The sequence below is a fragment of the Lithobates pipiens genome, unplaced genomic scaffold, assembly GCF_037356315.1.
Source record: "Lithobates pipiens isolate NorthernLeopardFrog02 unplaced genomic scaffold, aLitPip1_a1.2 Scaffold_28, whole genome shotgun sequence".
NCBI lineage: Eukaryota > Metazoa > Chordata > Amphibia > Anura > Ranidae > Lithobates > Lithobates pipiens.
The window spans coordinates 111,382,270-111,435,909 of record NW_027507789.1 but is presented as its reverse complement, the minus strand read 5'-3'; the positions used below and the strand labels follow the sequence as shown (position 1 = coordinate 111,435,909).

The following is a 53,640-nucleotide window of genomic DNA, read 5'->3' as shown; positions in this document are numbered from 1 at the left end:
GTTTGGGGGTTCTAAGTAGTTTTCTATAAAAAAAAAGCAGTTTTTAACTTGTAAACAACACATCTAAAAAAGAGGCCTGGTCCTTAAGTGGTTAAAAAAAAAACTAACTTCACTGGTTGGCCAGTGAATCGGGGAAGTACGAGTGCTGCAGAAGTGGTGGGCTCCCAATTAGGATTGCCATGTTCTGCAGGAAGGGCACTGTGGGCTTAACAGGCCTGTGTTTGTCTTCTTGGTGGCTGCGGGACACTACTTGTGCTAACCACAGCATCAAATTGAACTGCACTTATGGGACTCACCATGTCACCACGTGATACTGCAGTGCTGGATGTACGACCAGGGTGTACTAGGCCACTGGTGCTTGCCAGTTCACCAGAAGGATGAGCAGCACTAGTACTTTCTTCATACGAGAGCCCTGCGGTTCTTGCACCTCAACAGAAGAAGAACTGGGTCAGGTACGCCTGACCTTAGCAGGGACCACTACTCATCAGAGCTATCTGTCAGGGTGTCGCTGCTGTGTACCATTTCGTATTCTGAGCCTGAATCTGACAGATGAGAGTGAAGAGGAAGTCACCCATCTGTCATGCTCAGAAATATGTAGGCCTCGTCACTAGTTTACCTCTGTTTGGACATTTTGACCTCTAAATTTACAGGTACAACTTGTGCGACTAACAGGCAAAAAAAGAGCAACTGGTTGTCAGTGACTGCTTCAATCGCTGCCAAAAAAACTGTTCGCAGAGCCAAGCCTGATCCCTGCGATTGCTAATGCTGCAGTTATGTGTGTTGTGTTTTGTAAGTGACAGTGATTGATCGATACTGCACTTGGGTGGGCTGGGCTGGGCGGAGGAGCTAAACGCAGGTGCTAGCAGGTATCTGGGCTGATCCTGTTAAAGCTGCGTTTTTGGGGACGCTAGTATAGATCTGATCAGATCAAAGATATTGATCCGTTCAGACACTATACTACTAAGGGAGGTGTATCGTGCGTGGACGTTTGCGATACTGGCACTAATCTGACGCTGCCTGGGGCTCACGCTGACACCTGATGTCACCCTCCGAGTGATCAGGGGGTTTTAACCTTTATTAGGTAATATATGGCAGGTACCCTGATGCTATAAAAAATAAATAACTAACCAGCATCACCCGATACATTAATACGGTGATCACTGGTGAAAGGATTTACTGGGGGCGATCAAAAGGTTAAACCTTTATTAGGGGGGTACCCTAGACCTACCTGGGCCTACTACTAGCTGCCCTAACACTGATTAGTGTCACAAGTGACACCAATTCAGTGATCAGTGAAAGATCTGCAATTGGTGACACAGTGACAGGTGGTGAAGGAGTTAACTGGAGGGCAATTGGGGGGCTGAAATGTGTGCCTACATGTACTGTGTCAGTGTAGTGTTGGTGCAACTCAATTTTAGATGTCCTCTCTCCGTGCTCTGGAACCGAAAAGAATTCCAGGACGGTAGGTGACATCACTTCTTCTGCCTGTGTTTGCATTACACAGGCAGGGGAGGCATTTTATTGGTCAGAACCGATCAGCAGATCCAGGCCAGAAATCATTGGCCTGGACCTGAAGAATGATCGGTTCTGCAAGGAATCAAATTGCCGCAGGCACAACGAGAGCACTCACCCCCAGCCTGCGGGCGTAACTGACATACAGGTACGTGACTTTGCGCACCCGTGCCATTCTGCCGACGTATATAGGAGTGAGCTGGTCGGGAACCAGTTAATATACAAGAAAGTATTTTGCTAGCTTTGCTGGTATTGTTAAGTTTATGATCTTCCAGATCCTTCTCCACCATTGATTCCCCCAGTTGTACTCCCCTAGTGTGTATGATGCATGCATGTTTTTTGCCCTCAAGTGAATAACTTTACATTTATCAATACTAAACCTAAATGAGTCTTTCCTGCAGGACATTTAGGAGCCAGATCAGGCAGGCTCTGGATTCCTTCTTTGCGATAAAAGCCTCCTGAAGCGGTTTCTTCTTTCTGCCTCTGGGATGCACTTCAGCCCCGGAAAAATGTACCCCCTTCCTGACCAAAGCACTTTTTGCGATACAGCACTGCATCGATTTAACTGACAATTGCGCAGTCGGGCGATGTTGCACCCAAACAAAATTGATGTCCTTTTTTTCCCACAAGTAGAGCCTTCTTTTGGTGGTATTTGATCACCTCTGCACTTTTTATTTTTTGCGCTATAAACAAAAGAAAACGATAATTTTGAAAAAAAAGGCAATATTTTTTACTTTTTGCTATAATAAATATACCCAAAATATATATATATATATATATATATATATATATATATATATATATATATATATAAATGTCTTTCTCAATTTAGGCCGATATGTATTTTTCTACATATTTTTGGTTAAAAAAAAATAGCTTAAAGCGTATATTGACTGGTTTGTGCAAAAGTTACCGTCTACAAAATAGGGGATAGATTTATGGCATTTTATTATTATTTTTTTTATTATTAGTAACGGCAGTGATCTGTGATTTTTATTGTGACTGCGACATTGTGGCATACACATTGGACTCTTTTGACACGATTTTGGGACCAGTGACATTTATACAGTGCTATAAAATGCACTGATTACTGGGGAAGGGCTTAAACAATAGGGAGCGATCAAGGGGTTACGTGTGTCCTAGAAACTGGTTCCAACTGTGGGGGGGGGGGGGGGGGGTGGGCTCACTACACTATGACAGAGATCACGGCTTCCAATGACAGAGAGCAGTAGATTCCTGTCATGTTGCTAGGCAGAACAGGGAAATTCCCCATTCTGCCTCTCCGTGTTGCAATTGCGGGCCCCGTGGCCATCAAGTCTGAGGGACCTGCGGGCACACTCACGGAGTACGTGGTGGGCTTGTGCCCACTAAGCCGCGTCTTAAAGGGGGCATACAGGTACGCCCATTTGCCCAGTCGTGCCATCGTGCTGACATATATCATCGTGCACTGGTCGGCAAGGGGTTAAATGTGTTTTTAGAGTATTAATTATGAATTAGGTTTGAGGATGCATTAAAAAAAAACACTGCCTGTTGATGGGGATACAAGTGCTAGAACGGGTACACAAAAAAATCCCAAACCCAGCAGATGGAGGAGAGGCTTCACACCCTGAGAGATAAATGAAATTACCTACTTTTGACAAAGCAAAGGCAAACCACTGCCCCCCCCCCCCCCCTTATTTTTGTTCTAAAGATAGAACCCTTTCTGAGAACCATCAGAGCTCACCTGAATATAAGAGGCATCACCACTAAGGGTACCGGACATAAACTGGCTGGCTAAGCAAGCAGACAATCTGATATTTCGTTTTTTTACCACCCCTGTGATCTTTTGACTATTCCTGTTGCAAGAACTCTGCCTCTTTGAAAATCTTAAACTACTCTGAATCAGAGGCTATGGGTGTCGCTGTTGACCATTCCTTACAACAGCAGATTGCGTCCCAATTCCATGTTAAGTGGACAACTTCTCATTTAAGATACTTGGGAATTGAACACTGTGGTGCATGCAGACCAATCCAGGTTTATGCGAGGTAGGGGAACAGACATTAACATTCGACGGCTGATTACACATCTGTCTAGGGCAGATGGGGGTGGTTCGGGGGAAGTGGCCTCTCCTAGATGCTGAAAAGGCATTTGATTCAATGGAGTAGCGCTACCTCTGGGCCGCCCTAAGTAAATTTGGGTTGGCTTATCAGGTGGGTCCCGCTGCTTTATCATGATCCTAGGGCTAGGGTACAAACTAACAACTCTGTCCCCTCCTTTTCTCCTGACTTGAGGTGCCAGCCAGGGTTGCCCACTCTCCCCAGGCCTGTTTGCACTAGCAATGGAGCCCTTGGCTGCACACATCAGATCTGCTTCTTCGGTCAAAGGTATCCAGGTGGGGGTGGTAGTAGACAAGATATCCTTATATGCAGACGACACTCTTTTGTTTTTGAAAGATGTCTCCTCTCTCCCAATGGCCCTTCAAATTATTGATACCTTTGGGAACTTTTTGGGCATCGGGATCAATTGGGGAAAGTTACTCTTGTTTCACCTGCACGCCTCAGATCCCCCTTCCCCAACTAATACTCCGTTAGCTTTGACTAATGAATTTAAGAATTTGGGAGCAGTGATAAGGACTCCCTTGTCCTCATATTATGACTCAAATATTTTGCCATTGCTTAGGGCCTTCTCTCAGAGGTGTATGGCCTGGAGATCTCTCCCGCTCACTCCAGTGGGCAGAGTGAACCTCGTCAAGATGGTATATTTACCCAAATTCTTGTACCTCTTCCGTAGTTGGAGTTTAATGCTTCCAGCATCCTTTTTCTTTCAAATATAATTTTTTTTCAACTTCAAACAAGGGAAGACAGTCCCCAGGGTACAATACAAAGCAGATAAATGCAAAACCAAAGGCAGACAAGTAAAACCTAACAGAAATATACAAGCAATAATAAGCATGCCTTCCGCCAATCTAGGCCTTTAAGAGAGAAATCGAGAAAACAGTACCAAGATCCAGGGGCCTCCCTAACAGCACACCCCTCCGGCACTATCCGGCACCAGAGGGGGCCGTGGTTCCCAATTTTCACTCTTTCCAAAGAATAAGAGAAAGTTAAGAGAAGAAGAAAAGAAGAGGGAAGGATAAAAGAAAAAAGAGAAAATAATAACAGAACAGAGAGGAGAGGGGCGTAACGCGGTGGCAGACCATAACACCTGGGCCAGACAAAAAAGAGCTACCAAGCATTAAGACACCTGCAGGCGGCGTCCTTCCAGCGAGAATACAAAGGCGTTCCAGGTGTCCCAGGTCTGTTTAAAAACTTCTTGTTTATTCTGGGCCGTCAAGATCAGGTCTTCCATTTTATTTATATCTTCTATTTTCCTGATCCAGTGTACAATGGAGGGAGGAGAACTCCGTTTCCAGTAAAGAGGGATGCAGGATTTCGCCGCATTCAACAGATGTCGCAAAATAGATTTTTTATACTGCTTAATGGGGATCCAAGAGTGGTGCAAAAGGAAAAAAGCAGCCTCTTCCGAAATAGGAAATTCCGTGAACATTTGTGTTATACGGCGAACCTCCTTCCAGAAGTCCGACAGGCTAGGACAGGACCAAAAAATGTGGAGCGACGTGCCCTCGTCTTCTCCACATCTCCAGCACCTGTCAGATGTGGACGGGAAACATTTATGCAATTTTGATGGAGTCAAATACCACCTAGTGAGGAGTTTAAAATAAATTTCTTGTATCATAGTACACATCGAGGTTTTGAGAGTCAAAGTGAAGATGCGTTGTCTCTGCATTGGAGAAAATGCACAGCCAAGATCTCTCTCCCAGCTTGATAGACAGGACAAATGTGAATGGTCCGGTGGCTTATTCAGGAGAGCATAGGTCTGAGAGAGGATGTGGGCCAAGGGGCCTTTGCTCCTACACAGAGTCTCAAACTCTGTCTGAGGACAAGTGAAAGCTAGAGGATTAGGAATGGAATGGAGAAAATGGTGTAATTGTACCGCCCTCCAAAATGTTAGACGGTATAAACCCGTCGGATCAGTTAGAGAGGACATAGATGGCCACTGTCCATCAATGACAAATTTAGACGCATGGTCTAGTGCTGAGTCCCTAAGACCTTTATAGTCTTGGGAATGATTCCCTGGCTCAAAGTGTGGATGGCCTAGAATAGGGTACAGAGAGGAGGTCAGAGATGTGAGCATGTTCTGGGAAGCGATTAGATAACCGATTTTCAGTGTAGTCCCTATGGTAGGATGTGATTTTAAATCTGCCGGTAGTGCATGATAGCAACACATAGCACTTCTCAGGGAAAAACAGGATTGGGATTGCTCCAACCGAACCCAAAGCTTAGTAAGATTGTTGCGATTCCAGTCCAGGATACGCCCCAAATGAGAGGCCAGGTAATAACGTCGCTAGTCGGGCAAAGCCAACCCCCCCGTTGCTTAGACAGAGTTAACTGAGATCGCTTAAGTCTGGGCTTTTTGTATGCCCATATAAATTGAGTGATCAGGGTTTGGGCTTGTTTAAAGAACGAGGCCGGAATCCGAATCGGGAGAGCTTGAAAAAGATATGTAAACTTAGGGAGTACACTCATTTTAATTAAGTTGCATCTCCCGAACCAAGAATGAAGGCCCGTATGCCACTTGTGAAGCAGGCTCCGGGTCTTAGCGACTAGAATAGGAAAGTTCAGCTTAAACGTGTGCACAACGTCTGGTAGAATATAAGTACCCAGGTATTTAAGGGCTGTATGTGTCCATTTAAACCGAAAACCGGATTGCAAGTCCTGTAGCACGTTTGGAGAGATAGCTACCACCGTGGCTTCGGACTTCGAGAAGTTTATTTTCAGATGGGAAAGCCTACCGTAAAACTTAAATTCTTGGAGTAGATTTGGCAAAGAAATTCTAGGATTTGTGAGCAAGAACATCATATTATCTGCATAGGCAGATATTTTGCATTCGGTGGTACCCATATGGAGGCCCAAATATCCAAATTTCGACGGATAGTGGCTAAGAAAGGCTCCAGGGACAATGCGAACAAAAGGGGGGATAACAGGCAACCCTGTCTAGCATCCTTTTTCAATAAACTACATGGCATTATCTCCTCCTTTGTGTGGAATGGGATCTACCTTACAGCTACCTCTCACTCGGAGGGGGGGGGGGGGGTCGGGGGGGGGCTTGTTCTTACCTAACTTTCAAACTTATTTCTGGGCGGTAGTCCTGGTAATGGTAAGATGGTGCTTCTCCCAGCCTAGAGATAACCCTGCTGTTACTCTGGAAGTGGCTTTCATGGGGTCAGATTCCAATCTTAGCAATCTAGTGTTCAGGGGAGTAAGATCCCAACTCTGGGATTACAGACCTGATGTCTTGGTATGGCACAGGGCAAGGGCCCGCTATCGCTCTTTTGCTTTTCGCATATTGCCCCCATAACCTCCTATGGGGCAATATGAACCTCCCACATTTAAATAGTGTTCCAGACCCACAGGTGTAGGCAACGGAGTGGATAATGAATCTCAAACATGTGGTTCTGAATGGCGGCTACGTTCCTTTCCAGACCTCAGGCCTGCAAATGTATGCACTACCACAATGGATGCTGTTTACGTATTACCAACTCCGTCATGCATTTCAAAAAGCCCCCCCCTCCTCTCTCACCTTGGAGTCGGACCCAGTAGAGTGATTACTTACTGCCAAGTTAGTGGACAAGCCTTTATCTTCCCTATATTTCCACCTATCTATAGCCCCCACTAAAAGATTAGCGAGGGCCTTTGGTAAATGGCAGGTGGACATCCCTGGTTTAACTGAGGAGGGCTGGGTTGTTTGGCTTCCTTTGTTACTAACATAATCTCAGCCAAAGACTATTTTCTCCAAGTTAAATTCCTTCATAGAGCCTACTTTACCCCGAAAAGACTAACAGCCATAAACCCTGCGGTCCCAATATCTTGCCCTGGATGAGGTTCACAGGCAGCTTCCTTTTTACATATGGTCTGGACCGGTCCATGCCAAGGTGCATATTGGTCAGCAGTTCTTGCTGATCTCAATCGAGTTATTTCTTTAACCCTCAAATTAGACCCCAAGTTTCTGTTGCTCAATGCTTTTGACGTTAATGTTAAGGGTCGATATACCAAGTTGTTTCTAATCGACACCACCTTTTATGCACTTAGGGAGATATTTCTTCATTGGAAACATGCTGCACCACCCATAGTATCTACATGGCGCTCTGTTTTGCCACTATATAAGATCACCTATCTTAACCAGAATTGCCCCAAAAAATTGTCAAAATCTGGTCAGGGTGGATAGATGCCTGGGGCTCTGAGAATGCAGACGTTGATCCAATGGGTCATAATGTTATGCCGTAATAAATATTTGCCCATATATATCTATGTTTCTTAATCCTACTACAGAGTCTGTACCCAATATTCTCTTTTGTGGTCCCTCCCTTCTTCGCTGTCTCTATCCCTCCCTCTGCCATATAATCCTGCTTGTACTCCCCCCCCCCCCCCCCCTTCTCTTCTCTCCCTTTTTACTCTTCCCTCCCTTTTCAGGCCACCTCCTCATCCATATAACACAGCAAACCTGCTGGAGAACTATTTCACTTTATATTGTATAAGTTAAAAAAAATTCCTTCCTGGGATACTGGATGATTTGGATATAATTCCTATAGTTATAAAATTGATGCCGAATGGGCTTGTTCATTGCAAAGATTCTGAATAAACCTTTCTTGTTAAAAAAAAACAAAAAAGATACTTGGGAATGAATGTCCCTTGTAATTTATGAAGGAAATTCAGACTTACAGTAACTACACCCCTCTGCACCAAAAAATCAAACAGGATCTCCAATGGTGGGACAGGGACGTGTTTACTTGGTTCGGTCGTATAAACATCATAAAAATGAATGGTATGCCCAGGTTCCGACCCTGTGAAGTACCACAAAGCTGCCCACCTGGCGAGGGTGGTTGATTGGTGTGTAACACAACAAAAAGTTATGGGTACATCTGGAACAGGCAACCACTGTTCTGCCCCTGGCAGGACTCCCATGGCATTTTGACAGATTGTTACTGCCACTAATTAAGCAGCACCCGCTTGCGGGAGGCACTCTTCAGGTGACCAAAAGATTTTAAATGTACTTCCATCTCACTATATCCTAGCCCTATGACCCCTATATTGGGTTTGACTGAGTTTCAACCTGGACTTTACGACTCGCTCTTTCACCTCACTTTTAGGCCCCTTTCACACTTGTACGACCTGAAAGATGCGTGACTTTGCCGTGCAAATTTGACACGACTTGAAGCAATGCCTGTGTAATCTTGAGGTCTTTGGACCTCAAGTCTCATCAAAGTCAGTGATGTGAAGTAGTGCCTACGCAGGACAAGTTGCACAAGTGCGAACGTGCCTTACAGAGAGGCCATTTCTGACTATTACACTTCTCCAGAAATCACCATCCGATGATGACTCATGAAGTTGAGCTAACCTTTCCACAGGATCTAAATTTTTTCCGACGGGTACAACTGAGAAAATATTTGCATTTCTCCTGCTGAGTTTGGTACAGTGAGAGTATCTGCCTTATCGGAGCATCTACCGGGAAGGTCAACCCATCCGGCATTCGCTATATCTCTGTGCCTCTCTGATAGCGCTAAGGCTCCATTCACACCATGGTGTTCTGGATCATGGGCGGAATCACCCCAAAAAGTGGAACGTGCTTGCGTTCCCCGTTACTTTTAATGGCAGCCATTTAATTGCTGCAATTGGCGCTAGCCGAATCGCAGTAAAATTGCATACACAGAGCCACGAGACACCTGCTACCCCAAAAAAGTTCTGGGCGAGAATCATGTCATTATCACGCTGCGATTTGGGTGCCATTGAAAACAACAGGGATCGCAAGCATGTCCCGTGATTTGAGGTGATTCCGCCCATGATCCGGGATGCCATGTTGCGAATGGAGCCTAAATGTCCCACAAGAACTCCCCTTCCTGCAACTTTGGGAGAAGGACCTGCACACGACCTTCTCTCAAAAACAGAAGGAAATAATTTTACCCACCAACCATTAGAGATGCACTGATCAGAGAAAAATGTGCCAATATTGGCACCGAAAATACATGCAATTTTACTGTGCTTATGGTTTGTTTTTCATGTCATTTGACTCAAAAACCACATCAAAAATGTAACATGGGTGTGTTAATGATGCATTCTTGCTGCATTTTAAAAAATGCAGCAAGCAGGATTTTTAACAGTGCAATGGACCAGCGTGAAGACGTGCCTAGAATTTAAAGGGATGCATTTTTCTTGAGCTTTTCTTGCGCTAAAGGTGTCAACAATGGCCAGCAATAAATTCACATTCATTTGAATTGATGACATTAATTAACCACTTGCCGACTGGCTCACGCCGATATATGCAAAGTAGCATGGGTGCGCAAAACAACGTAACCATACATCGATGTATCATCCGCGTCTAGCGGGCGTGCGCCCGCGGACTCTATGTCCGCCGGTGGCCCGTGATTGTGGCTTGGAGAGGCAGAACGGGGAGATGCCTCTGTAAACAAGGCATTTCCCTGTTCTGCCTAGCAACTTTGATAGGGATCTAGTGCTCCCTGTGATCGGGAGCAGTAATCTATGTCATGTTCTAGTGAGCCCACCCCCCTACAGTTAGAACATGCTGAGGGAACACAGTTAACCCCTTGATCGCCCTCCTGTGTTTAACCACTTCCCTGCCAGTGACATTTACACAGTAATCAGTGCATCTTTACAGCACTGATCGCTGTATGAATGCCAATGGTACCAAAATAGTGTCAAAAGTGTCCGATCTGTCCACCACAATATCGCAGTGATAAAAAATAAATAAAAAATCACAGATCGCCGCCAGTAATAAAATTATCATAAATATATCCCCTATTTTGGAGCCGTGATAACTTTTGCGCAAACCAATCAATGTACACTTATTGCGATTTTTTTGATTTTTTTTACCAAAAATATGTAGAAGAATACATATTGGCCTAAACTGTGGAAAGAAATAATTTTTTTATATATATTTTGGGGGATATTTATTATAGCAAAAAGTAAACAATATTGTCTTTTTTTCAAAATTGTCGCTTTTATTTGTTTATAGCACAAAAAATAAAAACCACAGAGGTGATCAAATACCACCAAAAGAAAGTTCTATTTGTGGAAAAATAAGGATGTCAATTTTGTTTAGGTACAACGTCGCACAAATGCGCAATTGTCAGTTAAAGCGACGCAGTGCCATGTCGCAAAAAAGGGCTTAGTCAGGAAGGGGGTAAATCCTTTGGGTGCTGAAGTGGTTAAAAAGTTGAATACAATACAATTATATATAAAAACACTTTTTTTTTTAAAACTGTAATTTTTGGTTTTGGTTTTCGGCCAAGTGCATCCTGCATTTTCAGTTTCGGCACCAACATTTCCAACTCCACATGAGATGGTACAGGATGCCAGAAGTAATTCATTGCATGTTCACCCAGGTCCCAAACACCTGCTAGCGATGACCTGAACTTTGAGGGTTCTTTACTATACTCATTATTGAAACATCTCCTTAACACAGCTAAAGCCTGCATTCCAGCCAAATACTGCACTTCCCAATAAAACACTGGCTTGCTCAAATCAATGAGATCCAAGAGACAGAGAATATGACCATGGTGCTGAGAGCAGGAGGAAAAGTATTTGGAAAATGTGGACAACTCGTTTCTTTTAGAAGGATCAAACTTCACTAGCTTCCCAACCATAGGCTGAGGTGAGGTATCACAGGGGTTTCTCCATTACCCGGGAGGTGATTTGATCATCTGGGCATCAGGCCGGGAAAACGGGTTGGTTTTTGCTCCCACCTCTTTCCTTTCTCTTATTACCTCTGTCACCTTTCCCCTCCCACTTTTAATTTTTTCTATTGGAGTTTCATGTTGCTTCCCCATTAAATAAATAAATAAAAAAACACAGTTGAAGAAATGGTATATTGCAGCTGTGTGCATGGGAAGCTCTGCTGAATACTTTCATCAAACATGGGCTGCCTCCAATTTTTCTGTACTTGACGTTATGTTTTTGTGTAGGAAAATTTATGCACCTAATGCGGATATATCTCTGTTAAAATGATTTGTTTTTCTGCTTCTTCTAAATAAAGAAAAAAAAAAAATCAATATTAAACCTCATTTGCCACACAGTTACCCAATTAAACAGTGCATTGAGGTTGACATGTAAGTTGAGGCCTCCTGTATGGATGTTGTTCCACTGCATAGTTTGGTGTCATCTGCAAACTCTGAAATTATACTTTTATTCCCAAACATTATTTAAAAATATTAATAAAACTATGCAGATCTAAAAGTGGTCAAAAAGAAGGGGCATGCTTTTTACACAATAACTATCGGAGTAATATCAAGGAGAAGTTCACCTTTCATAACATGTTACATGTATAACTGCTGCTTTCTTTCTGCTTTTTTTTTTTTTTACAAATATAGAAAAAGTGGCCTTCTATGAGGGAACTTGCCGAAAAGGAGGAGCCAGGAGCTCTGGTGGGAAAGCCCGAAAGAGGAGGATCTGGGGTTGCTCTGTGGAAAAAGATTGCATAGAGCAGGCAAGTATGACATGTTTATTATAAAAATAAATAATCAATACTTTTTAATCACGTTAAATGTTTGAACTTTAGTTAGCATTCAGGACATACCTTCACCCTTCTAAGTGCAGCCCACATGGTCCAATACTTATTTCTGTACCCATTCAAACATTGTTCGCTGTGTGGCCTTGCCTGGCACCACACAGCTTTTCTTCTAAAAGGTACAGCAGTGAATTAGCCACTTGGGTAAAAGCCTGTAGTATCCCCTTCATGACCCGCCCATTTTTCAGTTTCCAGTGCTTTGATACTTTGACAATTACTCAGGCGTGTAACACTGTGCCCAAATTAATTTTATGTTTTTGGGGCTTTTTTTTTTTTTTGTAAAAGGGGAGAGAAACCTTCCTTTACTACCATTTTTTGTACCATGTTTGGCCTAGGAGGGGAGGGGAAAGGGTTAAAAACTTTACTTGCAGCAGCAGCTGAGATTTTACTGTGATTGGGAAACTAATACTGGACTCATTCATTAATTTCCTACCCTTCCGCCATTGTAAAAGCGAAGGGCTCATAGATGTTGACGTACACATTACATCATGTGATCACCGTAATGGGTCTTTCTATGACTTAGTGATTTGGAGGTACGTAACTGCTCCTTTTGGCTCTGTACAGTGTGTTGTAAACAAAGCTGTTTGAGGATGACTGGATTCAGTCATTATTGACGGAAACAGCTGCTCATCTGTGCTTTATTCAATGCGGGTTAGATTTTATATACCGACTTATTCGCGTAAAAATAATTTGTATGGTTGCATTATTAGAATTCCCATTTAGTGTAAACATCCAGAAGCACTGACAACATAAAACCCACACACAAAACTTGTTTTATTAAAAATTTGGTAACAATTTATTTTTACTTTTTTTTTAAATGTAAAATACAGTTAGTGATATGTTACATTGTCTAGTCCAGTTTATAAAATTGAAGCAAATACATAAAGTAAGAGGATATAATGCGTACATGAATTATAAAAGTGGTTTCTAAAAAAGGAACCCTTTACCAACACCAAGGATCTCTGTAGTCACAGTTTATATAATGCAACCCCAGTACTTTTTTAGAATGATGTCTAAGAAATGGACATGTAGCAACATCCATCAAGATATGGAGTTAGGGGGCAACTTATTGCTAACAAAAACAATATATACAGGCTTGTCATAAAAGCAAGAGAATAACCCACCTTGTAGAAAGCCTTATTACGCCATTCTGCAATATCTGATGTAGGTAGAGTGGACTAATTACTCATCTGATCTGCAGCTGGCTGGGTGGAAGCAGATGACAGTTAGGGGTCTGCACACTATTAGCTCACTTTCTTCCAATCAGTCAATCCTCAAGAAGCTGTGTACATCATGTGCATATCTGGTTAAAATCAACCTGTATTCCCTTTGCTTAACCACTTCCCGACCAGCGCACGACGATGTGCGTCGACAGAATGGCACGGGCAGGCATATTGGCGTACAGGTACGTCCAATATTCAATGCCGCCCTGCCATCGGGAGCGCGCCACCGGCGGCGCGCTCCCGCGCTGGTCGGGACCCCCGTGAGTCCGGTCGCGGGACCCGCGGACTCGATCGCCGCGGGCATCTCCGCGATCATCTCACGGAGCGGCCGAATGGAGGAAATGCCGTGTAAACAGCATTTTTCCATTCTGCCTAGCAACTAGTGACGCTGATCTCTGCTCCATGTGATTGGAGCAGAGATCAGTGTTCACTAAATGAAAGCCCAACCCCCCCACAGTTAGTAACACACCCCTAGGAACACTTAACCCCTAACTGCCACCCACTGGTTAACCCATTCACTGCCAGTGTCATTTACACAGGAATCACTGCATTTATATAGCAGTGATTACTGTATAAATGACAATGGTCCTAAAAATGTGCCAAAAATGTCCGATGGGTCCCCCACAATGTCGCAGTCACAATAAAAATCGCTGATCGCCGCCATTACTAGTAAAAAAAATAATAATAAAAAATTATTAATAAAAATGCTATAAAACTATCCTTATTTTGTAAACGCTATAACTTTTGCGCAAACCAATCAATAATCGCTTATTGCGATTTTTTTTTACCAAAAATATGTAGAAGAATACGTATCGGCCTAAACTGAGGGAAAAAAATTTTTTTTATATATTTTTGGGGATATTTATTATAACAAAAAGTAAAAAATAATGCGTTTTTTTCAAAATTGTCACTCTATTTTTGTTTATAGCGCAAAAAATAAAAACCGCAGGGGCGATCAAATACCACCAAAAGAAAGCTCTATTTGTGGGAAAAAAAGGACGTCAATTTTGTTTGGGAGTCACGTCGCACGACCGCGCAATTGTCAGTTAAAGCGACGCAGTGCCGAATCGCAAAAAGTGGTCTGGTCTTTGACCAGCAAAATGGTCCGGTCTGCAAGTGGTTAAATGCCTAGATGTCTCTGGCTTCTTTACTGTTGGGAGTCAAGCACACAGATTAGATATTCAGAGGAAGTCAGAATTTTTGATCTACAGGCTTGTGCCAGGTCAGTTATTCAAGCTAAATCTCATGTGTACAAGGCCTTGGGCCCTGAACACATGGGCATTGTAATTCTAGCCTAACAGCATCAGCAAAACATTTGATACCTCTGTGACAGTTTTCTTGAAGACCCCAAGCACCAGCATCAGCTATGGCCCAGGTGTATTTAATAGATGTTACAGGGGTGTGTGTTAAAAAAAAAAAAAACAAAAAAAAAAAAAAAAAAAATCCTAATAAGCAACACAGTGGCTTTGTGGTTAAAATGTCGACCTTTCAGCACTGGGGACCTCATTAAGCCATCTGCATGGAGTTTGTGTGGGTTCCTCTGGTTTCTTTCCACAACCCAGATATGCTGGTATGTTAACTGCTACTGTATTTTTTCTCAAAATAGCCCTGATATACAGTTGTGTTCATAAGAATTTATGATTTCTTGGCCATTTTTCAAAGAATATGAATGGTAACAAAAAAATTTTTCTTTCACTCATGGTTAGTGTTTGGCTGAAGCAATTTAATATTAAATCAACTGTTTACTCTTTTTAAATCATAATGGCAACAGAAACGACCCAAATGACCCTGGTTAAAAGGTTACATACCCCAGTTCTTAATACCATGTATTGCCCCCTTTAACATCAATGACAGCTTGAAGTCTTTTGTGGGATTTGTGGATGAGGCTCTTTATCTTCTCAGATGGTAAAGCTGCCCATTCTTCTTGGCAAAAGGCCTCCAGTTCATGCAAGACAGCCCAAGAATTTACAGGAACTGCACATTTGAGATTTCCCCAGAGTGGCTCAATGATATTGAGGTCAGGAGACAGATGGCCACTTCAGAACCTTCAATCTATTCTGCTGTAGCCAATGACAGGTCGACTTGGCCTTGTGTTTTGTATAATTGTCATGTTGGAATGTCGAGGTACGTCCCATGTGCAGCTTCCTGGCTGATGAATGCAAATGTTCCTCCAGTAGTTTTTGATAACATACTGCATTCATCTTGCCAACAATTTTGACCAAAGTTCCTGTGCCTTTGTAGCTCACACATCCCCAAAACATCAGCTGTCTGCCTGTGCCAGAAGGTTTGAGGCTTGCCTATGTACTGTTTGGCATATTGTAAGCAGGATACATTGGGGTATTTGCGTAGTAATTGCTTTCTTCTGGTGACTCGACCATGCAGCCCATCTTTCTTCAAGTGCCTCCTTATTTTGCATCTTAAAAACAGCCACACCACATGTTTTCAGAGAGTCCTGCATTTCACCTGAAGTTATTTGTGGGTTTTTCTTTGCATCCCAAACAATTTTCCTGGCAGTTGTGGCTGAAATTCTAGTTGGTCTACCTGACCGTGGTTTGGTTTAAACAGAACCCCTCATTTTCCACTTTTTGATTGAAGTTTGAACACTGCGGATTGGCATTCTCAATTCCTTGGATATCTTTTTATATCCCTTTCCTATTTTATACAGTTCAACTACCTTTTCCTGCAGATCTTTTGACAATTCTTTTGCTTTACTCATGACTCTGAATACAGAAACGTCAGTGCAGCAGTGGATGAAAGATGCAAGGGTCTGTCAGGAGTCCAGAAACACATTGACCTTTTATATACACACACACACTAATTACAAGCAAACGGATCACAGGTGAGGATGGTTACCTTTAATGGCCATTCAAACCCCTTTGTGGCAACTTGTGTGCATGTTATTGGGCCAAAATCACCAGGGCATGTCAACTTTTGGTCAGGGTCATTTGGGTAGTTTATGTTGCCATTATGATTTAAAAAGAGTAAACACAGTTGATTGATAATAAATGGCTTCAGCCAAACACTAACCATGCGTTAAATAAATGAATTTGCATTATCATTAGTATTCTCTGAAAAATTACCAAGAAATCAAATACTGCCAGGGTGTGTAAACTTATGAGCACAACTGTACATGTGCATTTGAGATGGAGACCTTAAGCCCCTTGAGGGCAGGGGCTGATATGAATGCAAAGCACCGTGTCAACTGTGGGCGCTATATAATAGCTGTACTAAAAATAAAATAGTAGTACTGGCTGTCATTTTTAGGGTACTTGCTGCAGTAATGTGCCCTGGTGCAAATAATTTTAAATCGTAAGCCAGAGTACCTCTATTAAAGGGGTTATAAATCCTCATGGTTTTCCACCTTAATGCATTCTATGGGGGCTCGAGTCCTGCTTTTTGTGTCAATAGTCAATACACGGGTGTCCACAAAGGAGATCGCTTCTCCAACGGGGCACTTGAGAAGAGGAGGTGCCAGGAGAGCAGCAGAGGGACCCCAGAGGAGGACGAGCGGGACCTCTCTGTGCATAACCAACAGCACAGCTGAGGTAAAGTATAATATGTTTGTTTTTTTTAAACTGAACCTTTACAACCCCTTTAATGGACATTCTTTGCACTACCAAAATGGTACATGCACCCTTTTTGGTGTGTTTCACAGCACATTCAAATGAATGGACTGCTTTAACATAGCACGTGAATGTATAGCAGAACATGTGTGCATTCATACAGCACAATGAGCCTCAAAAGTATATGTCCATATAAACTGTTGACCACAGGATAGGAAGTGAGGGTAAATCTCTTTAATGGAGCACCACATAGTAAAGATCCAACAGGTGTTCTAATCCTTCCCCCCTCTATCCAGAACTAGAAAACCTGTTTTTGGTTTGACATACACACTTTAAAACAGGCCTTTGGCAAGTAATCGCAAACTTGAAACTTTTTAACACCTTCTCAAATCTTGTTTACACAGACTCAAGCTCGAATAGGTGCAGTATATAGAGCAGGTATTTACAAAGCATCGTCACAGATTTCAGCAAGCTTTGGCACCCATCAGCTGCAATAAGGAATATTAAAGTATATCGAAACCCTAAAACAAAATTTTATATACCAATAACAAAAATAAATAAATCAACTCCAGGCAAATACATCAAAACATTTTGTACTGACCTGAAATCTGTTTTGTACCAAAGTAATTTTCTTGCAACAGAAGTAGTTACATACTTGGTTGAACACGTCTACAACCTTTCCTTTGCTCCAACAGTGCGCGATTCATACCTTTCAGAAGTGTTGCATTTTTGTGGTTTGATCCTCCGACCCCTATATTACCTTTCCCTCATTCAAGTGCTGCAGCCGCCACCAGTCTCTTTGGCATTTGACACTTCCTGGAGTGTCAAATGCCTGTGTCCTCCACTTTGAACTATGGCTTTATTCTTTGGCCCCCACATTATTGCAGTTTCCTGTAGTGACATAGGGGTTGGAGGACAGAGCCACAGTACTGTATGTGACAGGGAACACTCATGGATGAGTCAAATGCCAAAAGAGACTTGAGGCAGCTACAAAACTAAAAAAAAAAAATGGGAGAAGGAATGCATGGGGCACAGCCAATGTCAATATAATCCCTCTGCAGGAAAAAGGCTTTTTTTTTTTTTTTTTTTTAATAAATTATCTTATGCCTTTAGTGAAAATGCCTGCTCAGATGGACAAAGCAAAAAAGGCACTGGGGTGAAACTATTTGAGTTACCACAGTTGTGTTTCAGCTGTGTATTCAGATGTTTGTATGGATTTGCCTTTTAAGTACAATCAAGAATTCTTACAAGTTTACAAGTCTGTACTACAGGAGGAAGTGAATGTGAAATATGAGTTTGTCATACAAATCAGTTTGTCTCATGCAGTTTACAAAGTAATTTTGTTTTAGTATATTTTTACACAGGAAATTTTCAGTTTATATATAACATTCCCCTTACTTTACATAATTCTAAATGCAGTACTGTACTTACTGCTGCAGAAAGAATTTGACAGATGTTTATGATATAGAGGAAAATACCCTCCTACAGAATACTGACATGTCTCGTTTCCTATATGGGAAGTGAAAACTGTGCTAGCAATGTCTCTTCATTCATTTCTTTTATACAAACTACACAATTTTTTCACTGCAAAAAGGGAAACATTTATTTTGAATCTACACATTACATAACACCAACAAACCAAAGTTAAAAACCAAATCAAATTCTGGTAAGCAATATAACTGGCTAGTCAAATACCAATAACATTTAATGTGAAGATTGGTCCCAAATGGGTACGCTTGTGGGAGATATTTGGTTTGGATAAAAATGGCAGTTTAGCCTTCAGACCAATCAACTCACTTGTTTCTAAATGATAGGTGTGGAGAAGGCTTAGTGGGTTCAGTAGATGGTATCACACCTGGGTTAGACATATTTGTTCATGAAAGAAATTTTTTTCCGAAAGCTGAATGTCTCAGTTTCCAACCAAGCGCTCTCTCACAAGAAAATTTAAGTTCCCCTTTAAATTTATTCAAGGATGGAGTTCTGCCATCTGCACCACAAACAAGGTTCTTTTAATACATTTGGCAAGGCCTGAATTTGAACTGTGTGTACTTTTCTGGTCAACTCTATCTTGCTGTTCCTCGCATTCATCAGTGATGTCCATTCTTAATATCCTATGCTGGGGCTGTACCAACATCTCAACTATCTAAACATTTTTGTATTATGATTAATGGGACTTTTAAAAAGGTACAGCAAGTCTGATTTTCTTGGAATTTATTTGTTTACATTGAATAAAAGATCCACCATAGGATAACCAAATAAAATAACATATTATAAGACTGGAATTGTCAGGAGTACTCTACCATACATTGATAACACCAAACTATATATACAGTGGGGACGGAAAGTATTCAGACCCCCCTTAAATGTTTAACTCTTTGTTATATTGCAGTCATTTGCTAAAATCATTTAACTTCATTTTTTTCCTCATTAATGTACACACAGCACCCCATATTGACAGAAAAACACAGAATTGTTGACCTTTTTGCAGATTTATTAAAAAAATAAAAACTGAAATATCACATGGTCCTAAGTATTCAGACCCTTTGCTGTGACACTCATATTTAACTCAGGTGCTGTCCATTTCTTCTGATCATCCTTGAGATGGTTCTACACTTTCATTTGAGTCCAGCTGTGCTTGATTATACTGATTGGACTTGATTAGGAAAGCCACACACCTGTCTATATAAGACCTTACAGCTCACAGTGCATGTCATAGCAAATGAGAATCATGAGGTCAAAAGGAACAGCCAAACTGAGCTATCGGGGGGGAAGACAAGAGCCTTGGTGAGAGAGGTAAAGAAGAACCCAAAGATCACTGTGGCTGAGCTCCAGAGATGCAGTCGGGAGATGGGAGAAAGTTGTAGAGAGTCAACCATTACTGCAGCTCTCCACCAGTCGGGGCTTTATGTGGCCCGACGGAAACCTATCCTCAGTGCAAGACACATGAAAGCCCGCATGGAGTTTGCTAAAAACACCTGAAGGACTCCAAGATGGTGAGAAATAAGATTCTCTGGTCTGATGAGACCATGATAGAAGTTTTTGGTCTTAAGTCTAAGCGGTATGTGTGGAGAAAACCAGGCACTGCTCATCACCTGTCCAATACAGTCCCAAAAGTGAAGCATGGTGGTGGCAGCATCATGCTGTGGGGGTGTTTATCAGCAGCAGGGACAGGACGATCAAGGGAAAGATGAATGCGGCCAAGTACAGGGATATCCTGGACAAAAACCTTCTCCAGTGCTCAAGACCTCAGACTGTTCCCGAAGGTTTACCTTCCAACAAGACAATGACCTTAAGCACACAGCTAAAACGAAGGAGTGGCTTCACAACAACTCCGTGACTGTTCTTGAATGGCCCAGCCAGAGCCCTGACTTAAACCCAATTGAGCATCTCTGGAGAGACCTAAAAATGTCTGTCCACCATTTACCATTCAACCTGACAGAACTGGAGAGGATCTGCAAGGAGGAATGGCAGAGGATCCCCAAATGCAGGTGTGAAAAACTTGTTGCATCTTTCCCAAAAAGACTCATGCCTGTATTAGATCAAAAGGGTGCTTCTACTAAATACTGAGCAAAGGGTCTGAAGACTTAGGACCATGTGATATTTCAGTTTTTCTTTTTTAATAAAGCTGCCAAAATGTCAACAAGTCTGTGTTTTTCTGTCAATATGGGGTGCTGCGTGTACATGAATGTGGAAAAAAATTAAATGATTTTAGCAAATGGCTGCAATATAACAGAATGAAAAATTTAAAGGGGTCTGAATACTTTCCGTCCCCACTGCATTTACATAATCCATTAACAGAAGTGTTGCAACTTTACATGTTTCATGAACAACATTTCTTCAAAGTACACTTGCATAGTAGATATATAGACAGCAAGCTCCATCAATAAATACGAAGTGTGTATTGCGTCACAGATGCCAACCCCATGCGACTCTGCACTTGCCATAGGGGATATTTTTCCTTCCCCCAATCTCAATCATCTTCATATATCTTATGTCCCTCCACCTCTATCCACCACCAATTTGTAGTTAGAGGTTAGTTGTATTAATTATATATCAGACACCTTGGGTCTGTAACTGAATATCCAAAACATGCAGTTTATATATGAGTATGAACCTTTAATCTCCCATCAAGGGTGAGATGGATACATTGTACTGCTGTTGAGGTGGTTTTAAAGTGGTATCCTTAATTGCCATTTTATATAAATTTTGGAAGAACCATCTTGACTGGTAAAAGGATGTCCACATCCACTCAAAGTGGAAACAAATGAGGAGCAAGTCTGTCCTATATCCTGGATATGATCGTTAAAGTATCAGTGGATGCTAGTGTAATAATCTCTTGCTGGCTTCTCATTGGAACTCGGTCAGTCAGATTTCTCCATAAGAATTCCTATCATGCCTCCTATCATACTCCAACTGCTGCATTTCACAAATGTAAGAGGGAATGAGACCCTAATAATGGCTTTAATAGTTGGGTGGAGCTGGGAATTCTGGTGCAGAAACCTGCTGGAGCCCTCAAGAAGATAAAGGTCTTGTTCCCCAGAGAGATGATTTGTTTACTGGAATATTTTGATTGATTTGTTATTAATGTTCTGAAGTAAAAAGGTTTACTAGAAACATTTTAAACCAAACTCGGTTGTCTATTATTGTCTTTTAAACTGAGGATAAAATTAAAATATTCAGAAATGTTGAGGGTTTAACTAATTTGCATATATATTCGGTTTATGCAAGTATCTGTACAGATCTTGAGAAAAGGAGAAAAAAAAAAAATTACAAACGCATTACTATTCTCACCTTTATAAAGGCCGAAGGCCAAATATTCTTGGCTACTGTAAAAAGTGCCAACGCAAAAAGTGGTACATATTAGAAGCTTGAAGACTTTCTAGTTGGTATCGATTCAGCAGGGAAAAGCAAATAAAATAATCTCCAGTACAAAATGTTACCTCTTAAAATGTTCTGGAGATGTACTAGACTTTCTCTCTAATACCAAATTAAGATGTCAGATTTCCCTGCAAATGCCTATGGTGGTGGGACTGGGATGTTGTCCATTTTTGAGGGATGGAATGAGAACATGGAGGTAACAACTACACTCACCATCACCCCCAGCTTGATGCATGTATGTATGTGACTACACTCTAATATACACCATGCTTATAAACATTCTCTGCCTACTTATATTTCCTGCATACAGTTTCTAAATATTAGAAAAAGGTTTTAAAAAAAGACTTGTATTTAAGTGGTCATTCATATGATTGCAAAGCTCCGGCAAGTGTGTGTGTCTATGAAGGGCCAACACCATCACTGAATCCTTAGAATGGCGACATCATCCTAATAGTGTCCATAACTCTAAAGGCACCGACTCACAAGCCAGAGCTGTATAGTCATGTGATCACTTGGAAAGGTTTTATTATAAAAATTTTTTTTTTTTTTACGTTTACATTGAGACTAGTAACTACATCCAAGAAATATAAGAGCAGTGGAAGGCAACATTTAAAAAGGTAACTACATCTAACTTCTTTACATTGCTATTTTATATTTAAACCATAAAATACTGTGGAAAGCAATACTTGTATTACATGCTTCTATTAGTATACAGTGTTGTGCCTTCATATACACCAGTCTTTTATTATTAAATAATAAATGTTAAGTGCAACTAAAAAAAAAAAATACATTTATTTGGACCCAAAGTGTTTGGTTACCTCCAGTTAGTTACATAATGTGACACTGATGTAATAAACCCTTTTTGCTACCACGCAGGGGGACGTTGACACCTGGTTTGCCATAGTAACCAGAAAAGATGGACTTCACTTCAATCTTTCTGGCCAGGTTTACCATCCACATGCCATTATCAAAGTAGGAGACTTTACCAGCAACTGACCCGGTCAGCTCACCCAAACTCTCCCCCTCCTTGCCAGCTTGCTGAAGCTTTATAAACTCCAGAAGGTCAATACCAGTTTGAACATCTTGGACCTCAGCTGCAGTGCCCAGGGTGAGGTGAGCACGGCTTCCACGGGGGAATGTATCTTTGGGCATCACTTCTCTCTCAGCATCTAGAGGCCAGAGTAAGAGCTGCTCTTCTGTGAGTTCTACTCGTGCTCCCACTGTCCTGGGAGTAGCAAACAGAGCTGTGATATGCAGGGTGTAACCTTTGGAGTAACTCTTCTTCACAACCTTAAGAAAAAGAGGAACAGAACAGGTGTTTAGCAATTCCCCAAGGCTAGGCTTGCCACTGGGTTTTCACCCATCAGGCAAATACAATATGTGATTTTTAAAAATAAAATAGATACACCACATCAAATTCCCACCAAACTGTGTATCACCACTGCACTAGAATCACTACCAACCTATAAACTCAGCTGCTACTTATAAAAGAATTATATTAAACTGGTGCAGTAATTTTCCTTTAAACCAAGAAAAATGCAGCACGTAGCGCTAAATGTGTAAATAATTCAACTTACACTGCCTATCTACTCAAATGAAACACACTAAAAAAAAATTGTGACAATGGTGATATGTACACTCACATATATAAAAGATATAAAGATATAAGATATAAAGTGCTAAAAGTGCAATCAATATACTGTGAATTAAATCAAATGTATAAATGTATCACACAATTATATATATATATATATATATATATATATATATACACATACACACACACACACACATATACATACATACACACACACACATATACAATCAAAAATATATATACCTAAGTGTACAATAAACACCTATTACCAAACATAGTTATCCAGTGTTAAAAATAATGTGAAAAAATAAATATATAGAAACATACAAAAATATATAGAAAAATTAAAAAATAAGTCAAATATAAATAATCCACGTGAAAGTGATAATCAGTGTCCAAACAAATTAATTGCTCCTTCACCACACCTTCTGTGACCGTGAATCCTCCGTTGTGAGTACACTCACCAGCTAACAAGCCTCACACTCACGTGTTTGGCTAATAGAGCTTTGAATCCTCTAGATACAGCGAAAGCTGTAAACCATCAGAATTGCGAAGCCCATATACCTTGATCACTTCTTGGTAAAATATGTGTATATGTACCTTGCAGGGAAAATATATAAAGGAAGCCTCCAATAGCATAATACAGTTTTAGCACTTTAATAAATAAAAAACCAATCTCAATGCACTCACATGAACAATATACAGGATAAGCCAAATCAAAAATCACTCCACTTCACGCTTGAACTCATCAGATGCATAAATATACTGGGGCATTGGTGGTCACAGTGGACCTCTGGATAGGAAAACGAATAGTTCCTTCTCACCCCTCCTTACGCCTGGTCTCAAACAGCGGAATAGTTTCTAATTGGGAAGGGAAGGGTGAAGTGATTCAGGGATCTGACCCAGGGAATGAGAATATATCCCACGGGGCTGGGGGTCCAAAAAAATGGAGGGAAAGTAGGAGGAGGTAAAGGGAAGAATAAAAAAAACGTCCTTTTTCCCAGGCCCCGCAGCAATATAATAACTCGAAGAATGGAACGCAGCAATATATGGGGAACCAATATGGTGGGTCTCACTCACCGAGACCACAACAATTTGAAAGGGAGGCGAATATCAGTCTAACCAATATGATCTACGCTCCCACCCCAACTGAGTAGGGATTATTATCCACCTAACTATGTATTCCAAGGTAATCAGAATTACAGTTATGGGCACCACCAAGGGGGGGGGGGGGGGAGCCCATTTCCGGTATTTAACCGCTTCCCGCCCCTGATGGATGATGACCCAAACGGACAATTTAATGGGCCTGGGTATCCATCCCAAGGTCCACCCTCTTTTTAGGTAAAAGGGGGAGAGGGGGAAGGGGTGGGGGAACTCCAAGGAGCTACCCACCACCAGTGCACAACGGGCAGAGAAGTGGACCTACCCAATATGAAGGCCCACCAGCAAGAGAAGTAGGGGGTGTCATGCAGGACGGAGAAAACAACTTAAACAACCCAAGAAAGAGATTGAGGGACATGTAAGCAATGGAGTTTTTAATATGAGTAAGGTTGAATTGAATGACAAGGAACTGAACATTTTGAATATGGGCCTCAAATGTGCCCTGCGGCAAACTATGAATAAGTTTGATGTCTATCTAGATATTCACAGATATATCCACACCTTGAATATTAAAAAGCACTTTCTGATTAACCCCATTGCTCCAAGACCTTTGGGTATAGGAAATGAATCCCGGGTGGATAGTGGACTGAGAAACCGTTCACTATTTAATCCCCAGATGGTTGGTAAGCATTTTGTTGAGGTTATTAAAAACTTGGTATTAAAAGATTTAGAGGAGTTACCTTTAAGGAAGCGTGTTAACCCTACATAGTCAGGTTGAAAAAAGACACAAGTCCATCCAGTTCAACCAAAAAAAAATAATTATAAATATATATCTTAAAGATGGGATTAAGTCCCTGGAGGAGAAAAAAAAAGATATCATACGCCCGGCTGATAAGGGTGGAAGTGTGGTTGTACTAGATAGGTCCTTTTACCATGGACAGTTGGAGGAACTTCTAGGGGATACCAGTACATATAGAAAACTAGGCTTAGATCCCACAGATGAGTAAAGGATGCAGTTAGAATCTTTGGTTGAGTGGGGGTATGGGAAGGGGGCCCTCAATGCTAGGGAAAGGAAGTACTTAGTCCCTAGTGCATGTAGGATCCTGGTGATTTACACCTTACCCAAAATCCACAAGAATGCGGTATCACCTCCAGCCCGCCCTATTGTGAACGGGATTGGCTCGGTAACAGCTAGGTTGGGGGAATATTTGGATCGGTTCCTCCAACCTAGTGTGAGAACCACTAAGGCATTTTTGAGGGACACTACAGACCTGTTGAAATCACTTGATGAGGTCACTATACCCCTTTCAACTGAAGTAGACCTGGTAACAGCTGATGTGGCTGCACTATACACCATCATCCAACATCCTCGATGCCCTTTTGGCACTGAATTGGGCCCATGAGCAGGAGAGAGGATGTCCCACATATTCAGAAGGTGTTTGTGGGTCGTGCGTTGGATTTCTGCATGACACACAACTACTTCTGGTATGGGGGGGCGTTCTACTCCCAATGTGTTGGCGTGGCAATGGGGGCCAAATATGCCCCCAGCCTCGCCAACCTATTCATGGCCGAATGGGAGGACAGATATGCATTTGATAACAAACCTCCTCAACTTGTGTTCTACCGTAGATTTATTGATGACCTCTTCTTTTTATGGGAGGGGATGGAGTTGTCCGTTAAAAACTTTTTAGGGCACCTTAATACCAACCCCCATAATATAAAATTAGAATATAACGTAAGCTCTACCTCGGTGAACTTCCTTGATCTCGTAATAGAGAGAAAGAGTAGCAAGTTTAACACGATAGTGTATTTCAAACCCACTGATCGTAATAGTTACTTGTCAATTAAAAGTGGGCACCATCCTTCATGGATTAAAAACATCCCAAAAGGACAATTCCTTAGGGTCTGTCGAAACTGCACAGAGGATGCTGATTTTGAAATTCAATCTCAAGTCTTGAAAAATAGATTTTTACAAAAGGGTTATGAGGAGGGTCTCTTGGAGAATACCATTAGGGAAATTGCTAACACCCCAAGAGAGGTATGCCTTAAGGGGAGGACTAATGAAATAGAAGATGCCCAACATCAATGGGGTTTTATATCAGGATATCACTATCAGTATATGAATGTAGAACAAATTTTCAAGAAATATTGGTATATTTTGTGCAGGGACAAGCATTTGGGCGGGGTACTGCCCAAACAACCCAAATTTATCTATAGATGGGCACCTAATATTGGGGATAGAGTGGTGAAGAAGATCCTCGACCCCCCAATTAGACAAACCATCTCTAGAGAATTAAAAGGTTTTTTTACATGTAGGAGGTGCATTTACTGCAGGACCGTCCGTCAAGTAAATAGGGGGGTCACCTCTGTTACTAATAGGGAGGGTGAGACATTTAATATTGGTGAATTCATGACATGCAATATGACACATGTGGTGTACTTGCTGTGGTGCCCCTGTGGGTTGTTTTATGTAGGGCACACCAAAAGACTACTCAGGGTACGCATTTCTGAGCATCGTGCGAATATTCGTAAGGGATTTCAATATCAGTGTGTCGTTGCATTTTAAAGAATGTCACCAGCAGGACCCTAGTTTGCTGCAATTTTGTAGCATTGACTATGTTCAACCCTCTTGGAGGGGTTCAAATCGCGTGAGGGATTTGTCCCAGAGAGAAACGCGATGGATATTTCTGATGAAGTGCCTCTCCCCGAGAGGGGTGAACATAGAGTTAGATCTCAATTGTTTCATTAGTAACTTTTGATGGATTGGAGAGTGGTTATATGAAAATAATTGAGTTAGAATAATGCTCTTGGAATATCTGAAGGGATATGTGTAGTGAGAGTGATCTAGACTATTTGGCCTGTGGCTGATTAAACTATTACCGTATATACTCGAGTATAGGCCGACCCGAATATAAGCCGAGGCCCCCAATTTACCCCCAAAAAAACTGGCAAACTTATTGACTCGTGTATAAGCCGAGGGTGAGACATGCCTGTCCATCCCTGTGTGTGTGTCCGTCCATCCCTGTGTGTCCGTCCATCCCTGTGTGTCCGTCCATCCATCCCTGTGTGTGTGTGTGTCCATCCATCCATCCATCCCTGTGTGTGTGTGTCTCCATCCATCCATCCATCCATCCCTGTGTGTGTGTGTCTCCATCCATCCATCCCTGTGTGTGTGTATCCATCCATCCCTGTGTGTGTGTGTGTCTCCATCCGTGTGTGTGTGTGTGTGTGTGTGTGTGTGTGTGTGTGTGTGTGTGTGTGTGTGTGTGTCCAGCCTACCTGTGTCCCGAGCCTTTGTCCCGAGCCTCCGTCCCGTGCCTTGCCTCCTTGCCTCCGTCCCGTGCCTTGCCTCCTTGCCTCCGTCCCGTGCCGTGCCTTGCCGCCGTGCCTTGCCTCCGTCCCGTCCCGTGCCTTGCCTTGCCTTGCCTTGCCTCCGTCCCGTGCCCTCTTCGTCGGCGCCTCGGCGGCCATTGTAAAATTCAAAAGCTGCGCCGCCGCCTTCGCCTGTGATAGGCGGAACACTGAATTTCCCAGCAGCCTGTGTTCCGCCTATCACGGACATCGTATCATCCTCGTCCGTAGTACGAGGATGATACGATGTCCGTGATAGGTGGAACACAGGCTGCTGGGAAATTCAGTGTTCCGCCTATCACAGGCGAAGGCGGAGCCGGAGGCGCGGCTTTTGAATTATAGAATGGCCGCTGTCTGTCTGCTCGACACGCTGATCGAGCGGGCAGACAGCGATGACTCGAGTATAAGCCGAGGGGGGCACTTTCAGCCTCAAAAAAGAGGCTGAAATTCTCGGCTTATACTCGAGTATATAAATATGGCCACTGATGTTGAATTATTATTCACCTTGAATACTTTTTATTATATATATATATATATATATATATATATATATACATATATATATATATATATACATATACATATATACACACACACACACACACACACACACATGCACACACGCACGCACACACACACGCACACACACATTTTTTTTTTTTTTTTTTTTATATTGGTAGTATCATTTAGACTATCTGGTGCATGTCCCTGTGATATGGGTACTGTGGTTAAGAATGAATTAATATTAATTAGGTTGGGTGTCACCATAGGTATTTGCTGTATGAGTATGACTAATCTGCATATGAATTATAGAGAATGGTCTTCGAGAGAAGTATGACCTAGTAGATAAAATTATAAAAGAATTGTTGCACATTAATTTCTAATAGATTTAATATTTAATATATTTTTTTTAAATATTATTAATTTAAGAATTTTTATTTTGGGTTTGGATACTCTATATGGAGTATAATGCACGGAGGGTGGAGTACATCATTGTGGATGGTGGGGAGGTGGTCAATTACTTCTCTGCTATATGGTGTACTCACGGGGGATACGTTTTGAATAGTTTATATTATATGCTACGATGGAAATGCTGGCGCATTGGTGGCACGGGGATACGCGGTTTGCGCATGCGCGGGCTATAAACACTCGCTGTGAACTGCGCATGGTGGAGGAATAAAAAGGGGGCTCGCCAGTCCAGATAGCCAATCCCATGAAGAATTCATTTGATGGCAAAACATGTCGGGCGTGGCTATCTGGCGAACATAGCGTAGGAACAACAATGAGAACTGGGTGGTGTGAGGTGGCGCTGGACGGAGGGAACGAAAGAAGTTGTCTAAGGCGCTCCAATTAGACACGATTCCGCTGTTCGAGACCAGGCGAGGCGTGCAAGGAGGGGTGAGAAGGAACTATTAGTTTTCCTATCCAGAGGTCCGCTGTGACCACCAATGCCCCAGTATATTTATGCATCTGATGAGTTCAAGCGTGAAGTGGAGTGATTTTTGATTTGGCTTATCCTGTATATTGTTCATGTGAGTGCATTGAGATTGTTTTTTTATTTATTAAAGTGCTAAAACTGTATTACGCTATTGGAGGCTTCCTTTATATATTTTCCCTGCTAGGTACATAGACACATATTTTACCAAGAAGTGATCAAGGTATATGGGCTTCGCAATTCTGATGGTTTACAGCTTTCGCCGTATCTAGAGGATTCAAAGCTCTATTAGCCAAACACGTGAGTGTGAGGCTTGTTAGCTGGTGAGTGTACTCACAACGGGGGATACACGGTCACAGAAGGTGTGGTGAAGGAGCAATTAATTTGTTTGGACACTGATTATCACTTTCACGTGGATTATTTATATTGGACTTATTTTAAATTTTTTTATATAGATTTGTATGTTTCTATATATTTATTTTTTCACATTATTTTTTACACTGGATAACTATGTTTGGTAATAGGTGTTTATTATACACTTAGATATATACGGTATATATTTTTTGTGATACATTTATACATTTGATTTTATTCACAGTATATTGATTGCACTTTTAGCACTTTATATGTATATGCGAGCGTACATATCGCCATTGTCACAAATTTTTTAAGTGCGTTTCATTTGAGTAGATAGGCAGTGTAAGTTGAATAATTTACACATTTAGTGCTACGTGCCACATTTTTCTTGGTTTAAAGGGAAATTAATGCACCAGTTAAATACAATATGTGCCATAGTTATATGGTTAATCAGGTTGAAAAAAAGACAAGTCCATCTTTTTTTTTTTTTTTTAGTTGAACTCCATACAAATCCCATATACACAATCCTAGAACCACAGTTGATCCAGAGGAAGGTGAAAAACCCCTGCAAAGCATGATCCATATGGCTACAGCAGGGGAAAAAATAACCTCCCTGAACTCCCGAGAGGCAATCGGATATTCCCTGGATCAACTTTACCTATAAATGCTAGTACCCAGTTATATTATGGACATTAAAAAGGAAAGAATCCAGGCGTTTTTTTGTTTAAAGAGAACTACCTCTGGAGGAAGTCTATTCCTAATTTTCACAGCTCTTACTGCGAAAAACCCTTTCTGTAATTAGAGATTTTTTTTTTCTCTGGATGTAAAAAGAGTGCCCCCTTGTCCTCTGTGAATAACTCTACACCAAATTCACTATATGGAGCACTTATGCATTTGTACATGTAGATCATATCTCCCCCCCCCCCCCCAAAATCTCCTTCTCGAGAGAATAAAATTCAGTTCCTCGAATCTTTACTCCTAGCGGCGTTACTCCATGGCTCTTATCAGTTTGGTTGCCCATTCTCTGAAGTATTGCCCGTGGCATGCGCAAAACAGGAAAGGCAGGGGGAGATTAGGGAACTGAATGCATGGCTAAAGACCTGCTGTAAGGAGGAGGGATTTGGGTTTTTAGAGCACTGGGCTGGCTTTTCATTGGGGTGCAACCTATACGCTAAAGATGGTTTGCATCTAAATGGACGGGAGTCTGTTGTGCTGGGGGAGAGGTTTATGGGAAGGCTGAAAGAATATTTAAACTAAGATTGAGGGGGGAGGGTGAATTAGATTATATTGGGTCAGACGGGCCCCTATTGGTGGGTGGAAAGCTATGGGGGAGGGCTATGGCAGATGATACGAAGGTTCCCATGTTACAAAACATCCATTGAAAAATGGTACTATTTGTACTAAAATAAAAATATGCAACATACGTGTGCCACTCATTTCATATATACAGCGTGACTTATGATTAGTTAGAAAATTCCTTTTTACATCAAAAATTCCTATATTGTTTCTCGCAAAACACAGCCTACAATAGTCACCGATATTTACTCAATGACAGGTAGAGCCACGAACATTAGGCTTAAACAGGTCCGTTTATAAAGGTTTTCACATACGAGTTATTCTTAATGCATGAATCATGGGTGAAAGTTGCATACATCTTGTGTTCAAACATAAATCTACATCAAAATATATAGCCCAAACTTGTCTGTTGTCACTAGAATGGGTTCCCCCATTGGAAGATATCCCCTTGTCTTGGTAACAATGGTCATCAAAAAAATAAAATGGGTGAATTTACCCTACAGGAACACAGACAGCAATAAAAAAATAAAAAAAATAAAAAACACACCTTGCTTTTGGAGGGTGTAAAGATAAGGTTAAAAAACACCTGTAAGTTGTTTTTTTTTGCTATGCCCATTGGAGAGACTCCCCTTTATTTCTAGTCCCTTAGTGAAAACAGAGAAAATCACTACAAAAGGAGGGAATCTGGGATTGTCACCAAAACTAATGTCGCCACTTTTCTAGTGACAACCCAAAATAGGGGGTTTTGTTTCACTTTCAACCTTCACATTTGTGAGAATTATAACAGGACAAATAGGAGGGGGGGGGGGGGGGGAATCTCCCCAATAGGGGCACAAACAGCAGTAAAAACCAGACAGGTGTTTTAATCCCTCTCCACTCTATCCAAAACTAAAGAAAGAAAAAAAAAACCTTTTAGTGGTTCTAAAGGCTAAAGGTTTTTAACCTCCATGCATTCTATGCATAAAGGTAAAAGATCCTCTGTGTGCAGTAGTCCCCCCTCATGCTTACCTGAGCGTCCCCTTGATTCAGTGATGTGCACGAGATCAGCTTGCCAAGGACCCTCCCTCATTGACTGAGACAGCAGCTGGAGCCATTGGGAGATTGAGGAGAGAGAAGGGCGTGTCTGAATGGACATGCAGAGCAGCAGCTGAAGAGGGGGCCTGCTTGGGTGCCCCCATTGCAAGCTGCTTGCTCTGGGGGCACTTGACAGGAGGGAGCGCCCAGGAGCGCCAGCAGGTGATTCGAGAAGAGGAGGATCGGGCCTAATTTGTGCACAACTGTACAGCGCAGGTAAGTATGACATGTTTATTAAAAAATAAAAAATTGCCTTGAATATCACTTTAAGGGTATTACAACCATTAACCACTTGCCGCCCACCATATAACGTCGGCAAAGTGGTTGTGTTATCCTGACCGGACGTCACATGAAGTCTTTCAGGATAACAAGCTGCTGCGCACCCCCGGGGGCATGCATCTTGGCGATCATTGTTGCGGTGTCAGTCTAAAACACCGCAACTCTGATCTAGGTAAAGAGTCTCTGACGGAGACTCTTTACCACGTGATCAGCCATGTCCAATCATGGTTGATCACAATGTAAACAGGAACAGCTGTTGATCGGCTTTTCCTCACTCGCATCTGTCAGGGGGGAGGTCTGTGCTGATTGATCATCAGCACAAGGGCCCCCCCCCCCCTCAGAGGATGCCCACACTGGACCACCAGGGATGCCCACCACTAGTCACCTCCAGGTATGCCACCCATGGCCACCAGGGATGCCAATCAGTGCCCACAATGGATGCCAATCAGTACCAGCCATTAGTGCCACCTATCAGTGCTGCCTTTCATTGCTACCTATGTGTAACCATCAGTGCCTATTATTGCCCCATATTAGTGCACGCATATTAGTGCCCATCAGTGCCACCTCATTGGTGCCACCTTATCAGTGAAGAAAGACTTATTTACAAAGTTTTGCAACAGAAATTAAAAAAAAAAAATAATAATAATAATAATAATAATCAAAAATTTCAGTCTTTGTTTAGCAGAAAATAAAAATCCCAGGAGGTGATCAAATACCACCAAAAGAAAGCTCTATTTGTGGGAACAAAAGGTTAAAAACTTAGTTTGGGTACAGTGTAGCATGACCGCACAATAGTCAAATTGCTGAAAGCTAAAAATTGGTCTGGGCAGGAGGGTGTATAAGTGCCCTGTATTCAAGTGGTAAAAAAAAAAAAAAAAAAAAAAAAAGGTTTCTTGCTATAAAAGATTCTTCTACTAGTAACCAAAAAGACCATCTTGAATTTAAAACACCAAAAAAAAAAAAAAAAAAAAAAAAAAAAAAAAAAGCAGGTGCAGTTTGCTAGTGGCCCTGTCCCAAAGTAGTGTGGTAAAGGAGAACTATGTGATTGGTTGGAGCTAATGCCTATAGCAAAGTGACCTGGAAAAAGTGTGTGGGGTGCTCAGGCTCAATAAGAAGGGGGTCGCTACTATAAGAGTGCTGACAGGGGACTCCTGCAAAGATTCAAGAAAGGAAGGGTGACCCCCTGGAAGTCACATCTATGGTGTCCTGCTGTGATTAATGGAGCGACAACCTAAAGCCTGGACTGGGGATAGGGAACCTATGCCTATGGGGAGTATTTAAGCACTTCTCCTTGGTTCTCCCTCTGAGAACAGAAGTTTTTGGATTCATGAACAGGCTGCAGAGCAGATATAAATTTTTCTCTAAGAACTGGCGAGAAAAAAAAAAAAAAAAAAAAAAAAAAAAAGTAGAAGAACGCACTTAAAAAAACGTTCACCCTAGGAGCATTAATAAAAACAACAAAATACAGTTCTGTTATATAGACGATGTGAATGAATTATGGCAATTACTTTAAGGAAGCACATTCATTGTGAATGGGCTATCAACACCCCACAACAAATCAAAAGATGCATGACCCTTTTTTTGTAGCACATACAATATGGTGTCTTGCACTCTACATTGCATTAGCATGCCATTCACAACGAACAGCACTGCAACGTACATAAAACTGCCTTTTTTTGCCCCCAATATCATGCCTAAAGTGGAGTTCCAACTTACACCTAACTAGCCTTAAAAAAAAAAAATTAAAAAAAAAAAAAAAAGAGAAAGAAAGGCTTGCAAAAGTATTCACCCCCCTTGGCATTTTTGGTGTTTTGTTATGTCACAACCTGAAATTGAGGATTTGCATCATTTAATTTACAGAACATGACCACAACTCAGAAGACAAAATAACAGAAAAAGTCAATGTGCATGTACCACTAACCCCCGAAGGAGCGGCTTACCGTTACCTCACCTGCTCACTGTGTCCGTTTTAGGGGTTCCGTTATAGAGTGGATTAAAGAACATTAGCTCCGACATTTAGTCCTTTTTCTGAGTATTTATTTAACAAGAACACACACTATTGCAATAGAGGGGTAGAGGATAAGGGGAATTCAGGTACCTTTGCAGTTTTGCGGGTTAAAGGTATTTTCTTGATGCAGAGGACAAACGATTTCCACAAGCTGGATCTAGCAATCACTGGATAGGCCTCTCTCACTGACCTAGCAGCCGGTGAGATGCTCCAACAAAGACTCTCGATAATATGGTGTTAGTGCCTTAAGTGCCCTTACCCAGAAAGCACAGCGGGCAAACCACTCCCACCGGGCTGTTTCTGAGTAAAAGGGGTACCCAATACATTGAGTTTGTTGCATTTCCAACACTTACTGGTGGCAACAGAGACACCCACGGTCAAGTGGAAACTAGCACAACCCAGCCAAACTGGTACAGAAGCTAAAACTTTAGCATAATTAGTCTGAACCAAACTGAAGCTTCAGACAAACTTAAATTTACAAAAATACTAGCATTGGTATTAAAAATACCAGCGCTACATGCATAACTATTCACCCGCCTAAAGTCAATACTTTGTAGAGCAACGTTTTGCAGCTATCACAGCTCCAAGTCGCTTTGGATAAGTCTCTATAAGCTTGTCACATCTTACCACTGGGATTTTTGCCCATTCCTCCTTGCAAAACTGCTCCAGCTCCTTCAAGTTCGATGGTTTGTCTTGTGAACAGCAAACTAAGTCTGACCACAGATTTTCTATTGGATTGAGGTCTGGGCTTTGACTAGGCCATTCCACCACATTTACATGTTTCCCCTTAAACCACTCAAGTGTTGCTTTAGCAGTGTGTTTGGGGTCATTGTCCTGCTGGAAGGTGAACCTCCGTCCTAGCCTCAAATCACACACAGAGTGGTACAGGTTTTTCTCTAGAATATCCCTGTATTTAGCACCATCCATCTTTCCCTCAACTCTGACCAGTTTCCCAGTCTCCACAGCATGATGCTGCCACCACCACCACCATGTTTCACTGAGGGGGATGGTGTTCTTTGGGTGATGTGATGTGTTGGGTTTGCACCAGACATAGTGTTTTTTGATGGCCAAAAAGTTAAATTTTAGTCTCATCAGACCAGAGCACCTTCCTCCATACATTTTGGAAGTCTCCCACATGCCTTTTCGCAAACTCAAAATGTGTCATTTTGTTTTTTGCTGAAAGTAATGGCTTTCTTCTGGCCACTCCGCCATAAAGCCCAACTCTATGGGGTGTACAGCTCATTGTTGTCCTATGTAAAGATACTCCAGTCTCTGCTGTGGAACTCTGCAGCTCCTCCAGGGTTGCCTTAGGTCTCTATGCTGCCTCTCTGATTAATGCTTGTCCAGTCCGTGAGTTTTGGTGTGCAGCAGTCTTTTGGCAGCTTTTGTTGTTATGCCATGTTCTTTCCATTTGGTTATGATAGATTTGATGGTGCTCCTAGGGATCATCAAAGATATTTTTTTTTTTATAACCTAACCCTGACTTGTACTTCTCAACAACATTGTCCCTTACTTGTTTGGAGAGTTCCTTGGTCTTCATGGCAGCGTTTGGTTAGTGGTGCCTCTTGCTTAGGTGTTGCAGCCTCTGGGGCCTTTCAAAAAGGTGTGTATGTAATGACACATCATGTGACACTTATGTCCACCTGTGAGCAATCTAATTTCACTTCTGATTGCGCCAGAACCTTTTATGGGCTTCATAACAGAGGTGGTGAATACATACACACGCCAATTATCAGTTTTCTATTTCTGAAAAATAGTTTTATGTATATATTTTTCTAATTTTACTTCACCAACTTAGACTATTGTGTTCCAATCCATCACATACAATTCAGATAAAAAAATAAATAAAAAAAAACAACATTGAACCAAAGGCTGTAATGTAACAAAATATGTAAAAAGCCAAGGGGGTGAATACTTTTGCATGACACACATATACATATACACACACACACACACACACTTATCCATTTTCAGGCCTCTCCCATCATATGATCTTCCCAGTGTTAGCCAGCAAAGACTTCAGGGGAGGAGGAGATGGAGCCTTCCTTTAAAGGGAGCGAATGGGATTTACTGTGCGGTGGAGGAGACAAGGTGGTTCCATAAAATATAGTTTTGAAGGGGAAAGGGATAGTATGAACCTATGGCAGGGGTGTCCAACCTTTTGAAGAACCAGGGCCACTTAAGTGAATTGGTAACTGGTCGTGGGCCACAATGAGTGGAGCGGGAGGATGACAGGTCCGTGTCCACTAACACAGCTCACTCTACTCTGTGGGCCCTCTGATCCAATCCGATTCGCTCAGATGGATGGGGCAGATCCCTTTCTATTTTTTTTTTTAGGTAGGCGAGTGTAAACAGACACAAGTCCGTTTACATCTGCTGCTCCATAGAGGTGAATAGTAAGTCTGATTGGGTCGGACCAATCATGTGAAAGGGGCCAAAGGATGCTTTCACACTGATGCACTGCGATTTGCCCAAACCACAGGTGCAGCGCAGTGAACCTGTGGATTTTCTGCAGGTTAGCTGCACTTTTCCGTAAACTTCTATTATATCCTGCAAGTTTCACGTGGAAGGAGAGCGGGGAGATGCCATTGTAAACAGCATCTCCCCGTTCTGCCTAGCAACAAGTGACACTGATCTGCTTCCTGTGATTGGAGCAGAGATCGGTGTTCACTAGCACACAGCCCAGCCCCCCACAGTTAGTAAACGCCCCTAGGACACACTTAACTCCTACACTGCCACCCCCTGGTTAACCCCTTCACTGCCAGTGTCATTTACACATTTGCATTTGTATAGCACTGATTGCTGTATAAATGACAATGGTCCCAAAAATGTGTCCCGCCATAATGAAAATGGTCCCGCCATAATGTCGCAGTCACAATAAAAATCACTGATCGCCGCCATTACTAGTAAAAAAAAAAAAAAATTATTATTAATAAAAATGCCATAAAATTATCTCCTATTTTGTAAACGCTATAAATTTTGCGCAAACCAAATAATCACTTATTGTGATTTTTTTTTTTAACCAAAAATATGTAGAAGAATACTTATTGACCTAAACTGAGGGGAAAAAAACGTTTTTTTTTTTTTTGTTTTTTTTATATATTTTTGGGGGATCATTTTTATAACAAAAAGTAAAAAAATTATGCGTTTTTTGCAAAATTGTCACTCTATTTTTGTTTATAGCGCAAAAAACAAAAACCGCAGAGGTGATCAAATACCACCAAAAAAAAAAATTTTGTTTGGGAGCCACGTCGCACGACCGCACAATGGTCAGTTAAAGCGACGCAGTGCCGAATCGCAAAAAGTGGTCTGGTCATTCACCTGCAAAATGGTCCTGTCTGAAAGTGGTTAAGGTGACTTCCCAATTTTATAAAGAAGATGGACTAAGAACATGGTGCGGTGGTGTGTGTCTATATTTTCCCATGGGAGATTCATGTGGAAAAGCATATCAACACTGATCACTGAAAAGCACATTGCATACTTTTGGGTTACATTTAAAAAAAAGGACAGCATCATATACATTCTGAAGAGTAGGACTTTTATGATCTTCATTTATTATTGTGATGTGATGACTATTTTTCTGTTGTGGTTCATGTATAAACCCTCACGTGTAAACTATTATGGTGGTGAAACAGCTTTGATTTTTAGGACCTGGAAGTAATAAGTCTTATTTTTTGTGACTATACTGTGGAACCTATGCCCAATGGCAACTTTCTGAGCATTTTCACACATATGCAGCCTTCTAACTCTTTGAGAATCATTAAGACCACTAAGACATTTTTTGTGCAATTCAAAATAGTGGAGGGGCAAGACGGTAGAACATTCAAAACGCAAAGTTTGAAAATGGATGTCATTTATCACATCATTACTCTTAGTACATGACTTTTACTCTTCAGACCCCACTACAAAGATGTAGCCCATTAAGTCACAAGGAATTACTGAAAACCAGCCTCTCTCAACTAGGGTCTCTCTTGAGGTTGCTGGGGGGTTCCTTGAGAAATTTCTGCCTCTCAGATAAGCTACTGACGCCAATGACTTTTAGCTATCTGTAGGGGGGATTCTTCCCACTGACCACCAATGTAAGGAGTATGATTCCCACTGATCACCCCGCTAAGTCTTCCTTTGAAATCTGAAAGTTGTGTAAAGCAGTGGTCATCAACCTTGTCCTCAGGGCCCACTAACAGGCCAGGTTTTATGTATTACCTTGGGGAGATACAGACTAGAATACTGCAATCCCTGAGCAGCAAATTATATCACCTGTGATGTATTTCAGTTATCTTGCAAACCTGGCCTGTTAGTGGGTCCTGAGGACAGGGTTGATGACCACTGGTGTAATGGGTTCCACCATCCGAAAATTTTGAGAAAGGCTACCCTGGACCCTTCCAGCCTACAAAAGGTCTCCCTACACACTCTGCAGTAGGTGGCAGATATCACATTTAAAAACCTCCATAGTGGAGATTTTTGCTTTCCCCATCAGCTCACAGGGACCACTCACCTCTTGACGGGAATACTCTTCTGAACCTGCAGCCTTCCCATAGTCACAGAATTTCGATGTACAGTGCAGTATATTGGGAGTTTTGGCAAAATGTTTCAAAAGATCCAACTTGTGTTTATCTTCATAGCCATCTGGTACCACAAAATAAGGAAAGATTTATATATTAGAGAGGACTTTACCGCTTTAAAAAAAAAGGGATCTGCATAGAATTCTTATAACTGTTCTGTTTGTGAAAACCATAGATCTTTAGCTATAATCATTTTAATACCACACAGCCAATTAGAATTGATCTAAACAACCCTATTCAGTAAAAAACCTAAAAGTGTCAAGTGGCAGGGGGCAGGTGGGCACTGGCAGGGCTGGCCGTGATCGGGACTGATGTCCCGATCACGGCCGCCGGTGATCGGCTCTTTTTTTTTCTATAAATAGCCGATTACTGGCTCCGTTGTATCACATGATCAGCTGTCATTGGCTGACAGCTGATCACGTGGTAAGGGGTCGGGATCGACCCCTTGCTCGGATCCGTAATCAGGCAAGTCTCATAGACTCGCCGATCACAGAGCGCGCCGCGTGCGCCCCTCAGGGGGCGCGCATGCCGCTCGTGCATGGGACGACGTCAATAGATGTAGTCCTGGCAAAGGAGGTCCGCGCTGTAGCCGTCATTTGGCTATAGCGCGGATCTCTAGTGGTTAAGCTAGTGCATTGTTGTTTCACTTACCTTTTCCTTCGATTTCCCTTCTAAATGTTTTTTTTTCTTTGTCTGAATTTCTCACTTCCTGTTTCTCCTCAGTAAACTTTACACCATCATCCGAGCGGTGTTTAGTCAGCCAGAACAGCTTACTGAGGAGGAACAGGAAGTGAGAAATTCAGACAAAGAAAACAAAGAAAAAGAAACATTTAGAAGGGAAATCGAAGGAAAAGATAAGTGAACCAACAATGCACTAGCTTAAAAGGAACCTATTTAGAAAATAAAAAACAAACCTTTACAACCCCTTTAATCGTCAAGAATTGTTATCGCTATCTTGACAAATGTTTTTCACAATTCTTTCTATGCAAAGAATTCTTTCTGCTCTTCTGAAGCCAAAGCTCTCAAAAGGAAGAGAAAAACTGGGAAATCAAAACATTCTTTATCAGTTGAACTTAAGTATAAACATTGTAACAATTTTCAATGGAATAGACTTTGTGTGTAAGTGAAAAAAGTTTAACCACTTAAAAGAGGAAGTAAACCCTGATGGGTTTACTTCCTCTTTGATTCCCTGCAAAGGTAAAGCATAATGGACTACTATGCATCGCATAGTAGTCCATTATGTGTCACTTACCTGACACAGGAGCCAGCAAAGTCACCGCTGTCCCCTGTAGTCCGGCGCATCCATCTTCTCGGTGGGTCTCGCTGCTCCGCCACTGTCATTCGGCGAAGCCGCGATGACGTCACTCCCGCGCACGCGATCCGCCACTCGCGACATATCGCCGTTGACCGCGGTGCGTTGGTTTTAAGCCAACTTTTTTTTTGCTAAAAAATTACTTAGAACCCCCAAACATATTTTTTTAGTAGACACCCTAAAGAATAAAATGGTGGTTGTTGCAATATTTTATGTCACACTGTGTTTGCGCACCTGTCTTTCAAATTTTTTTATTTTTTTTTTTTATCCAAAAAAAATGAAAAACACAAAACACACACAAAGTAAAGTTAGCCTTTTTTTGTACAATTTGAAAGACTTTACGTCGCGAAAATCATGAGAGAATCATAATCTTTTTATTCAAAGCAAAAAAATAAAAAATTGTCATTCTCATTTTGGCCAGAATCGTGCGCTCCGGACCACTTTTTGCTTACCGTTCACATCACACGCAGTTCAAGCGCGTTTTTGATACAATTTGCTTAGTTCCAGTAAAGTTCTGTGCAGAAAAAAAAATGCAGCACGCTCTACTTTTTTTTCTGCACCAGAAACTGACTGCACTGGTGAGAACTAGAGCCTTTGGAATACATGGAAAACACTGCACGCATTTTTAGTTCAGAAAAAAAGCACACGGAACTGCATTTGTTGTGAACTAGCACTTAAAGAAAATCTATTGTCCTAGCACACACTTTCATTTTAAAACATGAACATTCGAATAGCAATACAAACATTCATTATTTTTATTCTGCCTGTCTGCTGGCCATCTTTTTCCACAACTTCCTGGGACAACATATCCCATGGTCCCTTGCTGCATGCAAGCAGTGATTCCTGTACTGACTCCGCCTCCTGAAACCCTTCCTAAAAAGACTCCTCCTCAGCACCGCAGTAGTTCAGAAGGCAGGCTCTGTGAAGTGTGCGACACAGCAGTGCTACTCACAGGGCATAATTAATATGTCACAGAATGCAAGGAAACAATGACATTTACAAATGTCAAGATCATTCAGATTATTATTTAGGTAGGCTAGAAATAATTGCAATACAATGTGCAAATACATATATGATTTTGTCCATAAATATGCTTTAGTTGCAGTAACCCCCGACCTTAAAGTGTAACTAGAGCCAAAATCTTTTTAGTATTGGATAGAGTGGAGAGGGATTCGAACACCTGGCAGTTTTTATTGCTGTCTGTGCCCGGTTAAGAAGACTTACGTCTCTATTTGTCCTGGTTATGGTCATCAATCAATAGTAAAAGAAAATACCAAAATGTTGGAGTTGACATCAGCACAATAAGAGAGGAAATCTTCCAAAGGGGGAACTAGTTAGTGACCCTGGTGGCACTTCAGGATTTCCTCTCACTTTGTGAGTTGGCTATAGTACAGAAGCGAAGTGAGATCTCCCATTTGGGGGACATATGACAAAAAAAATAAATAAAAAAATAAAAGTTTTGCCTTTAGTTCTACTTTAAGTGCCAATTCTTAAAGTGGATGTAAACCCTCTCCTAAAGCTAACGGGAACAGCCTCAGATGATACACAGAGATGAAACAAATGTCCCTCCCTAAGTTTTACATGAATATCCGCTGTCTTCTGTTTTCTATATTCTTTAGAATTCTAACATTGTGTTAGAATTTTTACTTCCTAGTTCAGCACTGGGTGTAGATTCTTGGCTTACTGTTTGGAGAAAAAAAGAAAAAGGTACCCCCCACCCCTACATAGGCAGAGGAACGAAGATCCTTGCAGAGCTGTGCTGTGACAAGACAAGCTCTCTGACAATCTTTTTATAGCACCCACCCAAACACAATTTTCAGGCTGCTTTTATTTTGGTTGTCAGAGAACTTGTCAGAAGTTATCATGCTGATAACAGAAAGACACTGGACTTAAGGTTTTAGAGAGAGATAAGTAAACACTACAGATATATGTGCCCAGGTCAAATTTCATAAATCAGGTTTACATCCACTAACAGCACTTATTCTTAAGTCTGACCAATACATTTACAAGTGCGTCAGAAACCTGTTCCCTTATCCAGTGTGTGGTTACACTTGACCCCAGATAGCCCCTCTGGTATTGTCCACCAGGAGGGGGTTTTGCTGAACCCCACTCATATTTATTATTTATATTAAAAATGTACTGTGGGCTGCCATTGCTCACCTCTCCTCCTGAAAATGACCACCCAGTGGGTTTAAACACTTTCAGAAGTGGAGATGGAAAAAGAATGTAGATCAGGAATGCCAAATTCAGTCAGCTAACTCTGGGTCTGATATAGATCTAAAAACAGCAGCATAGTGACTTTAACATCAGGGTTCTTTTTTTTTTTTTTTTTTTTTATTAATATTTTTAACTATGACATGAATCGCAAAGAAGAAAAACATTTATCTGGTTGTATGATGCTCAGGAAATCAGGTTCTCCTTTTCATTACATTATTGAACTGAGAAATGTGGGGTAGGGCCCCATATTCTATCTGAATGGTATTTGCTGACACAATGGAAAGGATTAGGACTTTCAGCAATGGCTGGTCGATTTTCAGAGACTGGTCACATAGGAAAGTAGTTTAACACACTAAACCGCACTGAACATAGAACCTCCCACAAGCAAATGGCTCTAATCTTACTCAACTCCTCCTCGGATCCTCATAGAACTGCTGGGTTCAACATCAATGAAGCAATCTATTGGTCACAGTGAACCAAGATGTTAAACATTGTTATGGATGAAGGTGATCTGTCTAAGCCTAAAGTGGTTTTAAACCTCAGACATGAAATCTCTGCCATCAGCACGAATCACTTCTGACAGATTTTTCACGACACCAAGAGAAAAATGGTGACAGGGGAGGGATTTCATGCCGATTGAGAAGCCTTAACTCTCTGTATCTCCTGAGGCCCGTCACCTCACTGGCTATTTGTGAGGGTTTACAGTCACTTTAAACTTACAAATGGTCATTGCTGAGGTAGAAAATACATATGCAAAAAACAAATGTAGCGCCCTGCTCCTAATGGGCAGACACTATAGGTGCAAATTTAGGTTTGTCTGAGCTGTAGTTTAGCTCAGCAGACTGATTGTGTTAAATTTCTGGTTTCTGTTCCAGTTTAGCTGGGTTGTGTAGTTTTCCACTTGGCCGTGGGTGGAGCTCTCATCATCAGTCAGTGTTGGAAATGCAACAGGCTGGGTGTATTACCTCTTTGCAACAGCCCAGTGGGAGTGGTTTACCTGCTGTGCATTCTGGGAGAGGGTACTTAAGGGAAAGACACCATTGTCCAGGGCTCTCCGACCTGATGGCCCTCCTGGCCTAAGGTGTGCCGTAGCAGTACGACAGTCTCTGGGGCCATGGCCTTGTCACTGAAGGTAGGCCCAAGAGTTCTGGGGCCTACTGGTTCAGGGGTGGTCCTGTGATGTCTTGCCTGCAGGGAGAAGCTGAGCAATTGGAGAAACCAGGGGAAGACTTTTCACAGAGAGGACCGAGCAACAAGGCTGGTATCTCAGGAAGAGCCCGGAGACTCAATTGGAGGACGCATCCCGGGTCATCTACCTCACAGTATTGCCGGCTTGGCTGAAAGAAACTGGTACTGTGTGACTGTACTTTGACTTTGCAAAAGTTATTGGTTACACAATCCTGTGGCAGAGGATTGTGCAACGATTCTACTGTACTCTTCATGGCTGTGGCAAAGACTATGACCGAGCATTGCACCGGCTGCTAGGTCAGTGAGAGAGGCCTATCCGGTGGTTGCTAGATCCAGTTTGTGGAAGTTGTTGTCCTCTGGATCAAACCAGTACCGTGATCCGCAATGTAAGGTACATGAATCTCCCCTAACCCTCCATCCTTCTGTTTGATTTTGTTAATAAAAGCATTGGGAAAAAAAAAAACATTAAGTGTTTGGAGCTGATGTCTGTGAATAACTTTCCAATGGGACCCCTATGACGGACACGGTGGAACAGTGAGGTACCAGTAGACCTAACAGAATTAAAATTAGCAGCTCCTTCGGGGGTCAGTGCTACACAAACAAACAATCAGGGCTTTTACACATAGGCATTTAGAAGTGTAGGTCCATGGACCACTTTAAACTAGGTGCACCTACACCTGTTTGTTGCCACTTCTGAAAAAATAATCACCAAGGCAGATGTGACTGTTGCATTCTCATCCCTCACTCCTGTCAGTTGGCTTGTGGTTGTTCCCCATTTTTGTAATAATACTTCCAATCTGCATTAACCATTTACATATCCTGCTTCTGCTTCTCACCTAGGTTTTAATATTTTTTCAATAGTCATGACTTATCCCTGTGCGTCTCTTCCCTTTACTTTCAATACATATGAAAACAGCAAATGCATTGTATCAGACCCACACCGCGTTTCCTCAGGGTTTACCAGGTCTATTTGTGATTATAAAGGTGCATTAGCGACTTACAATGATGTGGTGCCGTCTTCATCCCTTGGTGCTCAATAAGGTCATGTTAATTAGATTTTGCTATAAAGGGCACCATTTAGGCCTAGCAGTGTTAGAGGAAACTGTAGAAGCAAATACAACTCCTACTCAATATCCACTCCCACCAATGAAAGTACATCCTCCTGCAGAACACAGAAAGGGTATCTAGGGAACACTCAATCTTATTTTCTTCAGCTCCTGTGTGTATCACCAGGTTTCTTCCTAACATGATTCAATGGAGCTCTATAAGCAATGCCCACCAACATCCCTAACTGGTTAAAGAAGCTCAGCACAACTTGACTTGCAAGAGGAAGTCACCAAGGATCTCATACAGCCTGACATTTAGCTAATTCATTCACAAAGTTTAGAAATAATTAAATACATTTTGTAATATCTGCTCTGGCTAATTATACATAATTAAAATGTGACAATATTTGCATAGAGATGATTTGCTTTGGCTTTGCCAACTACACGCCAATTACAGAAATGAGACTGGAAAAGCAATAGAAGGGACCTTTCCTGTCCCAAATCAACACTAAACATAGTAAGAGCCCGTTCACACTGAGGCAGCACGACTTGCAGCGCGTCTGCCTCAGGCAACCGGGATCCGACTTTAGCGGCGGCTTGTGAAATGACGTCTGTATAGAAGTCAATGCAAGCCGCCCCAAAAGTCGTACAGGAACCTTTTTCTAAGTCGGATTAGAATGGTTCCATTGCATAGAGCAGGACGCGACTTGTCAGGCGGCTAAGTCGCCTGACGGGTCGCCCCTGTGTGAACCGGCCCTAAAAGAAAGTGAGTGTTATGGGCGTAACAAGCTGATACAGCTAAGCTGGGTATACATTGAGGTTGTTTTCGTTCAACCAGCGGGTAGACTAAAAAACTCATGAAATCGCCAATAAAGGGTAGCTGCGCTGCCCCGTGAACTCTGTATAATATACACAGTGCCACAATTCATAAGATACATTAAAGTGCTAATTATCCAAAAAAGCGCAAAGTGCTTCAAATAAAATGCTCCAAATTTCTGAACATAAAGTGCTGAAAATGTCACCACTCTCCCGCCCTTCTAGGACTAAACTTACCACAAGTTGTTGCCATTGGTAGGTCAAATTGCGCTTAATATCTCTGATCAGCCTCTCAAGGTGAATCACAATCCACAGCCCTGCAATATTCCACACACGAGAAAGGAACCAAAAAGATCATATTGGGCAATGCTTTGTACAATTTCCCGACATAGAGTTGTCCTTTTGCCTGTTCAAAAATGGGAGCACTTTATTTGAAGTACTTAAATGGACTATTGGCACTTTAATGTTGTATTTTATGAATTGTGGCACGGTATATAAAGTATAGAATATTCTATGTATAGAATACAAAGTGCAGGAGGTAGCGCAGCTATCTTTATTGGGGATTTCTGTTGAACAGAGAGGGGTATATACACACGGATCCAAATTTGTCTAGTCCTGAATTTCAATATATGTATACCCAGGTTTAAGTGCACTTTGCTTATCGAAGGCAAACCCAATTGCCAGGCACCAGCACTGTCACAGGGAACAGAGGAGAGAGTCAAATGCTTAACCAAACCTGAAGTAGTGGGTATTTTTATTTGCTACTGAAAGCAAATGGTGCTGCAGGGGAACAATGTAAAGGGATTATAAATTACTTCAGGGTCCAGTAAAAATATGGCAGTCCTGCAGTCTTGTAAAGTTACTCTAGGTAAAGATAAAAAGGTGTTCATAGTTATTAGTCATAATGCCCAATACCAAAAATTACAGTTTGGACAAACAGGCAGTTAGAGGTGCAACAAAAGATACCCTTGAATGGCATATTACAATCTTTTTCTCTGAAATTTCTGTCCATAGATAAAACAGAAACATGGGAAAGCGCTCATCACATGCTTGTAGAAAACTAAATAAAATGGGAATTTTTCAGCTCTTACATTATTTCTGACCATACAATGTGCTTGGTGCTTTAAAGGCTATGTCCGCCTTTTGCAAAATAATAATATTTACTTTATTTGCAGCAAAAAAAAGAAGGAGGGAAGAAAAAGTATTCATTATTTTTTTGCAAATGAGCCTGCAAAGCATTTCAGTTTTTAGCGATTGTGTAAAGCTCCTGTAAATTTTTACTCAAGCTCTATGTCCAAATGGATATAAGGGTTTTCAGTTACTGAGCAGAAGAAGTAGTGTCAATGGACTAGGAGTGCGGTAATCATCATACTTGTGTTCCACTGAGAACTACAAATGCATCTGCTGCAGTGCCAGGCAGGACTTGTAGTTCATTCATTCACATGCCTGCCCTTACAGGGGGTGGGGGCTGTTTGGAACCATGTTACACCCTAAATATTGGTGCAACATGTTCTTTGAGGTGGGATTTAGATTTTAAGCCCATTTATTTTAATGAAACAAAAAGTATAAAAAAAAGAATCAGAAGTGCAGCAATATTCATTGGCATTAACCAGGTTGATCTTTGTTGCCAAAAGTCTATTTTTCACTAAATATTACAATGGAGGCGTCTATTGTGCATATAAACATGCATGCTTGTCAGATACTAGCAAATACACCAAGAAACTTCTTGGTGACAGCATTAAAAACCAAGTGATAGGAAGCACAGGGGCAAGGACATGTTTTAAAAACTACCACTCTTGGTCTCCTACACAGCTAACATATTGCATTTTAGTACAATGGCTGTGAGGATTGTCAACCAGTAAAATAAATATTTCTATATTATATTAATTATTTTATACTTACATGCTTGTAAACGTTTTTTAAAGGCCTTCAAATTTCCCAGCTGTTCCAGAAACTCATGGCTGGTCTTCCTCAGAGAATCCTCATCCCGCTTGGCTAGGAACCATCCAAAGTACAGAGGAAGCAGATCTTTCTCCAGTGAGGGCCTTAGGTTCTTAAGCTCTTCTAATGATAACTTCCAATGGTTTCGATCTTTCAACTGTGCACAGTCCAGTCTCCAAGGGGTCTTGGGTTCCAGAATAACTACAGTGAAATGGTACTTGTTGGCCAAATCAAACAACTCATCAAGGCGCTCATGATCATGATGTGTGTCATCAAGGATAACCAGATTGGCTTCACGTCTTTCAAAACAAGTTGTTAAATCGTCATCCAATTTAGTATAATCTCCTCCACTAGAACTCCTAATTACTGGTTTGATTTCATATTGGTCAGCAGAGAAGAGACGTGATGTTTCTTTATATTTTAGCTCAATATCTTTAGCTAGTGTTGACTTTCCACTCCCAGGAAGACCCCTTAGAAGAACTAGAACTTTTGATTCTCTGACAGTAACTATAGTGTGGTCGTCAACTAACAGTGGGGGCTTCTGGCCTTCTAGCTGATCCTTCGAAGCTTGCGAGGACATCCTGAAGTTTAGAGGCTTCTCTTTAGGTGGCTTGGACCTCTTGAAAATAGCCCCAACCTATAAAAACAAAAAAACACATACAAGAGATAAGTTAAGTTATTGTCAAACAGGGACTTCAAGTAAAGACTTTGCTTTAAAAAATAAAAATAAAGTTACATATTTTTCCATTAAATTTAGCAATTTCACAGATTTGATGTCTAATAAATATTATATATTCATTCAGCAGATCCTAGAATTGGTTGTGGATTTCAAGGTTAGATAAATACATGGTAATTAAAATAGATCTTAAAATCTAATGCTGCATACTTGTGGTTATTGTTTCAGTCCTCTATGAATATAAAATACTGCACAATTTTTCGGAGGCAGAGGAATGTTATCAGTTCTGTGTGCAAATGAATCTATTGTTCATTTTGACAACCCAACAACCAACTCCTACTACAAACAAAACAAAGGAGTAGTTCGTGAGCTTGTGACACTATAACCAATACCATTCACTGCTTCCCACTGACATCTCCACTCAGCTTAACAGGCTAGCTATTGTCTTTCAGGATAGGCATGTGTAGGGAATAAAAAAATAAAAGTTGGGTTTTTTATTTATCAGTTTAAAGTTTTAAATCCGACAGATTTTTAATTAGTGGGGGGCGATTATTATTTGTGGGCATTTGTACTCTCATAAAATATAAGATTATTGTTGAAACCTTTCAACGTGGAATTATGACTGTTAGGATACATTTACACTTCAGCATTTTAGTGGAGCTTTTTAAAATACGGTAATCCTGCTTGTTGCATATTTGGACCAGTTTCCAGCAAAAACACACTTTCAATTTAGGATGGCCATGTGAATGACGTCATAGGGTAGAACAGTGGGAGGCTCTGCTAACATGCTTTCCCATCTCTCACTCCTCTTCTATTTTCTCCTTCTTTCCTACTCTGTCCTCTATAGCAGTGGTCATCAACCCTGTCCTCAGGACCCACTAACATGCCAGGTTTTAACTATTACCTTGGGGAGATGCAGACTAGAATACTGCAATCACTGAGCAGCAAATGATATCACCTGTGATGTATTTCAGTTATCTTGCAAACCTGGCCTGTTAGTGGGCCCTGAGGACAGGGTTGATGACCACTGCTCTATAGGACTATATGATGTTATTACATTTGCATTAATGTTTCATGCTCTGTATGTTACAGGCAAACTTTAGCTGACAATATATGAATAAAAATGTGGCCAGTTCAGCAGGAATAACAAAAAACAAAATTTCGATCCATGTATGGTTGCTCCCATTCATGAGAAGTCAATCGATCAACATTCTCACAAACGGGACTGGTGGAAACTTTTAGCTCGATCAGCACTGATCTATGTATTCTTAGTTTATTGTCTCCTGATTCCCACGAGTCAGTTATTGCACCCGATTTGTTCTCTCCCAAAAGTCATGAGTCAGTGGTACCCCTCAATTCCCCTCTCCCAATATCAAAGAGTTAATTATAGCACCTCTCTATTCCTCCTTTCCCAATACCCATGAGTCAGTGACAGCATCCCTCATCTCCCCTCCATATATCCATGAATCAGTCCTGGCAACCTTTCATTCCTCCTCTCACAATATCCATGAACAAGACCAGATTACTTTCAATGGAGCTGCAAGCAAACAGCATTTGACACCCAAAGCATCTCTATCCTATACAATTTTTTGTTTACCTGGTACCATCTTGGCTTAGCATAGAATATCATGACAATGTGTAAAAAAAGCTCAAATAATACGAGCATAATCTGTGGTCAATGACTATGCAAGGAAAACAGCCTCTTGGCCACATATAGGCACAGTTCCTACCGTTCCTAATGCTAAATCCAGCCTTGCCCATCAAACTAGCTACTTCTCGGTCCTTAACCATGAATGAAGGTGCATCTTCATTACTTTTCTCTAAAATATACATAAAAAAATAAAATATAATAATAATATATACACTTTTGCTTCCACCTAAAACAGGACTTGCACCTTGTATGTATAAAATTTTAGATAAACGTACACTAAAACGAATCCTCACATATACTCATCAGTACCCGGTTCACCCACCTCCCGATAACTGTAAACTAGAGCTGGGCATACACTGAGAAAAATTTCAGCCAAAATTCGCTCAGTGGATGGCCCTGTTCTGTTCGACAAAGGTTGATTATTTGGCCAGCCAATCAGAATACAATAGCACTGGCTGTCAGAGTACAATAGCCCAGGAGAGGGATATGTCCATCTACGCTATTTAGTGTGGATGGAGGAATCTGCTAGTTTTCTTTTGTTTAACTGTAGGCTGAACGAAAACATCTAAGCCCGTGTACACACGGTCGGACATTCCGACGGAAAATGTCCGATCGGACCATGTTGTCGGATAATCCGACTGCGTGTGGGCACCATCGGACTGTTTCCGTCTGAATATCCGACGGACAAAGTTTTAGAGCAGGGCTATAAAACTTTCTGACAACATGATCCGATCGTACTTTGTCCGATTGCGTATAGAGAATTCTGATCGGACAAAGTGCCACGCATGCTCAGGTCAAATTCCTAGACCAAAGCTATTGGCTACTAGCCTGAACGTAGTCCCGACGTAACGAAATAACGTCATTGCGTTACGTACGATCGGATTTTCCCACAACTTTGTCCAACCGTGTGTATGCAACACAAGTTTCGGACATTGTTGTCGGAATAGCCCTTGTACACACGGTCGGACAACAGTGTATGGCCAGCTTAAAGAAGCATTACAAACAAAAATTCTATTGCAGCTGAAATGTGGTGGTTGTATTAGTTTTTGCTTTCCTTCATTTTCACCTGAACATCCAGCCAGTAACAAACTTCCTGTTTTACTGCGTCTCGGCTCTAGATGGGGGAGCAAAGACAACTTTGAACCAGCAGAATTGTTACAGATTACTCTTTTACGGAGAGAAGTTTAACATTTGTAGTCATCCCTCTGAGGTCCTCCAGCCTCCTTATTAGCTTTGTTGCCCTTCTCTGGACTCTTGGCAGTTCTTCATCTTCCTGAAGATTGGTGACCAGAACTGGACTTTACACTCAAGATGCGGCCGAACCAGAGTTTTGTAAAGTGCTAGAATTATAAATGTTATCTCGAGTAAATTTTTAAACGCATGCTAACAGTCTGCTAGCCTTGCTGGCTACAGCTTGGAATTGCATGCGGCTGTTGAATCTGATCTACTGGAACCCCTAGACAGATCCTTTTCTATCCACGATCCCCCCCACAAGTTCTCCCCTAACTTGCATGTATATTTTTGACTGCCAAGTGCATCGATTTACATACTTCAATAATGAACCTCAACTGCCCTATAGCTGCCCACCTCTCTATTTTACCGAGGTCTTCTTGGAAAGTTGCTGTATCTTGTTGAGGTTATTGTCCTGCTTAGATTTGTATCAACAAAAGCATGACATTAGGGACAAGTTATAGAATTGGTCCCAGGACAGGGCTCTGGGGTACCCCGCTCACAATTCTAGAGGACTCAGAAAACATGCCATTAATCTCTTCTTTGGAAGCGCATCTGAAACCAATTTCCTATCCAGGTATATACTGTACAATACCAACGGCAAAAGATCTTTGTTTGTCAATTAAGCGTTTATGGGGTAGTGTAACAAAAAAAATTCAGCTCCATAGATCTTCCTTGATCCAAATTATAGCTTACCTACTCACAAAATTTTCAATCTGGGGAGATGGTAGTATTATGCCGCTTAAACATGACTGGACTTTCCGGCAGACTAGGTCCGACGGACTTTTGACGGACTTTCCAAATGAACGGACTTGACCACACACAAACGGACTAACGTGATGGCGTAAACGGGACAAAACAAGGAAGTTCAATAGCCAGTAGCCAATAGCTGCCCTTGCGTTGTATTTGGTCTAGCACACAGACGAGCGGTTTTCTTGATTTTTAGTCCGTCGGATAGATTTGAAACATATTCTATTTCTAGGTGCGTCTGATTTTTTTCTTTGAAAAACGATCGGATTGTCTGACGGACTGATCCCATCAGACCTAGTCTGCTGGAAAGTCCAGTCGTGTGTACGCCGCATAAGATGCACTAGCAGATTTATATGGACTTGCCTAACAAATGAAAACCAAGCTCCAGCTAACATTTTTAAGCAGTTATAGCAAGTGTTTCTTTCCTTTTGAGAATAAAAGCTGCCCATCGTAAGCACTCCTTTCACTGTTAAATGGCTTTTCTCAACCATCTAACTGACACCTTTCCTGGACAGCCTAGCCTGTTAAAGTGGAACTAAATCCTCCTATACTTTTCAGCCAAAAAAGCTGCCATCTCTGCCTGTGTTTGATCTGCAACTGCCATAGTGCTTCACATGTGTTTAGTTATGACACCAGCCATTTGATGGTTTGACAGCACAAGCAAATGTGACAGTTATCATGCCTGGCATGTTTTTGGAAACATTTATATCAATGGGTTTAAATTCCGCTTTACAGGGAGTTGAAAAATAACAGACTGGCAGAAGCACCAGGTGAAATGGAGAAAAGATTACAAAAAGAAAAAGAAATGCAATCACCACATCTAAAGATTGCCAAGCTGTTTTTTAGTTTAAGGGCTCATTCAGATGGCAGATTCATTTCACTTCTGAGCTGCAGGAAGAGGGGTGTGCATCCACCACAGAGCTGCATGCAGGTAGTTGGTAAAATCCACACAATCCATGCAGGCAGAAGTGCTTGCATGGATCCCAGCGCAGAGCCTCTGCGTGCAGCTCTAAGGTAGAGTATAGCACAGAGGACAGCACTAATCTGCCATCTGAATGAGCCCTTAGGCATCTCACAGCAGTATCTAGATAAGCACCCTGCCAAGTACACAGTTCTCATCTACTACACATAGTTATAGTAAACACACAGCCTCAATCCCTATTCATACACATGTGCTTAGTACACGTGTGACTTCCTCCCAGCACTGTCTGCTTCTGGATCCCCCCCATAGCAGGCAGTAATATAGTGGTAGCAGTTACCTTATGCCAGGTGAATGTTCTCAGGGTGTTGCACAGCACAGGGGATGGGTAGAGCCAGTGTGGGATCCCTGACAGCTGCAGAGTACTGGTGACCCTAGTACACATTTCTTCCCATGTCACTACACCGCCCAGACTACAGACACTCCCCCTGGCCTGTACTAGGCGTACAAGCCTGCCTCTCCTCTCCCCCATACACTGTGTATTGTACTGATCACACAATGCCTGCCATTATAGACACACTGCTCAGAGCACACACAGGACACTATATTACTAGGAGAGTCCAGGCAGATTTTCTGATGCTTAGAGATTGCTGAGAATCCCCAACTGTCCCTAAGAGTCTTGATATAGTTCAAACCCTCCATCAGGTGCACACACCTATCTGCCCCTCTTCTCCCAGCTTGTCCGATTACATTCACCTCATATAATCCACCAAAAAGCTCCCCCTGGTGGCCACACTCTCTATGATAAACGATCGATCGGAAGAAACCAAATCTCATCTGATGGGAATAACTGATCTTTAGTTGATAACCTAATAATAATTTGACTGATATGGCATTTATGGGAAGTGGATTTTGATCAATAGTTGGAAGATAACAATGCAAATTGTCTATTACATGTCTGTTTTTATCACGTTATCTTATCAATCAAAATAGAATAAAGTTCATAAACAAAGACCACAAGGCTGCCGATTGATGCACCCC

General features: G+C 41.6%; 1 protein-coding gene across 2 annotated transcripts; it reads right to left on the bottom strand.

Annotated features, from left to right (window-relative positions):
* Window positions 1-12,883: 12,883 nt before the first annotated feature.
* On the bottom strand, window positions 12,884-53,296 carry CNP (2'',3''-cyclic nucleotide 3'' phosphodiesterase). 2 transcript variants are annotated; one of them, XM_077459534.1, is made up of 4 exons: window positions 52,940-53,296; window positions 47,335-48,010; window positions 38,787-38,917; window positions 12,884-23,083 (listed from the first exon to the last, which is right to left on the bottom strand). In XM_077459534.1, exons 1-4 carry the CDS (start codon window positions 53,129-53,131, stop codon window positions 22,622-22,624), a joined length of 1,461 nt encoding a protein of 486 aa, XP_077315660.1. In that variant the 5' UTR covers window positions 53,132-53,296; the 3' UTR covers window positions 12,884-22,621. The 2 variants fall into 2 exon arrangements, with proteins under 2 accessions (XP_077315660.1, XP_077315661.1); XM_077459535.1 differs by lacking the exon at window positions 52,940-53,296 and adding an exon at window positions 48,260-48,371.
* Window positions 53,297-53,640: the final 344 nt, after the last annotated feature.

Bases quoted from the DNA above. Each gene is read 5' to 3' on its own strand.
- CNP (XM_077459534.1), bottom strand. From the start codon at position 53,131: ATGGGGGAGAGGAGAGGCAGGCTTGTACGCCTAGTACAGGCCAGGGGG. The intron at 48,011-52,939 runs GTAACTGCTACC...TTGTTTTTATAG, and splicing joins GAACATTCACCTGGCATAAG to GTTGGGGCTATTTTCAAGAG. The intron at 38,918-47,334 runs GTAAGTATAAAA...TTGTGGTACCAG, and splicing joins TAAAAAACGTTTACAAGCAT to ATGGCTATGAAGATAAACAC.